At 32.8% G+C, this 71,604-nt stretch overlaps 6 protein-coding genes and 2 long non-coding RNA genes across 9 annotated transcripts; 6 read left to right on the top strand and 2 right to left on the bottom strand.

Annotated features, from left to right (window-relative positions):
• Positions 1–7,876: 7,876 nt before the first annotated feature.
• On the top strand, positions 7,877–9,906 carry LOC132741109 (uncharacterized). The gene is made up of 3 exons (XR_009627244.1): positions 7,877–8,202; positions 9,053–9,094; positions 9,802–9,906. It is a non-coding gene; the product is annotated as an uncharacterized LOC132741109 (long non-coding RNA).
• A 703-nt stretch (positions 9,907–10,609) lies between these two features.
• LOC132741135 (fibropellin-1-like) lies at positions 10,610–22,484 on the top strand. Its single transcript, XM_060729230.1, has 21 exons — positions 10,610–10,733; positions 11,184–11,300; positions 12,836–12,952; positions 13,446–13,562; positions 13,951–14,067; positions 14,596–14,712; positions 15,263–15,379; positions 15,499–15,615; positions 15,738–15,854; positions 16,427–16,543; positions 16,867–16,983; positions 17,131–17,247; positions 17,697–17,813; positions 18,188–18,304; positions 18,699–18,815; positions 19,018–19,134; positions 19,533–19,649; positions 19,836–19,952; positions 20,510–20,626; positions 20,959–21,537; positions 21,761–22,484. The coding sequence occupies exons 2-21, from the start codon at positions 11,231–11,233 to the stop codon at positions 22,348–22,350; spliced, it is 3,228 nt and encodes a 1,075-aa protein (XP_060585213.1). The 5' UTR covers positions 10,610–10,733; positions 11,184–11,230; the 3' UTR covers positions 22,351–22,484.
• A 1,540-nt stretch (positions 22,485–24,024) lies between these two features.
• LOC132741144 (uncharacterized) lies at positions 24,025–26,931 on the top strand. Its single transcript, XM_060729243.1, has 4 exons — positions 24,025–24,855; positions 25,408–25,569; positions 26,128–26,234; positions 26,776–26,931. The coding sequence occupies exons 1-4, from the start codon at positions 24,603–24,605 to the stop codon at positions 26,842–26,844; spliced, it is 591 nt and encodes a 196-aa protein (XP_060585226.1). The 5' UTR covers positions 24,025–24,602; the 3' UTR covers positions 26,845–26,931.
• Positions 26,932–29,877: 2,946 nt separating this feature from the next.
• LOC132741164 (uncharacterized) lies at positions 29,878–33,477 on the top strand. The gene is made up of 4 exons (XM_060729266.1): positions 29,878–30,229; positions 30,773–30,934; positions 31,144–31,253; positions 32,777–33,477. Exons 1-4 carry the CDS (start codon positions 30,007–30,009, stop codon positions 32,858–32,860), a joined length of 579 nt encoding a protein of 192 aa, XP_060585249.1. The 5' UTR covers positions 29,878–30,006; the 3' UTR covers positions 32,861–33,477.
• An 893-nt stretch (positions 33,478–34,370) lies between these two features.
• LOC132741165 (uncharacterized) lies at positions 34,371–37,919 on the top strand. Its single transcript, XM_060729281.1, has 4 exons — positions 34,371–34,720; positions 36,230–36,391; positions 36,705–36,811; positions 37,670–37,919. Exons 1-4 carry the CDS (start codon positions 34,480–34,482, stop codon positions 37,736–37,738), a joined length of 579 nt encoding a protein of 192 aa, XP_060585264.1. The 5' UTR covers positions 34,371–34,479; the 3' UTR covers positions 37,739–37,919.
• Positions 37,920–37,929: 10 nt separating this feature from the next.
• On the top strand, positions 37,930–40,821 carry LOC132741173 (uncharacterized). Its single transcript, XR_009627251.1, has 2 exons — positions 37,930–40,122; positions 40,227–40,821. It is a non-coding gene; the product is annotated as an uncharacterized LOC132741173 (long non-coding RNA).
• A 40-nt stretch (positions 40,822–40,861) lies between these two features.
• Positions 40,862–50,678, bottom strand: LOC132741154 (diphosphomevalonate decarboxylase-like). The gene is made up of 11 exons (XM_060729253.1): positions 50,464–50,678; positions 49,311–49,381; positions 48,890–48,957; positions 48,127–48,173; positions 47,026–47,154; positions 46,568–46,622; positions 45,817–45,961; positions 45,068–45,235; positions 44,200–44,322; positions 42,546–42,704; positions 40,862–41,580 (listed from the first exon to the last, which is right to left on the bottom strand). Exons 1-11 carry the CDS (start codon positions 50,513–50,515, stop codon positions 41,404–41,406), a joined length of 1,194 nt encoding a protein of 397 aa, XP_060585236.1. The 5' UTR covers positions 50,516–50,678; the 3' UTR covers positions 40,862–41,403.
• Positions 50,679–52,276: 1,598 nt separating this feature from the next.
• LOC132741117 (dentin sialophosphoprotein-like) lies at positions 52,277–68,665 on the bottom strand. 2 transcript variants are annotated; one of them, XM_060729220.1, is made up of 11 exons: positions 68,481–68,665; positions 64,423–64,649; positions 63,252–63,435; positions 62,475–62,605; positions 60,878–61,009; positions 56,807–56,932; positions 56,035–56,172; positions 55,404–55,521; positions 54,171–54,632; positions 53,203–53,433; positions 52,277–52,707 (listed from the first exon to the last, which is right to left on the bottom strand). In XM_060729220.1, the coding sequence occupies exons 3-11, from the start codon at positions 63,291–63,293 to the stop codon at positions 52,471–52,473; spliced, it is 1,617 nt and encodes a 538-aa protein (XP_060585203.1). In that variant the 5' UTR covers positions 63,294–63,435; positions 64,423–64,649; positions 68,481–68,665; the 3' UTR covers positions 52,277–52,470. The 2 variants fall into 2 exon arrangements, with proteins under 2 accessions (XP_060585203.1, XP_060585196.1); XM_060729213.1 differs by lacking the exons at positions 64,423–64,649; positions 68,481–68,665 and having other exon boundaries at positions 63,252–63,732.
• Positions 68,666–71,604: the final 2,939 nt, after the last annotated feature.

Consider the following 71,604-nt stretch of genomic DNA (forward strand, 5'->3'; position numbering starts at 1 on the left):
TCTTTTCCTCCATGGCTTGAGGCTTTCAACAGGGCCTCTCCGGTTTTTCACCGGGTTGCTGTTCTGCTGGGTTCTCCCCGGGGCCCTGCTGGCATTCCCCGGGCCTCTGCTGGCATTCCCCAGGGCCTCTGCTGGCATTCCCCGGGCCTCTGCTGGCATTCCCCCGGGCCTCTGCCTTGGCATTCACCGGGAAGCTCTGCTTGGCATTCACGGGGCTCTGCTGGCATTCCCGGGCCTCTGCTGGCATTCCCCGGGCCTCTGCTGGCATTCACCGGGGCTCTGCTGGCATTCCCGGGCCTCTGCTGGCATTCCCGGCCTCTGCTGGCATTCCCCGGGCCTCTGCTGGCATTTCACCGGGGCTCTGCCGCTTTCACAGGGGCCTGCTGGCATTCACCGGGGCTCTGCTTGGCATTCCCCGGGCCCTTGCTGCATTCCCCGGGCCTCTGCTGGCAATTCCCTGGGTCTTCTGCTGGCATTCACCGGGGCTCTGCCGCTTTCACAGGGGCTCTGCTGGCATTCCCCGGGCCTCTGCTGGCATTCCCCGGGCCTCTGCTGGGCATTTCACAGGGCTCTGCCGGCTTTTCACAGGGGGCTCTGCTGGCATTCCCCGGGCCTCTGCTGCATTCACAGGGCTCTACTGCCGGGCTTTCACAGGGGCTCTGCTTGCATTCCCCGGGCCCTTGCTGGCATTCCCCGGGCCTGGCTGGCATTCCCCGGGGCTCTTCTGTAGTCTTACCGGCTATATCTTACCCAAGATCATCCCTAGTTTGTATCAGCAGAGCTTACAGTGGCTTCCCTGGCGTAACCCGGTCGTTTTCCCGGCAGGGCTAAGGATTGGAAGCCGTAAAAGCTATACCTTCCCGGATCACCCCGGTGATATTATATATTTTATTCCATCCGGGGTCGAATGCCGAATGTTCCAGATCATCCCGGACGTTGCAGGCAGAGTTTGAATGTATCCCGGTTGTTTCTGGATCATCCCCGGACGTTCTACCAGGCTCTGCCAGGATGTGAGACCACAGCTTAAAGCTAAAATTTTTCTTCAATTATGTCCCTGGATTAATTACAACCAGCTAAAGCATCACTTTCAGTTAACATTATCAGATTTCTTACTGTCATCTATTGCCCTACCTTTAATATCATCACACAATTTCTCACAGGCAACTTAAAACCCTTTAAGATGGTGCATGATCATTACTGGCCATGTACACTTAGAACTGTTCCCTTTTAAAAAATCGATTAATTTCATGAGTGGAGTTAACTGCGAAACAGTTCTAAGTACTTGAGTTTTCTTCCCAAAATCAAGAACATCTACTCTGAAACTAATGAATTTCTTATGTGATATTATTTAATAATATACCAATGAAAGGTTTAGCTTTCAAACTTGCTTTGATTTCACTTATTTTAATGCAGTTTGAGTTGTTTTTATTTAATCTTGTACATTTTATACTCAATGAAAGCGAAAAGGTTCTAACTGCCATTTGCAGTTAGAACCCTTTCGCTTTTTTAAAAAAAAGTTAATTTCACTTAGAACCTTTGGACAATTTTTCATTTCACCCTTTTATAAGTTAACTAAATCTTATATATTTTGACATAAGATGTATATGGGTGTTTATGTTACAAATATGTAAAAAAGTGAATTTTGTAAAAAAAAGTGAGTTAGAACCTTTTCGCTTTCACCCCTCGAAATGTAGTTAAGAGAATTCATTCATTAATCGCGCATGTAAACTAATCAAACTTCGAGTTTTTTCCTATCTTTATATTGGTAGGAACTTTAACAAAATGTTTTCCTACGTGCGCACTCCAAAGCACTTATTTTTACATTTTAAATTCTATGATATTTTTTTTTACTTACATTGATATATTTAAAACATAATAATATTAAGGTAACAGGTACAGAGATAAACGCACCAATCTTAAACGTACACTAGTAAAATTAAAAAAAAAGCCTTATTTAATTTTTCTTAAAGTTGTGGCATCTTTAGAACTTGTCTTTTCTATAGTCTAAAATATCATGAAAAAGGATTAGAATTGTCCAGCAAAGGGAAGAACTTTATTCTATTATTGTCATTTTAAGAAAGACTTAAAAACGGATTGTTTTTTCTATTTAATAAAGATACCTACTGCAATATTATATACCAACTAGGATCGAATTCTTTGACGTCATATTGCCGTAAAATGTTTCTATCTATATTATAAAGAGCTACCAAAGGGAATTAATTAAGACAAAGAAAAATGAGATTCCAGCAGCAATTATTAACTACCTTTGCATTGATCTTTTATCGGTACATTTAAGATGTAGTTTTTGAAGTGGTGTTCTTTAATAATTCTAATGACAGCGGTGTAAGGCCACATGTGTCACAAATCACATTCGTCACAATTGTGAAGAATGAGATCACATTCGTCACAAATTTTGTGATGCATGTGATCCAATGTTTTAGACAATCACATTCGTCACGAGTTTAAAATCACAAATGTCACAAATTTGAGATAAATATTGTTTTCTTCAATGCTTTTCACTGAGTCACAAACGTCACAAATTTTTAGGACTGAAATCAATTATTGGAACTAAAACTACAGACATTTTTATCCCCTCCCCCGCTGATGAAATCGGGAGTGATGGGACTGTTTTAGCGTGTTCGTCCGCCTGTCAGTCCAGATTTAGTTTCCGCACTATCCGGCCATTGATTAGTTATTATACACTGTATATGGAATCATTTCGTTTCCACGCTATTTTTCAGCAACTTCTGGATGGATATCCGATGCTGCAACTTTGTAGGAACCTTCATTCACAAACCAGTTGCACATATAACCAGCATATCTCCATTTCTTTTTAAAAACAGACTTATTGCCCCTTGTTGTTGTTGTTTATTTATAAAACACTGTATATAGAACTATTGCTTTTCTGCGCTCTAGGAATTTCAACGAAATTTAGTTTAATATAAAGAGGAGATGCGCATCTCGAAAAATCTCGACGGGACACTAAAGGATTTGGTCCGACTTGAGGTACGGTCGCTTATATGGGCTTTCCGGCGGCGACTTTAGATAAACAAAAACAAACAAACAAGATGTGCATATCATCATCATCATCATCATCATCATCATCAGTATTTCCCGTTTGGCCGTTTAATTACAGAGTTATGATCCATAATTTATTATCATTTATTGTTCATAGAAAAGCATTAATTCAACCCTATTCTTCAACAAATCTGCTGAATAATTTAAACAAAACTATGTGGGTACATCTAATACCAAGCGGAGATGTGTATATTGACGGCACTAACCCGAAGTTAAGACCCCTGGTTGCTTAATATTCAGTTTCAGATAAACTTAAGTATTTCATGTCTTCAAATGTTAAATATATCTAATTTTAATTGTGTGGGAACCTTCAATACAAAAAGGGCATGTGCATTATCGCCGTGACCTTGAGTGATATGGGCCCTGATAATTTATGCTTTAACCGACTATTTCCCCGGAGTCTTTATTCGAAATGTATCCTGCAATTGTTTAATTTTCAATCAGTATATGATGGCTGTCGCGGTAAACATTAATTCAGCGAATTTGCTTGCAAGATATTTGAATGACCTCCGTGTAATTATAGCTTCGCAAGACCAATCATATTCTACAAGAAATGTTAAGTTTTCTTTAAGTTTATTTATTCAACTTCCTTCATGATTCTCATTTAACCCTTTCCTTTATAGATATTACTGGTAAAATAACTATATGAACCGCGCCATATTGAACCCTAGATGAGCCGTCAGTACTAAAGAACTCTGATATAATATAGGAATAACGCATGTTTCTTTTTTCGTGTTAAAATATCTGTAGAAACCCAAGGGATTAGTTGGTACCCGACCCAACGTATCCCGAGGGTTTCAGCAGTTGTTATGACACGGAACAATCATTCGTTAACGCTATTCTAGCATAAAGCATGCATAAATCTAACACAATCCATACACAATCAAGCAACATCACTGATTTTCCTCGGATTGCACGGGAACGTCAGCGTCAGAAATATAAATAAATAAGGATTATTTTGCTTGCAGCGTTAACGTTTGCCGTCATATTGTTTACGCGCGCGTAGTCTCCGCGCTTCAGTAGTAAACGGTCTAAAAGCACTTTTCAAAAGGCACATAAAATAAAAAGAAAATGTGTTTGCTTTTCGTGAATATGAACTATATCTCACATCGAAGTGAGAAAATGTTCATATTTTCACTCGCGCTACGCGCTCGTGATACATATTTCATTTTTTTTTTTCTCACTTCTCAGTGAAATATTATTTCATATTCACTCAAAACAAACAAATATCCTCTATTAAAATTCACTAAACCACCGTCGTTTGAAAACTATCTAATCATAAAAGGCGAAAAAAGCTAAGACGCGTCGAAACGATAAAGCGGCCCCGCCACAAAGACACGATCTGTTTAAACGAATTAACTATATTATTATTACTAGTGGAATAGATATGGAAAGTTCCATAGAGCGTCTGCAAGCAATTGGCACAGACTTGCAAAATCGTCTCAGGAAAGAAGGTTCCTAGATGTCAAAATGTCATTACTCTTTAATTGAACCAAGATTCCTGAAAGTCTGCGGAAGTCAAAAGTCTGTCAGACCAAAAAAGGTTCATTGATGTCAAAAGTCCTAATCTCTAATTAGATATCCTGAAAGTCAACGGGGGTCTCAGCTACTTCCCAAACAATCATATATGGTCTCATTGGTGTAAATATGGTCATAATTTGTACTGAAACTAAGATTAAAGTCTGTGAGATTCCTTTAGACCTGTCGCTGTATGGTGGAAGAAATTTGAGGGTTCACAGAGGTAAAAGATCACTTCCAGTTGAAGTCTGATACTATGCCGTGCATTGTCACCAAAATTTTTTGAAGGTTTCGAGAACGTAAGACGACTTGATAGCAATACCATTACGACAATGCGACAGTTCTATGAAGGACAATACAATGCCGACGATACGATATTGCAACAAGTTAGTACGATGGCGATAATGCAATGGTGGTGAAAAGATATTGGTATCGTGATGTCGACATCAACAATATCGATTTATTGCATTGTCGCCCTTGTACTATCGCACTGATATAACCACGATTGTCCTTATGATATTCCGTGTATCACATATTGAAAAATAAACTTGTGACATTTGTGATTCGCCTGTTTAAAAAATTCTCAATTTTGCTTGTGACGTTTTGTGATTGGCATTTTTACCCCGATTTTTGGTCAATCACATTCGTCAACAAAAGTCATTTGTGACGAATGTGATCACATTCGTCACAAATTCATAAAAACTTGTGACGAATGTGATTTGTGACACATGTGGCCTAACACAGCGGAATGTCACAATTACAGTGTTTTTGTGAGGATTATGCTGTTACTCACGAGCTTATGTAATATTTATTTCATTACCCCGAACAAAAACTTCATTGGGACACTGTTTCTATAGGTTATTATTTTTCATTTTTTTGCGAAAGGTTACCCCATTGGCCTTTTGGAAATTAACATTTCAAAAATATTGAGGGGAAATAAGATCAAATGCCATCTAATATGCACAGAAACGAATTAGTTTAAATATATGCTAACAGTGTATATTTGAAAGGATATGAAACAAATATTCACGGCATCTTCGCATTATATAAGACAACATAATATATGACTAGAAACTGAAGCTAAAATGCGCAAAGATATCTGTTAATTATATAATTATAAATAATAAAGTGTCTGGTATTCCTTTTTCATTAATGCCTACAATCACGACATGGAGAGATTCTTTGCTTATTTCAGCTCAAATGTTTAAACAGAACGTGTTTGAGATTAAACTGTTTTGTGAAATATATGGAAACAGCAGATCACTATTTTCGCAATAAAACATTTCTTAAGAATAAATGAACGAGCGATGATAACCAAATAATGTAAACATTATTATTGAAATAATTTTACTGAAGTTATATACTATGAAAACTTTGTCTTAATTTGCCAAAATATAGTTTAATAGAATGCATTCATTCTTTCTCATGTCGTCCGATATATAAAATTTTAAAATAGAGATTTATTTTTAAAAAAGGAATAAATATAGCCTGCTGTAAAACACGCTGTGGTTCTACTCGTGTTCCAACAGAATCTTTGTTCTAATCAGGTTCCAACTCGAATCTGCTGTAAGAAATGCAGTTGTTCTACTCAGGTTCCAACTCGAATCTGCTGTAAAAAATGAAATTCAGTGGTTCTACTCAGGTTCCAACTCGAATCTGCTGTAAGACACGCTGTGTGACTACTAAGGTTTCAACATAACCTGCTGTAAGAAAGACAGTGATTCTATTTAGGTTTCAACTCGAACCTGCTGTAAGAAATCCAGTGGTTTTACTCAGGTTTCAACTGAACCTGCTGTAAGAAAGTCAGCGGTTCAATTCAGGTTCCAACTCGAACCTGGTGTAAGAAATTCAATGAATTTACTCATGCTCCAACTCGAACCTGTTGTAAGAATGGCACTAGCTCTACTCATGTTCCAACTCGAACCTGCTATAAGAAAGTCACCTCGATAGAAACATGGGTATTAGCATACACTCAAAGAAAGCTAGCCTGCTTAGTAGTAAGTGTATGTTTCGATCCGTCTTCAAGCTAGTATATATGTATTTCTTCAAAATTTAAAAACTGAAAAAGTCGCCCTATGAAATAAATACCGTTGGTAGGATATTAAACGAAGAATATCAACGCATTAACATATATACATATATAAAAACAACACAGATATGCCAAAGAACATGTCAGAGACGTGTCAGAGAAGGGAAATCCCACAATTCTCACGGAAGTATAATGAGTCATCGGTAAATCAATGGTGATTGGACCATTCTAAATTTGATAACGTGTAAATAAAATAAGATGACAGTGATAAGATTCAAATTGTTATTTATTGATCTGTAAAGTCTGCATTTTTTTATTATTACAAAGTTGTTTGTCATGTCTTGATAACATTTCTTTATAAGTCATTTAAAGTGGTATATCATGACCTTTAGTTACGAAATTCATTATGCAGCATTTAACATAATCTTTATAAAATGGATCTGTCACGCTATGAATTTGGAACAGTAAGGTATTTTACAATGTAAACATCAAAACAAAAATGAAGCGACCTACAGTATCGAGCCTGGTCAGACTACACGGCTGTGCAGGCTAGTCTGGTTTTATACTGATGGTAAAGACTATAGTGACTATTGGGTCCAGTAGGGTAAAGTTTAAACACTAGAATAATGTATTCTTTAGTTTAGTGTAGTGAATTAATTATTTTCCTCAGTTTGTTCAATATTCTTGACCAGTACATTGTTTAGTTTGATGCAACGACTTTGTGGTTTAGCACCAGGCGGGTACGATCCTTCACTGTATTATGGCACGTGGGCCATTTATTAATGCCGTTGTTTCGTATTTTTGTTGTTGATTTATTTCACTATTTTTGGAAAAGTCGGAATTTATTTCACTCCATGTTATTAAGAATTTTTTTTATACTGAAGTTGGATATATCGCAAAGCCTCTTAAAATAAAAAGAAGAAATTTTCTTTCGCTTCCTTCGAATTGGTAAAAAAAGAAAAGTTTTACTATCCGACATGCCCAATTAGTCACCATAAATTAAGAAAATAAAAAAGGCGGTTTTTATAGAAAAGTAGTCTCTTATGATAGTAAATGTTTGCGCTATTATGTGAAAATTGAAAAATGCAATGATACCTTATATTGACCAAATGTTTTCATTTTTCTGGTCTTTAAATTGTCGTCTAAATCGCTTGTTTTTATAGAAAATCATATATTGTTAACGATGGCCCATTGACTGAAAAATTCTCAAAATTGTCAACAAATATGCAAAGTTTTTTTCTTGTTATCTGTGTTTAAGGTGATGTTTGCAAACAAATATAAGTCAATAAAACTGACCTACTGAAAGATAAATATACAAGCGAGGTTTAGAGCTACTGTATTTTGAAATAGTTTAAAGGGCTTAAACAAATATACCAAAATGTTAGGGAGATTCCCTCTAGCGGCACACTATCTATAATCTAATATCAAGTGATTGATTTATGAAAGCTTATCAGTAAGGGTATTTCCAAATTTTGTTGAAACTTAAACAACCTTAGTTATAACTTATAAACAGTTTGAAGAAAATTTTCTTTATGCAAACAATATGTGGCGAATATTTCTGTACTTCGCTTTTTTTGGTGAGTAAATTTTATATATTGTTTGATTATATTAACCTGTCAATGAACACAAAATATTTAATCTCCGATAGATTTTGGGTAAGTTCCATGAGATATACACAGTGAGATGTAATTAATTGAATGTAATTTGTATCTGTGAAGTAATCATACTAAGCGTTATATAGCGCAATAGGGTAATCTGCTATACGGGTTTATAGCTTTTAGTGCCCTACGTGTTGTAAGATCGAGAACGCGTAGACCCATGTTTTTTTTCTTATTGATATGATCAACATTATTGAAGCTATGATTTTTTTGATTTTTGTTTCATTTATTTTTTATGTTTTGCACTTATTTTGGATGTCTATACTCTCTTTAAATAACATGGTTTAAGAATGAATATTTTGAATTCATTCGGATTAAAATCAATGTTTTAAGGTCTTGCTTCATATCCGTGTTGACAATTATGCAAGCATTTGCCCATTTATATTAAAATAATTATAGTGCAAAAAGAAAGTAGTAGGTCTAAAACAATGGCAACAGTAGAGATCGAACCACAGACCTTAACTGATTGTGCTGTTTCGGATATAACAACCACCTTAACAATAAGCTTAGGTGTCTTTTCAAAACATTACTATATACTCCATTTTAATTCTAGTAAACTACACGGACAAAACTGAAATGGGATCGAATATTTAATTGAGTGCTATAATGCATTCATAATTAACAAGTCAATCAATAAATTCAGACTATACTTATCAACGATTTACATTTTCATTAACAATTTAACTGTACATATTCTGATTTTATTTCATTACTAAAAGCCTACACACATTTTAAATCTGAATGCTTACAATTGTTTTATTTTTTCCAGGATACTTGAACATTTTGATTGTGAATGGGGATAAAACACAAAGTAAGACTTTTTTCCTCTCTCTAACTGTCTCATTTTTACAAAATATTTTGTTTGTTTATGTATGTAATACAGTAAAGAAAATTTTAAAACATTAAACCCGATATTAGAACTTAAAAAATGGATGAATTAAATGCTTAGTAAAGGAATCCTGCATTGTTATCAGTTTGCCTTTTACTCGTATTTTTTAATAAACCGGATTATGGTTTAATTTAATTATAACAGGGTGTCAATTTTGCAAAATGACACGTTTTTTAAAAAAATAAATAAAAACATAATGAAAATAGATAAATGCAAGTATTTTTTAAAGAGGTAATAATGATAGCTATTAAATAAATAAATAAGTAAATAAATAAATAAATAAATACAACAAAACCAAATAATAATAATAATAATAATAATAATAATAATAAAAAAAAAATAATATATATATATATATACATTGGAGATAGAATATTATGACGTTTAACATTTATTCTTTTAAAGGAAATATTTTGATAAACTTGGTTATATGGAATCAAACTCGTGATAAGATTAATATTTCAATCAAATCAAGAGAAACACGTACCACAGTTCATTCCGTGCTTGAGCACGTGTTTGTTATATCATATGTATTATACACAATCATTTGAGAGATAGTGGAAGCCGCTTTGTGCCGAGTTTAAGATTTGAGACCGCTAATCCAAGGTACGATTGTTCTCTATTCGCAGCTCACGATCTCGAGGAACCGGATAATGATGATCCTGGTCTTGATGTCGGCGTTGGTGTCGGTATTGATCAAGCTGTGAGAAGAGTAAAACGTGGTGGTTATTTTTGTAAGTATGAACTATATACAAACAACAATATATAATATATTATTAGTACTTACATTATACATTAAAAGAATATTTTTTCTCCGAGCCTATATCAACTTAATGCCGAATGTATTAGTTAACAGTTGACATACCATATCATAATAGTCATGTATCATTATCTGGTCTTCCAATCCAAGCTTAGGTATCATACTGTGTTAAATTATTTTTTTTAATAAAATTTAATAGATAAACATGTACTTGTCACAGGCAGGGTGAGGAAAATGTGCAGCCTGACTCGAACCCGGGCCACGGAATATTTTACTGCGGCTCCACGAACTATGCAACTATGCTATCCGGCAGTTTAAACACCTCTCTCCTAAATAGTGAATAGTTCTGTACCATGACATAAAACGTCTTCTTTTAGTAAATTGATTTCATAGTTGTTGAAACTTTTATGAATACAATTTCATTGTTTCTTTTTTTTCATACCTGCAGACTGTAAGCGGGTAAGTCTTCATAATTTAATTGTTTCAAAAGTTAAAGAAGTATTATTATGAAATATTTTCTTTTTCGCTGAATTTAACACATGTTTATCTCGAGTTAAGTCTGTGATGATTATAACAGTCTACTAGCTACATGATATTTCCTAGTGAATATTGTATTTCTTCCATATTTCATCTCAACAGTGATACCATTATAGCATCGACTCTTCAAATCATTTGTATTTGCATTTCAGACAGATACTAATCCGTGTGTACACGGAACTTGCAGCTCAGATGACGGTGGTCATGCTCACTATCAATGTACCTGTTATACAGGATGGACAGGAAGAAATTGTCACATTATTGGTAAGCACGTTTTAGTTATAAAATAAGCTGACCTATACTTGTTTGGCACATTGTCATTGTCTCATTAGTTCTAATAATTTCTAAGGCTTTCATTGCTTTGGAGGTACTTTCCTTTTCTGGTATTTTTATATTTGAAACAGCAGTTGCAAAGTGGTATGCGGCAGCTGTAAATGGTCTCTGTTTCTTTTATTTGTTGTTAAAGTTTTCTTGTTCTTCAGGGTCATTGGTCAAATAATGACATGTATATAATTTTGTATAAGTTTTTAATACTACTTAAGCCGATTCTATGGAAGACTATTTATGCAAATATACTTTTTATTTGAGATTTTGCCTTAGAGATCTCCTTTTCCAAAAATGTCTCAGATAGTGTGCAAAATTGAATAAACTTAGTACGTCGTGACCCTAAATTACAGGTAATCATAGTTAACCGCCTCAGCCTGTACATTACAGACTGTTCCAGCCCAATATACTGTTATAACGGAGGGACATGTGTGGCAATGCATTCTTACACCGATTATCGCTGTACTTGTTCAGAGGGTTGGGAAGGTCGAAACTGTGAACGCAGAGGTACCTTCTTATAATATTATTAGCCATTTCTATAAACATGTTTTCAGGGATACTGTTATACATGCCATGCATTAAAATATTTTTTTTCTGCAATTAAATCTGTTGCTTAACGTTCAACAAACATGTTACATAGAATATGATAAACAAGATCAACAAGGAAAGGCGGCGTTCAATGAACGCAACCCCCATATGACCCAGCAACAAGAACCAATGGCAAGGAGCCCAGGCGGACCCCAAACAAAAACAGGACAGGGCAAAGACAGAGCACGTACAGGTTAATCATTAAATGATAAATAATTTGTAACTGATTAGGAACTCAAAGAAAAGAATAAAAGATCCACAAAGGGGAAAGGGACAGGAGACCGGGGGAAGGGGGGGGGGGCAATCAAAGAAACAAAAACTAGAGGCAATGGGGAAGATACTTACCGTAGACGAGAAAACAACAAAGGACACAAGCAAAAGTGTCACCAAAACAGTATGAAACAATATAGACATACATCTGAGGAACACAGTGGGGCGCCGCCTGGGAACGGTCAGCAGCATAATAATGACTGCTGAGGAGTTTAAACCGGTTAATGGTGCACCAAACCTCGCTCTTAGCCCCACCATGTTCCTATAAACGAGACAGTGTAAATAAAATGAATCCCCGCCAAGTGAAATTCTAACAGTTGTCATGGTTACAAAAGGTTAAATAAGTAAAACACTAAAATGATCATGTAGAAACATATAAAAGTAGACCCAATGACCATAATAAAAGTACTCAATGTCCTAAAGGAAGACATAGCAACAAGAAAATCACCTACAAGGGTCCGACGAAGCAAGGCAGAAGACGAACATTAAGACAATTCAGTCCCAAAAGGCTTTACGAACTATCCATCATAGAGTCTCCCACTTGGTCCGTCAGATGCAATCAAAAGAGGAAAGCGTAGTGTCCAACTGTAAAAGGGTTGAACACTAAACATGCAGTATGTCTTAAAATAGTAGGGTTATAACCTCTTTTAATAAAACGTTTAATGATTTTAGTAAAAACAGCAGAAAAATTACCATGACCCAAAATCTTACAAAGTTTGTAAATCACATCGCCGGCTAATCCCTTGTCGCAGAAGAGTTTTTAAATCACTATTGAATTTAGAAATTAAATCAAAGTTACGATTGTAAAATTTAGAAAAATATTTCCGTAATTTATGATAGCGGTAGCCATGTTTTAGAAGCTTGCTGGTAATAAAAATATTCCGCTCGTTGAAATCCTTTACGTTGCTACAAGCTCTAGCGAATCTAATTAACTAGTCTAGAATCTAAGAAGTCTATATATTCATTATTGTTTGGCTTTTAACAGGTACACATGCGAGATAACACAATCTTCGTTTAGCATTATCTCCTGTAAATGATATTTTCTAATAATTATAAAGTTCTCTATAGTATGCAAAATACTTAAGTTAAATACAGGCATTATATAAGAAAAACATATTTTTAGCTTCCACGATCATTAGTATAAATATATTGTCATTTAGTCTTTGGTACGTTTTGGATTTTAGACTGTTCCAGTAACATGTATTGTAAAAATGGGGGGACATGTTCTGTCACAAATGGAGGGTCAAGCTACGCTTGTAAATGTGCTGCCGGCTGGACAGGTGTCAATTGTGAACACGTTGGTAAGTCAATAAAATCATCGGTTGTTTTGGGTCTATATTAAGCTTATAATACCTCAGTGTGAAGGGAATTTTATTTAATGCCTTTTTGATACCATGAAGTCACGAATATTTTGTAGCTTGAAATGAAATAACTTTAAAACTGCCCCACTCTTTATATAAATTGAAAACCACCCGTACATTCAGAAAGATATTTGTGAGTCACACGGGTTATTGATTAAACATTTGAAGTAAAATATAAAATTGAAAACAACCATTGCAAAAAGCGAAGTTTTGGACCTTAATTACCTGTATACTCACCATATACATTTGGATGGACATAATGTCACTTTAATCGAATTCTCTCTCACGAATAAGTATCTTCAGTTTTTATTTTAAATTTCGCCTTAGAGATCTCCTTTTTCTAATATAGCTCAGATATTGTACAACGTTGGATAAACTGTGTACGTCGTGACTCTCTAAATCATAGTTAACCACCTCAGCTTGTATATTACAGACTGTTCCAGTCCAATATATTGTTATAACGGAGGGACATGTGTGCCAATCTATTCTGACACCGATTATCGATGTATTTGTTCAGAGGGTTTGGAAGGTCGAAACTGTAAACTCAGAGGTACATTCTTATAATATTATTAGCCATTTCTATAAACATGTTTTCAGGGATACTGTTATACATGCCATGCATTAAAATATTCTTTTTCTGCAATTAAATCTGTTGCTTAACACTCAACAAAAATGTCACATAGAAGTCTATATATTCATTATTGTTTGGCTTTTAACAAGTAAACAAGCGAGACAACACAATCTTCGTTTAGAATGAAAGTGTTAAACTGCATTATCACTTGTAAATTATATTTTCTAATAATTATAAAGTTCTCTATAGTATGCAAAATACTTAAGTTAGATACAGGCATTATATAAGAAAAAAATATTTTTAGCTTCCACGATCATAAGCATAAATATATTGTCATTTTAGTCTTTGGTACTTTTTTGGATTTTAGATTGTTCCAGTCACTTGTATTGTAAGAATGGGGGGACATGTTCTGTCACAAATGGAGGGTTAAGCTACACTTGTAAATGTGCTCCCGGCTGGACAGGCGTCAACTGTGAATACGTTGGTAAGTCAATACAATCATCGGTTGTTTTGGTCTATATTAAGCTTATAATACCTCAGTGAGAAGGGAATTTTATTTAATGCCTTTTTGATACCATGAAGTTGTAGCTTGAAATGAAATAACTTTTAAACGGCATGTGACATGTAGAGCAATTATCAAAGCATGACAGATAAAAGAAACCAACCATATCTAAGTAGTTCATCCTTACTTCAATGGTAAGACATATAGTGTATGGCATTTATGATAATGAGCAAGATTGTTCAAGTATGTAGATTAGACTGCTGATGCAAGAACTATCAAGTGCCAACAATTGAAACAGATGTTATATAATATTGTAGGGTTTTGGACGAGATGCATTTTATTTTTTATTTAAAGATTTATTATGTCAATTTACTGTTACAACTGAGGAATTTTGGTATACACATAAAAACAGAAAATCAAAACAACAAAATTGTAACGGGAAAAATATGTTTGCAATGTAGCAACATAGGGCTTTGAATTTCATTGACATATTTATATCAATATTATTAGATTGTTCAAGTCCAGTTTATTGTCATAATGGAGGAACATGTAATTTGATCCACGGTGGACGAGGGCATACATGTAGTTGTGCTGGTGGCTGGACAGGTACAAACTGTGAATTAGCAGGTAAGGCTTGATGATATAAAATATTAAATGAATAAATCTTTAAAACATGTTGGAAATATACCAGTGTGTGGCCTTGTTTGACGTAGACGTGTATATCTTTATTTTTACCTTAAGATTGTTCTAGTCCATTATACTGTCACAACGGAGGGACGTGTTCTTTGATCAACGGCGGAAGAGGGCACACATGTACGTGTGCTGATGGTTGGAAAGGACAAGACTGTGATTTAGTGGATTAGATCTTTTGGTTTGTAATCGATATAAAAGAAGAAAAAATACTATTTAGTTACAGTTTACTTCAGATGAAATTAATATTTTATTGATTCATTAGTATATTTTAAATCTAGTTTTGAGATATCTCAAGTAACTTAACTGATGCTTTGAGAGAGAGAGAGAGAGCATAAATGCAGTTGTGCTCATCGCTGGAAAGGACTTTCTTTGGAATTTGTTGGTATGATTATATACAAGAAATCAAATGGATACAAAAAAATGATTGTAAGATATCATTATGAAATTTTGAATAACGCTTAATTATCAATTGTTTTATTTTCAGATTGTTCAAGCCCACTTTACTGTCATAACGGAGGGACGTGCAATTTGATCAATGGCGGGAAAGGGCACACATGTACTTGTGCTGATGGCTGGAAAGGACAAAACTGTGATTTAGTTGGTAAGATTTGTTACTTTATAAATGATATAAAAGCGTTAAAGGAAAGTTATTGTTGGTTTTTACTTTAAACGATAAGTATGTGCATTAACTATTGAATATGTTTTATTTTCTTTTTCCAGACTGCAAAAGTCCACTTTATTGTCACAACGGAGGGACATGTAATTTGTTCAACGGCGGAAGAGGGCACACATGCAGTTGTGCTGGTGGTTGGGAAGGTCCAAACTGTGATTTAGTTGGTAAGATTAAATTTTGTATTATTAATATAACAGAGTAAAAACTAGATTTATATAATTGATGTCTACTTTAAACGTTTTGTATGTTTCATTAACTATTAGATATGTTTATTTTCTTTTTCCAGACTGCAGTAGTCCACTTTATTGTCACAATGGAGGGACATGTACTTTAATCAACGGCGGAAGAGGGCATACATGTAGTTGTGCTGGTGGCTGGAAAGGGCCAAACTGTGATTTAGTAGGTAAGAGTTTCTGACGTGTAGTCGATATATGAGACATAAACCAATAATGATTAATTACAATTCACTTAAGAAGGATTTCATGTTTCATTAACTCATGAATATGTTTTAAATCTATTTTTATATTCTTGACCGATGTAAGTTCAGATCCCGACAGGGACTTGGATTCCTTCATGTGAAGAAGCTATCTAGCTAGCTTACGGAACATCGGTTGTCCTACTCTGGTGTCCGTTATGCATAAAAGTGTACCCGAGTTCATCCTCTACTAGTCAAGCTGGAAAATCGCCATATTATCTATTTTATGCTGGTGCGAGGTAAATCTCAACCATTTTTTGACATTGTTTAAGTCCACTTTGTTGTCATCACGGAGGGACATGTAGTTTAATAAGCAGCGGAAGAGAGCATATATATAGTCGTGCTGGAGGCTTGGAAGGTCCCAACTTTGATTAAGTTGGTAAGATTAAATACGTATTAATGATATAACAGTGTGAAACAAAAATTTATATAGTTTATATTTACTTCAAAGTTTTGTATGCTTCATTAACTATTGGATATCTTTTTTTTTCTTTTTCCAGACTGCAGTAGTCCACTTTATTGCCACAACGGAGGGACATGCAATTTGATCAACGGTGGAAAAGGGCACACATGTAGTTGTGCTGGTGGCTGGGAAGGGCCAAATTGTGATTTAGTAGGTAAGATTATCTGACGTGTAGTCTATATATGAGACAAAAACCATTTCTGTTTTATTACAATTTACTATGTGTCATTAATTCATTTATATATTTTAAATATATTTTTAACATTGTTCAGGACAATTTTACTGTCAAAACGGATGGACAAGTACTAAAATTAAAGGCGGAAGATGTCATACATGAAGTTGTGCTGCTGGCTGGAAACATTGGAAATGGCAAAACTGAGTGAGATTAATTAGTATGTATATGATAAGCAGTGTAAGACAATATTAATAAAGTTGCTAATTACCTCAAATGATATGTTTTCCTTTTCTTTTTTCCAGACTGCACTAGTCCACTTTATTGTCATAACGGAGGGACGTGTAATTTGATCAATGGCGGAAAAGGGCACACATGTAGTTGTGCTGATGGCTGGACAGGGCAAAACTGTGATTTTACAGGTAAGGTAAATAACTGCGTAAATTTATAATTCACTATAAAAAGTTTAATCTTAAATAGTGTTTTTTTAACAAGCAACACTATTGTGTTTCATAATTAATTGATATATATTTCATAATTAATTGATTTATTTCTTTTCTTTTCTTCAGACTGCAGTAGTCCAATTTATTGTCACAACGGAGGGACATGTACTTTAATCAACGGTGGAAGAGGGCATACATGTAGTTGTGTTGGTGGCTGGAAAGGGCCAAATTGTGATTTAGTAGGTAAGGTTTTAACTCTGATCCCCGTTCAAAATTCTGTTTTATTAAGTGCCACCCATTCTTTTGTCGTTTAGGGAACACCCTTTCTTTTACGTGTGGACCATACGCCGCCTTAAATGGAATGGCACTAACGTGTCACATTGAAGGCTCTATTATATCTGTCAAATGAATACATCTGCGGATGTTTCAAAATTCAAAATTTTACCATTTCATGTTAAATGTTTAGTATTACTTAAGACGGTACTAAGAAGCGTGGACGGTAGATTGCACTTTCCAGTACCGTCAAAGAATAGGCTCAATCAAACAGATCCTGCAACATTTTCAATTTTTCCGGTTTTGAACTTTGTTTAGGGAATATATTTCTCTTAATTTTGAAAAAACAAGATTTGTATAGTCGCTTCAAAAGATGTGTTTGTTTCAATAAAAAATAATGTTTCCTGTCCTTTTTCCAGACTGCAGTAGTCCACTTTATTGTCATAACGGAGGGACATGTAATTTGATCAATGGTGGAAAAGGGCACACATGTAGTTGTGCTGATGGCTGGAAAGGGTCTAATTGTGATTTAGTAGGTAAGGCAGACATATACAAGATCCAATATACCTAAGAAAGAATTGTAACCTATTTAAGTTTATGTTATCTATTTAAGAAATTAGTATTGCAGTCTGTCTGTGCAGACTATTTAATATCATTGATTTTTTTTCTTTGTTTTTGTCGAAACCCACTTTAATGCAATTTAGGAAGAACATAAGTTTGAACATCAATAGAAAATGTATAAATGCAGGTTTGCTGGAGGTCGGAAATAATGGAATTGTGAATAAATTTGGAGGATATGTTTAATCATAAACTTTTCAATGGATAATAGAGTACGACTTTGATAATGTTCAATCCATGGCAACAAGATAAAGATTGTATTTAGTTTACAGTTTTTTGTGCTTCTTCGCAGATTGTTCAAGTCCGATTTATTGTCACAATGGAGGAACGTGTAACTTGATCAACGGCGGAAAAGGACATAACTGCAATTGTGCAGATGGCTGGAAAGGAGCTAACTGTGATTTAATAGGTACATTGATTTAAACATAGAAGAAGCTTAATGATATGAACAAACAATATTGTAGTCTGCAATTCATCTCGAGAATCGAGAATAAGGCGTAATATTATCCAAATTATTCACTGCATTGTAAAAGTAAAAAGCTTGGTGATGTCAAAAAAGAAAAATGGATAAAAAGGGGAATTGGAAAGCAACAAAAGTATATGCAAATTGCAGACTCGGATAAATTGTATATGACAAGTTTATTTACTGTTTACACTGTCCAGAGCATTGTTTGATTGACATGTAAGAGATGCTACTTTGCCTGAACCCTAGATATTGTAAAATATTTCGTATACATCGCGTATGCCCTTTAAAATTAAATGATTAAAATGATGATGATCTACGTTTTAAATCCACATTTCAGATTGTTCAAGTCCACTTTACTGTCTTAATGGAGGGACATGTAATTTGATAAATGCTGGAAGAGGGCATACATGTAGTTGTGTTGGTGGCTGGAAAGGAACAAATTGTGATTTAGTAGGTAAGTTTCGTAACAGAGAAGAAGGAAAACTTGAAATGTAAAAATCCGATTTGATGTAAAAGCATTAAACGATAGGGTGTATTAACCGTTAAATTTATCAATATTTTTATTTAAAAAATCTTTTTTCTCTTTTCACACTTAAAGCATTTGTTATTTAAATTTTGGAATTGTATGATAACGAACCTTTTAAAAATATATCCAGATTGCTTGAGTCCACTTTACTGTCTCAATGGAGGCACTTGTCATTTGATCAACGGTGGAAGAAGCCATATGTGCAGATGTTCAGATGGTTGGAAAGGCACAAATTGTGACTTTGTAGGTAAGGCTAATTTTCATGTGAATGAAATACTTGTGACTTTGAAAGGTTAGTTTAATTTTATATGAAAGAACAATTCAGATAATGATCACTTAAACAGGTCATAATAAGAATAAAACTATGTTTATAAGATTACTAGTACATGTATATAATACGGAGGCTTACGCGCTGTTGTCAGTTAGATTGAAATTAGATTAAGTCAAGTTCGCTGAAGTGACATATCTAAGGGACATGTAATTTATTCAATGTATAAATGAGTTGTAAGAGACAAAGTGTAATTTCGCTTTTATGATTGAATTGAACGATATTATGATATAATAATGGTGAATTTTATCATTCTTATCTATTGCAGAGTTTTGAGTATTTTGATTTTTTTAATTTTTTTTTCTTTTGTCTTTAAGATTGCACTAGTCCGCAATATTGTCACAATGGGGGAACATGTAATCTGATAAACGGCGGAAGAAGCCATTCTTGTAGTTGTGCTGAGGGTTGGAAAGGAACTAATTGTGATTTTACAGGTATATTAAATGTTAATAATGGTATTTTCATTTTATGCTTTTGACTTTTTAATTACTTTTGAGTACTATTAAGTTAAGATTTATTAGATAGGTTCGTTGACCGGAAATTGTTCAAAATCTAAAAAATCATTATTTTCGTTCCGAATGACTTTGAATTGTCATTTCTCAGATTAAATTCATTTTTAGATTGTTCTAGTCCACTTTATTGCCACAACGGAGGGACATGCAATTTGATCAACGGCGGAAGAGGGCACACATGCAGTTGTGCTGATGGCTGGAAAGGACCCAATTGTGACTTAGTAGGTAAGGGAAATTAGTTGCTGTTTGTTTAAAGTTTCATATGATATATGCTCCTTTATAAATCAACAATTGACCAAATTTGTATAATTTGTATAAATAGTTCCTATAGGAACGTTTTCATTCAATTCAAGACATATCTTTAGGTTTGGGTGTGTGAAAACAAAGTGAGTATCGGATTTGTTAGTAAGTAAAAAAATTACTTCCATTGCTATATCCATCTCTCTGACAACTATATATTTATGGTGGCTGATTTGGCCAATTATTGTGTTTTTGACTTTCGGGGAGAAGACACGTCGCCACAAAGACACGATTATCGAAGACACAAAAATGGCAGAAATCAGACGCCAAATATAAAAGGGATTTCGAGCATTTCTAATATATTATACAATATATTATGTTCTATGTATTTTACTAAATATCTAAATAGTAAGACCTCTAAATGTATTAATATACACTTTGTATTTTACTAAATATCTAAATAGTAAGACCTCTAAATGTATTAATATACACTTTACTAGTTAAATACTTGTATAACGCAGCAAAATATGATATATATGCAGATTGCACAAGTCCGATACATTGTGGAAAATATGGTGACTGCCAGCTGACAAATGGGGGTCGTGACAAAACTTGTATTTGTTTTTATGGGTGGAAAGGTCCGAAATGTGAAAATATTGGTATATATATTACTTATCTTTAATTTGTCGTGTTTCGATTTACTATCATGATCAATAATTTATACTTACATGATCAATAATTTATACTTAAAATAACATTGTTTTGCTGGTTTGTAAGTTACAATAAATTCGTGCATAATTATTTGCTTAATTACAGGCTAACCTTTATTAGAATAGTGGCAATAACCGCCACCTCTTAGTTAACTGATGTACATGTAACCTTTTTCTTATTTTTAAAATCAAATGGGACTGCGAAATATTTTCTTCTAGACAAGAATATGGTACATCATGTTGTTATCTAATATTTTATACACAGTAAAATTGATTTTCAGACGTTTGCACGCCATATAAAAAGGCCGACTTTGTATTTGTTATCGACACTTCGATGAGTGAATATAATATTACATTTGATAGGCATAAACAATACGTTCAGAACTTCATATCCAAATATCAAGTAGGGCCACCAAACTATCGATACCAGTTTAGTCTTGTGACATTTTCTCGACAAGCGACCGTTCATTTTTACTTAAATACTTTTAACAACAATAGCGAGATACAGAACGCAATAGATCACCTAACAGTAGATTGTGGTGGCCCGAGTTTGACTGGAACTGCTTTGAAGAAAGTACGCGAAGACGTTTTACAGACGTCAAATGGTGTGAGAGATCCGGTTGATGTCGAACGCTATATAATATTATTATCGGATGGACTGTCGTCGGACCCGAATATTGTGATATCAGAGGCAAATGCTTTGAAAGTCAGCGGTGTGAAGATTTACTCTGTTGGTAGTGGATTGTCCATACGTCATGAGGAATTGTTAGAAATATCATCATTTAATCATTTTGTGTTTCCAATGGCAACAGAGGATTGTTTACAGACACTCCTTAAATACACCATGTTTGGTTGTGACAGTATGTTTACTCATTTTTATTTTAATTTTACTTTACTTTGCGTGTATTTATTTTATTGTGATATTATATCATGGTTTAATTATTTTGTTATAAACATGTCATTCCATAAAATTTTGTAAAAGAATACATAATACGTATACATTATTCTTAAGATAGCGTTCATATTCTTTAAATTTATTGATTTGATTACTCTGTTATGGAATTGGTTCAATATTTCTTTCAGAATGTTCAACATATGTGTCAGATGTTGCTGTTGTTATGGATGTCTCAGCTAATAAAAACCATAGAAACTTTGATATGCAAGTCAAAGCTGTATCTTATCTTTTATCACTTACTGACATTGGCCCAAATGCAACCCAGTTCAGTTACTCTACGTTCACGAACGACACAGTGAGTGTATATAATTTTACGACCCATCACGATCGAGTCAGTCTAATAGCTGATGTTAATAAGAAAACAAGACAGGAATACAATACAAATGTTAACATAACCCGTGCTCTGAATGATGTGAATAAAAATGGATTTTCAAATTTGAGAGGACCGAGGCCATATGCAAGAAAGATCCTAGTTTTGGTGACTTCAGGAAGCATGAATGATACTCAAGAAATAAAAACGGCGGCAAAACAGCTCAAAGACTCTGGAATAATAATTGTTACCATAGGTACTGGTAGAAATGCTCACTGGATCAACTTGCGTAATATATCGTCGGACCCAACGCTAACGTTTGTACTAGGGGATGACAACCATATCGGCGTTAATGTGCTAGACTCTCTTAGAACAACTTTATCATATGATTATTGTTCAAATGTATAACATTGTAAAATACATGCTTTAATTATATAATTTTCAATATTGCCATGACTTTAGTTACACTGTGTTTATCTATTGTTTTATCATATATTGTGCAGACATCTGTCACTGCATTATAATAAAGACATTGAAGAATACGTTTAATGAAAATTTCATGAGTTTAGTGATCGGACTTTCGTTAGTAAATTGTTAAAAACTAATTATAGAAACTAAGTGTTTGAAATTATATGTTGTCAATGAGATCGTTCTATTCCTTGATGTTTTTGGTATATTTAATTCCTTTTGTCGGCTCTAATTAGTGTATCACATTCGCCCTATGTAAAGATTCACAACATAATTTCAACAACTAAGTAGATAAGTGTCTGTTAAGTCTGCGTTAATTTGAGCGGCCCTATACTAAAGATAATAATCTTTTTTACTTTGATGATGACCTTGCTTTGTACCAGAAAGTATTGTCACTATATCTGTTTTGATTACTTTCGCCTATGAAAGAAATGATGAATATATGTTTCAACCCTTTACCGCATGACCATATTATGAAAAATGGCTGTTTTCATTAAAAAGCCTCCTGTTATAAGTTCAAACTGCAACGAAACTATGAAAAATGCTTCAGTACTGATGAAACTTGGCACAAAAGTTGACTGGACCATAGCCTTTGTAACAGCATGCTCAATCTTTAATTTCCTGTTACCATGGCAACGGGGGACGTCTCAAAATTGCCAAAATTCACTATTGAAAGGCTTCAAACCCCCGAAACAGAAAGGTGATGTGCCTGATGTACCTTTTTGATTGTGCGGCGCCGAAAAAGTGATCACTTTTTTATCAACATTTTTTTATCGACATTTTTTTTCACTATTTGAGGCCTTAAAAGGGGAAGGGGTTGAAAGTGCGTTGTTTTGCGTATAAACGAGGCAAAGGGTTAAATGTATGTACTATGTATGATCTGCTCTTTCGGATTTAACACATATTGTGTAAATATCTTTGATCCGTCGAGATTGCAGGCTATATTTTGTGTAATGAATTGTCGTTCTTACTTTTCTCGCGTATTTTGCTTGTATACAATTGGTTGTATCATATTTCAGCTTAAAGAGACTTGATTTATTTAAGACAATAAACGGGCTTTTAACAATTTTAAGAAATCATTTGGCATGGGAAGGGAAACTGTAAAAAAGTAAAATCACGGCATTATTTGATGTAACATAATTCAATACCATACAGAATTTATGTAAATAGTTGTACACGTTTAAATTTACATTATTATTTCTTAATAACATTCGAATAATAATAATAATAATAATAATAATAATAATAATAATAATAATGATAATAGATATTATATAAAGATTTTAAACAGTAAACATAAATTGCTGATGTGGTTGATATATCAAAGCTACCACAATAATACAATGATAAAAAACAAAAACAACAACAACAACAAAAGCAACAACACCAACAAAAAATGATATAAGTCTGAAGTTGTTTGTCTGACCCTTTTAAATTAAATAAAGCGTGATCAAATGCAATGTACCGGTATACAGGTTACATTCAATAAAACAGATAAAGTGATAAAAGGGAGACAAAAAATGAATAAAAAATTAAATAGATAGATAGATTAGTAAATAAATAAATAAGCTATTTTAATAAATAAATAAATAAATAAATAGTAGATAAATGAAAAACTGTTCTTTACCTATAAATATGCGTGTATAGATTATCAAGACAACATCCTCAACAGTCCTAGAATCAGAATTATTGAAGTTAACAACACAAGTGCCCAGTAGGACACCGCACAGGAAATGGTAGCGGCAGAGGTAAAATACGTAGGGTACAGTCAGCATATACGAACTCAAATACCAACCACAAACGTTATATACAAGATTTAAATGCCTCTCAATATAATTGTTGTATCATCTTACGACCTATATCTGTATTACTTCATAAAAATGTTTAAATTACCTTTAATTATCACGCAATTTTAAACCTTTAGTTTTGTGCTGACTTAACATATACATGAATCTTGCACCGTATTATAAGAGGTACCTATGAATAGCCCATAACGAAACAAAAAAATACAATAACTTTTGAAAAAGAGCATGATCGGGTTTCTTTGTTATCCAAAAGATATAAACGATGAATAGTAAACAAAATCAGTTCTTGCATTACCTCCGTCTGATAAACTTAAAAGGGAATAGTGCCCTCAACGATTTTAAATTGATGACTTTTATAAGAGTTTCAGCGATAAATACACTGGAAAAATGTTGGAATACAAGGATATCAAACAAATGAAAAAAGTTTATGCTATAATTTTGATCTGTTTATATGTTATAAGTTTTATTCTGGTAAATATAGGATTTTACTCGCCTGAATGGTACAAGTTATATGAACAGTGGCCAGATGTTCCTTGGTGGTGGTGGCCTTCAAGAAACAGGGTTTGTAATGAGGTTGGTCTAGTAAGCGGTGACTGTAGGTATCCATACACCGGTATAGACAAAGGACAAGGGGAAAAAGGTAATTTTAGATGAAATAAATTAAATAAATAAAAACATGTTTTATTGTTTAAGTCAAGTCAAATCAAATAATCTATTGGCAAAAACATATGCATGTTAATCGCCAAGAAGCATTTTGGCGGCAAAATACAAAGTACTGAAAAGTAAGATACATTGTAAATTATACATATGTTTCAGTTAACAATATATTAAAAGATTCAATTCTTAATTGCATCGCTGAATAAACAAATTTTGTGAAGTTAACAATTAAATTTTTGTTTGTACATTTTATTATCGATATGAATTTACTTAAGCCATGAAAAATAATATCTAGGTGAACATGCTTTCCTTAAGTCATTATAATATGGACATACTAATAAAAATCACCGGCACAGAGCCAGGCCAGTCTGCACATCGGTGCTATATACTTTTTGTATTTTGTAATTAAGATTCTTTCATTTTTCCATCTGACTGTTTCAAATTTTAAGTAGTGAAATCAATTATACACCCCAGCAAGTTAGAGGTTAATAGCAAGTACGTGCTTTATATTATATATGTCACATTTTAATTTCAGGCTTTGTTCTCCGGACAACTTTCTATATGATGATGACGTCAATTTGTGTATTATACATGTCTTTCCTCTTCTTGGTTACCGGTATAATATTCAATATGCTTGAAAGTCCAATATTCATGGGTTTCGGGTCAATTATTGCCGGGGTTCTGTACCCAGCAGCTGGCAAGTATAATTATATTAACATTCTAAAATAGTTTTAAACATATATGCAGATGTAATGCTATGTGATAGTTATGGCTAGATACAATTTACGAATATTATTATACTATGATTGATGAATTCTGTTTTGCCGTGTTAACGTTTTGATGCCGCGCAAAAGTCATAAGGTAGCTTTGATCTACAAAAACAATGTATCTTTATTAATGTTTCGTTTCTCTTCTTTGTTGAAATGTTAATGAGGGGGATAAAGTCAATATTAAGTCGTGATAAACGTGAGAATGGGGAAGAAAAACATCCGTGGGTTAAAAGGTCAAAGTCGCCGATGTAAAATCACTTGCCCCTCACCGGTTTGAACTGAAATTCCGCAGGATGCTATCCATCAAGGTAATGGATGATCGATGCTTCTATTCAAGTAAGCTGATAACCTTTACAGTGTCGGTTTGACATATTCCAACATAGAAATAAAACATTATAGTTCGTTGTTTGTTAAGTTCCAAGACACATATTACTTACTATTCAAGGTATTATAAACTTTATGTGCTCATTTACTTTATATTCTAGCTGTTTTGACGATAGTTGCAAGCGTCTATGCGGAGCTAAATAACAGGAGTAAGATTGGCTACGCTGCCATCATCACTAATATTGGCGGAGGCCTCATGCTGATTTGCGTAAGTAACAAAGTTTCATCTTTACATTTGTAAGACTACCTGCGCGTTTGATAAAGTAGACAGACGACTAAATGTTTAAATGGCATTATACATGTGTGGCTTCACGTACTAAACACCGCAAATAATTGAAATATGCCCAGTTGAACAGAAAATAATGCCATTATCAATATTAAATTATGTTACTCAATCTCTTTTAATTTAAATTAGTTAAATTTAACATAGGATACTTTCTTTTTTAAAGTAATAGAAATACGATTTGTCATAGTTTAGAACGGTTCACTATAAAGGGAAGATGTGTAAGCGACCGGATATCTTAGTCGGTAGAGCCGCGGAACGGTCAGGCTGCACCCTGAACGGGACCCTCGGTATACCGTACCATGTATCCGGCAGCTTTCCCATCTCCCCTAAAAAGTGAACAGTTCTGAACCGTGAGAGGCAAAATGTGTAAACTTTAAAAAGTAACGTAATAAGTAAGCAATACATTTAGTTTTCAAAATAATTTCTTTTTTTTATCTTGTTGTCCATTTCTTTCCCTTTTCAGTATGTCATGCTGAGAATGTACAAGAAAGTATTCAGGAGAATGAAAAAGTATCTAGAAGTCAATGACTAAAAGAGAACTGTTTAACTTTCTACCGGTGACGGACTAGTGTGAGAATGAGCTATTTTGGAAAAAATATCTTAATATAGTTTATGTTAATTATGTGCGTAAAGTTTGAGTTTTAAATATTAAATACAAACAGAGCATTAAAATGTATCAAATTATTATTTTTACCTAATTAAAAAAAGAAAGGAATTAAACCGAAGCCTTCATGCGACTACTAAATTTTCCCGTAGACCAAGATCCACATTTGTGCCGCATGATCATGATCTGCACTGGTCGCTATTCGACTAGTATATTTCTAATTTTTCCCTAATTAACTAATGGTCTGATTCAGATAAAATAATGGACAAGTCTATTTTAAATATTTAGCGTGGTGGGGGTTTATTTACTATTAGAAAGCGTCATTTTAAGTAATAAAACAAAGACAAACATTTCTGTTGTCTTCGCAACTTTCTTCAATAGATGAAAGTCTCTGAAATCTAAATATTGTTGACCCATTTCAAATATATGAACAATTTAAGTTTTAATTTTCTCTCTCATCTGTGTTGATTTTTTCCATCCGCTATATTTTTGTTTACTTGGTCAAAAGCGATAGTTCAGATCACAGTGTAAAGTCACTAAACTGTAATGATCCTGAATTTTCTATCCTCCCTGTTTCATGTGTCTTAATTGTTTGTCAATACTCTGAAATCCAACACAGCCAGTAACTTTAATTTTGGACAAATGTTTCATATGTAAACCAAAGTTATATAACTAAGGCGTATTAGACGTAAGTGAAGTGAATTCTAAGCATCGATAATCAACAGGCCCGACATATTTAATATGTTGATCGTAGCTAAGGAATACTTTTATTACTTGACTTTCTGAGTTTGATAGACTTAACAGTATAGTTAATTTGTATTGTTTCATTTTTCAACCCAAAACATTTGCATTTTGGATAATAGACTATAAAAAATTACCTTACACCAAGAATAGAGAATTTCGGTTATAATATTAGTGTCAGTATTATACAAGTTTTATTTATTTACACAGCTACTGTGTAATTAACATTACAAATTATATAAAATGCACGTCGCTTGTAAAATTGATATACCATGACACTGTATTGTCAAATTATTATAATGGATCTTATATCAGACAGCATCCAATAGACGAATTATTGCGTTGTTCTCTTTGTGTTCTCAAAAATGAATGTCTGCCCCGATCCAATATTTGCTAAGCTCTGATGATGTTGCTGTGTACCCGTATTTCTATAATAGTCATTACCTGAAATAAAATGAACATAATTTTTTTTTCTTGTACATTGAACATCACACAGCGCGATGCCAGAAACAAACATCATAAATCGGGTATATGTACATTAAGTGTATTCGAGTAATTATTTAAAATAAACATAGGATATTACTTTATGTTTGGTGTGAAAAAATAATAATATTTCCTATAAATTTCAGCTATTGGCAGTTCTATAAGAATTTCACCACAACCTATATGTTAACAACAGAGCACATGTCAATGTCTGTTGTTAAATGTATTGTTATTCAAATGAAAGATCAGAATAGGGATCGATCAATCGATATAATGATATAAATTGTAATTGACGAGAGAAGTAAAGCGGAATAATAGTGTGTCATCCAATCTTTTTTGTTTCCCTTTGGTCAGATGGTTTTCAGTATGACCTCGAACAAATACAGAGACAGACTGAAAGACAGATAGATAGACAGGCGGACGAACAGAGAAACTAACGGTGAACAGGCGGGCGGAGATACAGACAAACTGACACAGATCGACAATCATTTGGTGCAAGATGAACAGGACATCTTATTATTGTTTTGAAATAGTATATCTTTTCTTCATGCGCTTGTTTTATTATAATTCTACTATCGTCATCAAAACATGTACTTTATCTTTAGAATAGTTCTTTAAAGATATCAAGTTTTACAAAACGACTATAGAGAGACTCAAAAGTATCTTATTTAAAATGATCATCTACAATAAGCATAGTTTAAGCAGAATTTATTTTAGTTCTATGATATGATATATATACAACTCAGATTCACAATAATCGGATGATTTAACATTTATGTGGAAATACGCAATATTTATCAAACCACTCACTAGCTGTGTGTTATGTATTTTTCTGTATCATAATAATGAACATTATATGGTTGTGCAAAACACATCTGATTTATATATACAATGTATGACTATGTAAACCTAAACAGTAGCATCCTTTCGTACGAACAACGATAGATCAAATATGACAGTATTAAGTCACAAATTCATTAAGATATAATTTATAAACTATTAAGAATGCATTTTTCTGATTTTAACAAAATGTGAAAACACTATTCTTTTAAGTGTAAATGATAAAACATGTCATTTATCTATGTAGAAACAAAATTGATTGGTAATATATAATATTTCACCCTATATCACCCTCTCTGTCTTTGATGGTAGCGAGAAGCCGTTTCATTTCTCCATTCACAAAAAGAGAAAGATTTGTGATTAAAACTTAAAAGCTTATACACATCCTCAGTTGTTGAAGATTCATTCTTTTAGGGCTAGTAGCCCTCACTGGAAATCTAGAGACTTCTAAAAATGTAAATGGTTACCAAGTAAATTGTTGCATTTGCTCATATTTAACATATAAGATCGTAAACCATAAATGAGAGGTGTTAAAAATAGTGAAAATACTATCGGGTCATGTGACACGCGACTGGGCTGAAATTGTGGTGACAATGTCACACCATCAACATATCATTTACTAATGATTTGATCAAATCAATATGGGAACAATGACTATATAATAACCAGTCATTTCAGCATGACATAACAAACTATACAAGTCTGAAAACTCCTTCAAGTTTACAATCTTACATTGTTTTTGTATGAATGCTAGCAATCTTAACGCGTCGTCTGACTGAAGATTTACAATAGCTGAGTGTTCAACACTTTCAATGTCTATATATAATTGTTCAATTGAAACAATGTCTTTGGTTTTTTTTTATAAAAGAAAGGTTTAGCTATGTAATATATGTTTAAAGTTTAAACAGTCAAATTCATTCTCTTAACTTCCGTGTCCATGGAACACCTAATGTACATTTCGTTATTTCTTTTAAACAAATCTTAATTAAAATGTAATAAAACAAGACATTTTTGTATACGATAAAAATGGAGGAATACAAGGCAAGGAAAAGAGTGAATCTAATTTACGCTATAATTCTTTTGTTTATTTATTTGATAAGTTTTATTCTGCTTAATGTGGGATTTTACGCGCCAAAATGGTACAAGCATTTTGTACAGGTTGGTGACAGAGATTGCTCGGAGGTTGGATTGGTCAGTGGCAAGTGTAGATATCCTTACACTGAGATGGACAAAACAGTGGGTGAAGCAGGTAATATTTCTGCTACATAAATGGAAATATATGAAAATACAAATAACTACGCCATAATATTTTTATTAAAACATGACAACCACACTCTTCCCTATACACCTTTCTCCCACCCCTACCTCTCCCCCTTCCCATAAAAAAAGAAAGAAATATTTTCACAAGCTGAATTGTATTGAAAAATGGCTTCAAAAAGATTTATTGTTTTACTTAGTGCTTCCACATTATTATACATTATATCTTAATACAACCCTTTTGTTGTCTGCAAATAGAATATAACGTTAGTCTTTCGTATTTATTTTAGATGATTTTTTTCATGTTTTTTTTTGTTATCGTAATTTTTTATTTGTAAATAAATAATTTCAATAACGGATCCGGATTTAAGTTCTTAATAAGCATCGGTTTAGTTATAAGCCCAAAACGCATCTGGACTATTCAATCTTCTTGTAAGTATACTTTCTGTATACTTTCAGTAATTTATCTGACCAATGCAAATAAATAATGCAATATCCCTAGCAACAAAAGTTTTAATTGAAACTTTCTTTACAGGTTTTGTTATGCGTGCAATATTCTACATGGTATTGACAGCGATGTGTTTTCTATACATGTCGTTCCTCACACTGGGTTTTGGTATCGCATTCAGTTTGCTTGAAAACCCAGTATACATGTCTTTCAGCTCTATTATTATGGGAATTCTTTATCCTGTGGCCGGTGAGTATTTTTATGATATGATTCTCTTAAGTGTGAAAGATTAATGCGATTTTCAATAAGTCGTTGACCATGCTTTAAATGCATGTTCGCGATTATTTTTAAGGCTAATAAAATTTAAAATTTTATTTGTCACCTCTATTGTTTTGTTTACTCAGTTACCCAAATTACTTTAATCATTGGAAAGATTAGTCATTTGTTTATGTTTCTAGGTATTCTGACTGTCACGACAAGTATCTATTTGCGTATTAACGGAAATGTTAGCGATCCCGGTTATGCCCCCTTTCTCACAACAACAGGTGGAATTCTCATTCTGATAAGTGTAAGTTGTTTACCTTCAATTTCGTCTTGTCGCTAAGTCATTTTAGCTTTCTTGAACACAATGCACAAAAGTTGGTGAACTGTCATTATCACGCCCAATCAGTCCAGGGCACACTTCATTTATGTATTCCTTTTCAAATACCTGACTAAAATAACATGTTCTTTAAAACCGGAGTAAATCTTGGCTAGGTGTTACGAGGGATGTTAAAATATGAATGCAGCTAGGCCAATGTCTCGCTTTTAACCACGTTTGAACGAATTATGTACATTTATCGCATAGACTCAATTGATATAATACATGTATTTAAAATCAGTTCTGTCTAGATTTTACAAAAGCCCGATTAACGCTATATACTTGTGTATACTAAAGCTAAAATGGTTGGGAAAAGGTCTTTCACTGACCAAATATGATCCCATATATTAGGTACTAAACCGCTGTACTTTTGGTATACAGGCGAAAGACATATTTAATTTAATATTTTTATTTGTATTTAATTAAATATGTCGTGTTTATGGGAACATTGAACTTTCTTTTTCATCTGTCACACGGTGGTGTAAGAAATTTAAAAGTGGTGTGGATTTAGTAAAAGATGTACCTCATGCACGCCGTCCGAAAACTGCAACTTCGCCAAAAATGGTTGAAAAAGTATAGGATTTGATTGCTACTGTTGCAAGATTTACAACACTAGGTATATAGCTAAATGCGTTGGTATCTCATTAGCAGCCGCTCATACTTGCTCTGGTAAGAATCTCCAAACAATTGTTGAAACAGTTCATTAAATACAACAATCTTTCGCAAATATCATTACTGGCGATGAGACGTGGGTTCACTTTATGAACACATAACAAAATATGGCAACAACAGGAAGTCAAAGACAACGCACCATGATCGCCAAAAAGGTCATGTATGTAATTTTCTTTACCAATCAAGGTCCTGCTATTCAAATTGCCGCGATTTAAAACGCGAAAAAATCTCGGTTCGTCTATTTTCCAGTGTCTGAACAGTTTACCTCGAAAAAAATATGAAAACACATTTAGAAATTGGATTAATAGACTAAAACTTTGTATATCACATGGGGTGAGTACATGTATTTTGAAGGATTGAGATAATTATGTTGGCACCGTTTGTTAAGCACTTCTGAAAATTGACCCAGTTGCATTCATATTTGAACTCCACTCGTAGTTTTATTAATTTGCAAAAAGAGATATTCTTTTAATTTATTCTCCACTGAAGGTAAAAACATCACAGGCAACATTGTGTAGTTTACTCCTGTAGATAAACTTACCTTAAGTCATGTCGTTAAAGACAAACTAGAACCATGACTGAATGTTAAAATAGCATGATGGATATATTTATATTGCTAAAGAACAATTGAGTCCCAGTATTAGTGAATATGTTGTCAAAGAATCCTTAGTTTTCAAGAAACATGCACATTTTTTTTTCAAATGCATAAAAATGTGACATCCTTCAATTCTATCATTCTTTCGGCTATACATTTTACATTTTCTATTTATTGTTTGCAGTATTACATGTTACGTGTACACGAGATGGTAATGGACATAGCTCTAAAGTTTTTAGACATCGGAAATGGCGACGAAGAATTTTAGACTGGCAAGGCAGCATGTGACAAAGTGTCTGTAGGACTTTACAGTTGAAGCTACTATGTTATCTCTTTTCTTGAGAAGGCTGCCAGTTTTTTTTTAAATGACGCTATATATTCATATTGTGACCACCTATAATGTGTAGCATTTAAAACATATAATTAAGTAACTTAACATGTTTATTTTAGATTTAGAAAAAAATACTTTGTGGATTTCTATATTTTCTAATATCAAATTTGAGCATAGTATATCTTTATATGTCGTTCAGGTAAGGTTTGTGTTTTATTTGCAGTTATCAAATAATGGTCCATTCTTTTCTATGTTTTTGATATCCTCAGCCTCCCTCGTTTTATTTATTTTTTATTGCTGCTTGTCTTGCAATAATGTATCGCTGGATGTTGACGGAGACCCTGTTCATTGCACTCCTTGTTCAATATTGATCACGTATAATATTTTTTTCATGTAACAATTTATGAAACGATACAGAAAAAAATTCAAGTCAAGTAAATAAAATCAAAATCTGGTCATTTTTATTCCATGATAGATATTTTGAAAATTGTATTTAATGCTTTCTGCTCGAAAAATGTTCTTCAATAAAAGAAAAATATATTTAATGAAACGACTTGTCTTCTTTGTTGTATATTTACCACACTGTCACTGTACACTTATTAATAAACCTATTTTTTCTAGATCGCATTCAAGCTTGACTTTCAATTTAAAGTGTCTGTCGAGTCAGGCCAACATAAAGTTTAAGTGAATGTCATGTAGAACAGTGCTCAATGCCATATGCTGCTTGCTGTGGTAGCATAACCTTTTACATCACCAGGTATATTTAGAGTAATTATTTTTGTATATGAAATAGGTGGGCTTTTTGTAGAATTTATTAACAGTTTTGCTTTCATTTTGGAGCTATAAAAGTCACAGACTGACTAATTAACAAATATTTATTGCTTTAAAAATCATCTCAAATAGATGCACACACATTAGTTAAGATAAAGAAACAAAAGAGAAAATGTTTAAAGAAAGAAACTAATTTTTTTCCGTTAACTTGGACCAGAATTCGTACTTCAGACCTAGGCCTGTCACCTTACCCCCGGACTTCTGATGTAGCTTTCTTGAAAAAATCCGAAGCAAACCACTCGATTCTAAATATAGAACTTTCTTAAGTGTTTACTACAAATGTCTGAAAGATATTGATTAAACTAAGCTACAAATGTAAAGCAACGATCAAAATTTTTGTCATTAAATTTAATCAATGGTTAAAAACAGTCAAGACATGTTTTACTATTCATAAATACATTTGTATTTGTCATAAATAATTATCATGATCGTACAACTTTTAACCTATTGCTATTCTATACAGTCAAACAAGTATAACATTGTGCGTATATCATCTTTACAGATTTATATCAATAGTTCTTTTCAAAACATGCAATAGCTTCTTCAAAGAATTTGATCGAATGTCTTTGTAATATTAATTGTATACAGTGTAAATTGCAAACAATATAATTTCATAGTCTACTTCCTTGTAAATTAAACGTCTTATTTTTAACACATAAACGATTTGTATTTTGAATTTGAAAAGAATCTCATTTTACTAGTATTTGGTAAAATTAAGTGGAAATATGTCGGAAGAAAAGAAAAAGAATAAGAAGAAAATTAGCTACGCTGTGTTTTTGATATTTCTATATTTTGCGAGTTTTATACTGGTAAATGTAGGATTTTATTTACCATATTGGTTCACATCTTATGAACAAGGTACATATGTTTGGGAAGAAGATTATAGGAAGTGCAACGAGGTTGGGCTTATAACCGGTGATTGTAGGTACCCATACACCGGTATTAATCAAAAACAGGGGAGCAAAGGTAATTTTTTTTGTCTTTACAACGAAATAATTCATTAGAGATTATATATTGCCGTAAAGTACACTAATTGCAGCATTTGCTAATAACAGCTCGGCTAAAGGAGGGCAATTTACGCCGGATGAAAAAATTACAAGAAGCTATTGAAATGGACAAAAATGTGTCCTAAAATAGACAGCAAATTCCTTCTGTAAATGGCAAACATGATATTTTTTTCCATATAATGTAAAAGAAATATTTACAATCTAATTTCTTTAGATTACATGTTTTTGATTTTACATTGACTTTAAAAAATCAATTATAGTAGTTGATTTGAAGGGAAAATCAGACTTGTCCTTTGCTTAGATATTACATACTTGTATGCAATAAAATAAAAAAAACATTCAGTGAAATCATTTGCAATTTATTCTGCGGAAATCAATAATGGCTTGATAGGAATTAAAATCGAAGATTAATTGTGCTTTGGTATAACATGTTTGCATGAAATATGTACAGAATCACTGATATACTTAAAAAAATTATCAAGCCAAAAACCATCAATTTCACATATAAATGCGCGTAAAAGGGCAGGACTCTATTTATAATGAGTTGATCGCAGCGAGAGTCAATCGTACGTAACCTTTATTTTGATATACAGTATAACATACGTAAATGTCAAATACAAACAAAATCATTGATACCCTTCAAATACAAAATTTATCATGCGGATATCAATTGTCTACGGACAGACGGACGGACAACACCTATCATAGAACGTCCCGAAGGTCTTCGGGAATATAAAATGACAAAAAAACCCAATAAAATGGTTTCATTTTCCAGCAGATTAAATATTCTTTAAAAATGTTCAGAACCTTTTCCTTATTGACTTATTCCAAGGGTAAATATATTACTAGTATTTCAACAAGTTGAAAAGTTACTTTGTAAGGCTTCTATATATCAACGGTGACAAATCTAAAAGTGTATGAATGTCGGAATCGGTGCTTTATTTAACATTTACTGTCGTGTACTTCACCTCAAAACGTATGTAGCTTCGACATCCTGGTTTTCTTTGATAATATTGGCACTAAATTAGAACCGAGTGGCGTCCATGACCGAGTGGTTAAGGTTGTTGACTTCAACTCTGTGGGTTTGAATCCCGGCAGGGACTGTGAATTATTTCATGCGAGGAAGCTTTCTATCTAGCTATTTTGGCATTCTTTTTTTTGCAAGTTAAAGTTAAATTTTACTGACATAAATTAACGAACATTGAAATGCATTAGACATGTTGTCAAACGATCATTTCATGATAACTTCGACATTATCCAAAAATGACTTGTTCTTTAAATATTTTTATCAGTATAGAACTAAAGTAGCCTAATTTACGATGTGCAAAGTCTTAATATGAGGGAATACTTGAGAAAAGATCTACTTATTCATTTCGGTGATTGTAATTTTTGGTGAGAAAATAGAAGTTTTCAAATGTGTTTTCTTCTTTTAGTTATCCAGTGTTTTGACTGTTTGCATTCATTTCAGGCTTTGTAATTCGTACAACATTCTACATGATGTCTACGGCAATGATTTTTCTGTACATGTCTTTCTTCTTCCTGATGTTTGGTTTAATACTGAATAGTCTTGAGAACCCTATATTCATGGCTTTCGGTTCCATTATTGCTGGAGTTCTATATCCTGCAGCTGGTAAGTGTTTTATTGACGTCTGAAACAGTTATTAAACCCGATATTCTCCTTTACAGTTTTTTTTAAACAAATCAATAATTACCATACAGCGTAAAATAGCATTTTTTTATAAAGGAGATACTATTAGTACAATATTGATAATCCAGAGATTTAGTGTACTACAAAAGTATGCAATTCAATATAACCTTCATTCATTTTGTAATTTGTTTAAATACTTGATTAAAAAGCTGGTCATTTAAGGTTCCAATTTCAACTTTGTGTAGCACAATATAGGCAAAACTAAGTTATCTACATTGATAATATTTTCTTGTAGCTGTTTTAACAATCGCAGCAAGCGTGTACGCGGAGTTGAGTAACACATCAAAGATTGGCTATGCTGCAATCATCACAAATGTTGGAGGGGGACTCATGATGGTTTCTGTAAGTTTTTTTATTAATGATGTACCCCTAGCTATTGTATGAAAAGGCAAATTTTGTCAAGTGTATATCTTAAGATACTTGTAATTCCACAAACTATGCTATTTTTAAAACGTCTTTAAAGGAACAACACATTAAGACGTTAACAGTGTAATAATATTTCATTGCTGGTATATACATGTAAGTAAATACATGAATACACATGAAAACAGAAACAAGAGGTTTTAGAAAAAGAAAGTTGATTCAAGTTCTTTCAACATTAGCCACGAGCCTCCCACAAAAGCCCAAGTAAAACTTAGAGACTATATAAGTGATTACATTCAAGCACAAAATTAAAGCTACACGTACATGTATATCTTCTGAAAAGTATATTACGATAATGTGTTAGTAGTTTCAACACGTCTAACCGTAAACATTCAATAAAAGTATCTCAAATTTCCACAAAAAATACAGCGCATAACAACAAAACAATAAAGAGAAGAACTTTTAGATAGTGTGCCAACTATATTTGTATAAAAATCTATATTGCAAGTAAACATCAATTCAATACACGTAACGACCATGGAAAAAGGGATATAAAAGATTTGTCAAGTAAAACCAATCAAGTTAAATACACGTAAATACGTGGTATTTAATGACAGGAAGTCTCAAAAAGTTCAGAATTTTAATTAATAATTGATAAAAATGGTAAATTAAATCCTGGCATTTATTGTCAAATGCAGATGTCTTGAAAAGGTTGACATTTCAACAAATTTTGGGTTTTGTTATAATTTAAGCGAATAGGTATTTGAAACTTTTCAATATTTAATTTATATGTGTTTCACTAATAAAATAAAATATGTCTGTTTTTTTATTTTTAAGTATGTGATGCTGAGGATGTACGAGAAAGTATTCAAGAAAAAGGGAAGGTCCATTGAAAGTGATGACTGACAAAGTATTTCTTGACTTTGAACAGAGATGTTTTGTAATGATCAACCAGTGATGTTTTGTAATGAGCATGCGTGTTTTACAATTAGAGGACATGTTTTAGGTCCCAATACCTGGATATTAGGATCATACCGATTGATGATATGTTTTGTTGTGAACAAGTGTATTTTACAATTAGAGGACATACTTTCGTACCACATATCTGGATATTAAGGTCATTATTATTGATATCACTTCAACCAGAGATGTTTTGTAATGAACATGTGTGTGTTTTAAAATAAGAGGACATATTTTAGGTCCCCATACCTAGATATTAAGATCATTATTATTGATATCACTTAAACAATAGATGTTTTGTAATGAACATGCGTGTTTTTTTTTCAATTAGAGGACATATTTTAGGTCCCCATATCTGAATATTAATCATTATTATTGATATCACTATATCAAGATATGTTTCGTAATGAACATGCGTGTGTTTTACAATTAGAACACATGTTTTAGGTCCCAATACCTGGATATTTAGATCATTATTATAGATACTACTTAAACAAGAGATATTTTGTAATGAACATGCGTGTTTTTTACAATATGAGGACATGTTTTAGGTCCCAATACCTGGATATTTAGATCATTATTATAGATACTACTTAAACAATAGATGTTTTGTAATGAACATGCATGTTTTTTTTACAATTAGAGGACATATTTTAGGTCCCAATACCTGGATATTTAGATCATTATTATAGATACTACTTAAACAAGAGATATTTTGTAATGAACATGCGTGTGTTTTACAATTAGAACACATGTTTTAGGTCCCAATACCTGGATATTTAGATCATTATTATAGATACTACTTAAACAAGAGATGTTTTGTAATGAACATGCGTGTGTTTTACAATTAGAGGACATGTTTTAGGTCCCAATACCTGGATATTTAGATCATTATTATAGATACTACTTAAACAATAGATGTTTTGTAATGAACATGCGTGTTTTTTACAATTAGAGGACATATTTTAGGTCCCAATACCTGGATATTTAGATCATTATTATAGATACTACTTAAACAAGAGATATTTTGTAATGAACATGCGTGTATTTTACAATTAGAACACATGTTTTAGGTCCCAATACCTGGATATTTAGATCATTATTATAGATACTACTTAAACAATAGATGTTTTGTAATGAACATGCGTGTTTTTTACAATTAGAGGACATATTTTAGGTCCCAATACCTGGATATTTAGATCATTATTATAGATACTACTTAAACAATAGATGTTTTGTAATGAACATGCATGTTTTTTTTACAATTAGAGGACATATTTTAGGTCCCAATACCTGGATATTTAGATCATTATTATAGATACTACTTAAACAATAGATGTTTTGTAATGAACATGCGTGTGTTTTACAATTAGAGGACATTTTTTAGGTCCCAATACCTGGATATTTAGATCATTATTATAGATACTACTTAAACAATAGATGTTTTGTAATGAACATGCGTGTTTTTTACAATTAGAGGACATATTTTAGGTCCCAATACCTGGATATTTAGATCATTATTATAGATACTACTTAAACAATAGATGTTTTGTAATGAACATGCATGTTTTTTTTACAATTAGAGGACATATTTTAGGTCCCAATACCTGAATATTTAGATCATTATTATAGATACTACTTAAACAATAGATGTTTTGTAATGAACATGCGTGTTTTTTACAATTAGAGGACATATTTTAGGTCCCAATACCTGGATATTTAGATCATTATTATTGATACTACTTAAACAATAGATGTTTTGTAATGAACATGCGTGTTTTTTACAATTAGAGGACATTTTTTAGGTCCCAATACCTGGATATTTAGATCATTATTATTGATACTACTTAAACAATAGATGTTTTGTAATGAACATGCATGTTTTTTTACAATTAGAGGACATTTTTTAGGTCCCAATACCTGAATATTTAGATCATTATTATTTGTACTACTTAAACAATAGATGTTTTGTAATGAACATGCGTGTTTTTTACAATTAGAGGACATATTTTAGGTCCCAATACCTGGATATTTAGATCATTATTATAGATACTACTTAAACAATAGATGTTTTGTAATGAACATGCATGTTTTTTTTACAATTAGAGGACATATTTTAGGTCCCAATACCTGGATATTTAGATCATTATTATTGATACTACTTAAACAATAGATGTTTTGTAATGAACATGCATGTTTTTTTACAATTAGAGGACATTTTTTAGGTCCCAATACCTGAATATTTAGATCATTATTATTTGTACTACTTAAACAATAGATGTTTTGTAATGAACATGCATGTTTTTTTACAATTAGAGGACATATTTTAGGTCCCAATACCTGGATATTTAGATCATTATTATTGATACTACTTAAACAATAGATGTTTTGTAATGAACATGCATGTGTTTTACAATTAGAGGACATTTTTTAGGTCCCAATACCTGAATATTAAGATCATACCGACTGATATCACATCAACAAGAAATGTTCTCTAATGAATATGTGTGTGTTACAATTTGAGAACATGTTTTAGGACTCCATACCGGGATATCAAAATCATAATTATTGATATCATTTCAACCAGAGATGTTTTGTTGTTAATTAGAGGGTGTATACCTGGATATTTAGATAATAATTTATGTCACTTCAACCAGAGATATTTTGTTCTTAAGGTGTGAGCAGATAAATTATACTGAATGATTCAACTTTAAAGTAGTGATGTTTTGTTTATGTATACACAATATACATATATTATAGTTTCTAATCAGTTTCTAATCATAGTCTTATGAACAATGCTGAATGCCACATGTTTATTTTGTACATGATTGTCAAGTAAAACAAATATAGTCATAATTTTCAAAGAAAATATATTAGTAACAATTCAATCAACATTTAGGGAAGCCACTCATAAACATATGCATATCTTTCACAGATGCATTTCTATATTGAGCATTTTCTGTAAATATTCTATTATTGAAGTTTTATTAAAATATTACTTGATATAAATGTGTTTATCAACAAATTAATGTCAATCTTTTTTTGTTCTGCTTTCTTTACATAATGGACTTGCCCTGGTTTGAACTAGGGAGTTGTTCATTTCTTATTTGAATATCAGATTGTTAACCCTTAGTTGTGAAATGGATATGCTCCATTCAAAGTTTTAAAATACAAATATTGAGCTACAAACTCCTGGTCACACTGCAATACATGCTGGCCCTACAGTGGTACAAGTAAGATTTATGTACTCATATATAAAATAACTTGTTATTATAAGTTGAAGGTAATTATATAAATTAAGATATTATAATGTGGCAACAAAAATTCATATATGTATTTATGCTTGTAAAATAATGCATATGTAAAAACATGTTATAATAAAGTTAACAAAAATAACACTTTATAAAAATGTAAAGTAGCAAAATGTAACAAAATAGCCAGCTTAGTTGTTTATATGAACTTGGCAAGTACACATGTACATAGCATCCACTGTTGATATCGTCTACAAGTAGTAATTTATGACTCTCTGACAAAAGGTCTTATATAAACACATTACAACTTGAGACTGTGTTCCATTATCCTTAAAAAAGTAAGTTAAGAAAATAAACGTATCATGAGACACAGTCAATTTTTCGTTTTTCTGGCACCAAATAATTAGGGTCGCCATTTTCATTAAGCAAACACTCATCATTATCTGTCAACACTTGTGGGCCATCTCCTGGTACTGTATGAATCATATACTTTATTGCACCTTGTTGGATAGGCAGATTTAATGTAGATATAAAATCCTGAAATAAAATAGATGTTTTCTTCATACATGTATTTTTTTAAAAACCAATACCGACAGTTTATATTAAATGCTATATATACATGTTGATTTTGCCCATATTTTATTCTTACACTCCATAAAAGAAATTGGGACATCAGCATTGTTAGAACTGTTTTAATTTATAATTTTTCTAAGATAGTTCCATTATAACTAAAGATGGACATAGAATTTTATCTTGAAAATGCAATTCTATATTGTTTGAAGAATGTGGAATGTGCAACAATTCAAATATATATATTTGTATATTTACATGTACATATAAAACACAATTATACCATGCTGACATAGAGCAATAAATTTACCCTACATTGAATTTGGAACAGTCCATTCAAACATTTCAAGGTTAAAATTGTACTACGAACAGCATAGAGCTGAATGTTTAGGCAGGCTAGACTCTTACCCAGGCAGGCTCGACTCTTATCACTTTTGGTTCCACATGTTAAGGGTTAATGTAAAGCATAAGGTTTTCCATCTCCTGATTACACACATATTTATCATACTATTTTGTAATCATTCTTGATGTTTATTGTTACACTTTTTAAATTCTAATCCTCCTTTTGTAAGTCATAACCTAAGATAGTCAAATGGCTAACCTGCAACTATTCCCTTCCCTGTGATATATTTCATAGAGCAACTAAATAAACCTTATGAATAACTTCATCTTGATATTTGACATGTATATTTGCTGGGACATAATATACTGTACAAGCAACTACCAAATAGATAAGGTGTCTTATGTTGGTGTCCATGATCAATAAGACAAAATAGCACAGCGCTCGCTTAATAATGAAAAGATAACCCAGCACTTATCAACCGTTGCTAGTCCTGTTATATTATAACCCAGATACTCCAAAAACCACTGACATAGTCAGCATTATCCTTATCTTAAAATAGTCATTTTATGACAAGTATTACACAGTTTACCTCGGGAACTTTTGCTTCATCCACTGGTAATCCTGTTACAAAATGTTCGCTGACATCTTCTGGAGGAAATAAATACTTGATCAATGCTGTAACCATGGCAACATTTTCTTCTAATAAATAAAGACAAGCATTTGGACCAGCATCAAAAGTATAAGCAACCTGGAAAAAACACAAATAAACAAGATTGCATTTGTGAAAAATGCTATGCCACCGCATTAATACAACACTAAATAGTAGTGTAGGAACAGATTTTTTTATGTTTCTATACAATTGTAGATTGTTATTATGCATACATCCCTGACGTATCTAATCTTTATTATCAGATTAGTGGTTAAATCTATTGTTATTCAAATAAAAGATCAGAGTAGGAATATATCAATGCAGTTGAGTCTAGTTAATTTGGTGGTGAAGGTCATATTTCACACAGCCTAAATTTCATGACTGTACATCAAAGGACAACACAGTAAGACACTTTGTCAAAATCTAGGTCAGCTGATATCAAAGTTCACTTTACATCTTAATCTGTGCACACATGGTTCAAATTTCATAGCTGTACATCAAAAGACAAGATCAAAATCTAGGTCACCTGATATCAAGTTCAATTTTACTAAAACTAAACATAAAAAGATGCTCTTGAGAATCATAGTTAAAGAATAAATCATTTAGATATTAGTTGTTTTTAACCAGAAGAAATTCAGGCCCAGTTAACTCAGTTTGGACAGCAATATTTATATGGACATTGCAATTTTGAGTTTATGTCTTGGTGGCAGCTTTTTTTTCTGTGATAATTTGGATAAATCAAAATGCATAATTCCAACCATATTCTCCCTGTATTTCATCTGATACAAGAGGTTGATGGTTGATAGTTCGATGCAGAAAAATGGGAGAGTACTATAACAGAATCTAGGAACATATTATATATATTCTGGAATGATAAAAATCAATTGTCCATATTACCCAGGTTGTCCCAAAGCCTGTGTCGAGCATGTCAAAATCAGATTTAGCCGGCCCTGATATTACATATAATTTTTGTTTCATACATTTATTTGACTTTTTGTTCAGAAAGTATTTAGCAAATTTACATTTTTATGAGCTGATCAGTAATCAAATTCCAGACAATTACTTTACCAGCTTTGAGTCTTTACAGATACTGCAAGTAGCTGATACCTTCTATCAGGGAATCAATTTAGTTTAAACATATTTGTTTCAGCTAGATTATAATAAAAGTTTAAACAAATATTTGAACCACTCCTGAGTCAGTTTCCTGAAACTAATCAGTACTAGTGCCAAATGAGTAGTTATGGGACTGGAACATATACAGACAGCTTAATTTCAAGGCCACCTCTCTCAAGTATTATTTTAAATTTGCTGAAGAATAGGAAGAATAGCATAAAACAACAAAATATAACTTTGTCAACCAAATTGTTAAAATTAAATACCTGCACCTGGTGAATCAGAAGTCCGTTCATCTGGACTCGTTCAGATGTTTGTAATTACATAACGTATGGCCTTCTAGATTATATACCTGAGCATCTGAACTCCATGATAATTGCAATATTGTACAACAACAAACTCAAAAACAAGATCTGTTTCCTAAATATATTCACTTTATACATGTATGCTGTTAGCTGTAATGTATAAAATATTGTAATACCTTATTCTGGCCACAGTATTTGTTATAGGCATGTACTAGTGTGATGACCTGTCTGGAGACATCTGTCAGGTAGGAGATTGGAGGATATGTATCTAAACATACTGCATGAAGCTGATTGCTTTCCTAACATGAGAAAATACAATAATACCTGATTATAACATAGTCATCAAAAACAAAATTATCTTTAATACAAATATATAGATGATATTTGTTTAGTTCAGTGTAAGATTGGAATATATTTCACAGAGTGAGCACCAAAAGGTATATTTCACGAGTGGCCAAGCCAAGAGTGAAATATGAACTTCTGGTGTTCATGAGCTGAAATATATTTCGATCTTACACTAAACTAAACAAATTTTCTTTTTATTATATGCAAAGAAACGTTTAAAAAGACGTTTTAACCTAATGCTAAACGAAAAGCGCGCCAAATAATAGTACAACGTGACATCATTTAAGACGTCATTAAGCTGGTTTCCAGAACTGTGCACGCTGGTATTTCACTGAAATAACGTAACAGGCTTAAATTCAAAACAGTGAAATTATCAAACTGATAATTTCACTGTTTCAAACAATGAATTATCAGTTCTTTATTTCACTGATATATTTCTATAAACTATTGAAAAGCATGTAATAAATTGAATTCATCCCATTTATAGACTCCTGTTATGTTAAAAGTCAAGAAGGAATACAGAGATTCATATGAAATGGTCAAAATAAATTTCCTTACAGAATTTAATGTTTGAGGGCTGATGAATACCAAGATCAAGATCAATAACTCTTTAATAAGTTACAGTTAAACACAAAGCACTAGAAACACATCTTAGTATGGAATATAGGGAGCTCGAGAAAACTCCAAAACAGTACTCACCTTCATAGTATGTGTGGCAAATGAGTCAAAGTCTTTACTGAGTATAGCATTTGAGATGAGATCTACTCTTTTTGGCACCTGTCTAACTCTTTCTAACATAAGCTCACTGCTGCGAACTGTTGTCTGCATTCCTTCGGAACTTCCTATATGCTTCTTTTTGTCACTTACCTATACAGTGTAACCATTTTACATTTTTTTTTTTGTACTTTGTTAAGTATATAATATGACAACATTAGCTTACTGTTGTGTTAAAAATTGACTAAATTAATGAACCACAGAAATAAGATGCTTGTAGCTGTATTATGAACATTTCTACCATTATGATCACTATGATACAGGCATAATACACAAAGAAACAACAAGTGGTGGTGGTGGTGGTAGTTTTCACTCCAGATCATGGTAGTAAGCTACAATGAATTCATCAGAGCACAGTTCAACCAACACATCTTTCCTGGACAGGCTGTCAAGCAGTTTACCAGTACCAGTTGCCTTCACTTTCACAAGGAACTGATCACTTCTGTACATACCAGAGCAGAGGTACTTTTACAGTGGATTTCATGATCAATCACAATGAAAGTGACCTCCATCATCTGGGAATCGAATCCCAATCACCTAATCCACAGTCCAACGTTCTACCTATTGAGCTAATTAGATGCAACCAAAGAAAGGGCAAACTAAATTTTGCAATTTATAAATGTCTTAACTTTTATTTTTGCATTGATCAACATTTATATCAACAAATTACATACCACTAGAATAAGCACATGAAGATCTGGCCAGTGTGTGTGTGGAGCTATCTGTCTAGATATAGAATCTGTACCATCATCTTTGTCCCCTTTATCCCAGACAACAAAACCTCCATGTACACTACGACAAGCACTGCCTGAACCCCGTCTAAAAATTAATTGATACTACAAAATTGACACGTATTTCAATTGTCCAACTCAGTAATTTTTCCATTAAAAGCTTTGGTGGCCTTCCGTAACATGTTTTGTTTAATTTGCTGTTTTACACAAAATCAACCGTACATAGTCGAGCATAAAAATGTAGAGAAGAAAATCTGCCATATGACTACAGTCTACAATTAACATATGGTTGAGCTTATTGTAAGGTTGCTTATTCTTAATAAAACATAAAACAAAATTTTCAAGAAGAACACAACAAAATCATTTTCAAAATGCAATGAACAATCAAAAAATTGAAATAATTTGATGCGGTAACACCTGTTGGGAATTCTGTCATTTATGAATTGACAATGAAGGCCATATGTGCTAAACATAGTTGAGACAGAAGACTAATCAAAACAAATTTAAAAAGTCATTGGAGATATTGGGCTAGATTTGCATTATTTCATAGTCAATATGTGTTACTTCTTTAAATGTTGATGTCAGGAATGGTATATATCATTACAAGCATAAATGGTGATTGTTCTTTATGGCATTTTAACATGCTAACTTAACAAGGTTAAAACATATGTTCAGACAAATACCATAACCTTACCTTGCAATATCAGATATATCCCCTTCTAATCTGTACAATCTGGCTAATGTAAATGCTGAAAATATATCAGGAAATAATAATGAGCTAACATTAGACAGCGAGTTATACTGTTTTCAGTGTTTGAGATCCATGCTGTAATATTCACAAAGGGAAATATTTCTGTAAAATCCAATCCAGAGTTATTGGAAGTTTTTAAATCAACAAAGTATTTTAAATAAGTATATTTCCAGACTTAACTTCTTTTTCTTGGAGTCAGCTGCTGTGTGAAGTTTAAAATGAATATCTTCTGTTGTTGCACACAAAACTAAATATGAACTCAACTTATAATTGCTTTTGTAAATTTTCTCATAAAAAGTGTACATATAATGTCTGCACACTTTTTAGAATATTAAAGGATTTTTAAATTAATTTTTACTCTACTCCACATGTTAAACATAGACATGAACATATATAATTACCCAAGCAAGCATAACCAGCTGCTGACGAGGCCAGACCCGCTGCTGTGGGAAAATTATTCTCAGAACATATATGAATCTTCCAGTCTAGTATTTTTCCTCCATCTCCTTGTTGTTTTGCTCGATTTTTCACTGAAAATATTTACACTTAACTTATACTTGCTATTGTACATACTAGGATAGGTTGAGTGGTGGCATGGTGAAGTGGTTAACGCATCTGATTAGAAATCTAAGGATTGCTGTCTGCGTGGGTTCAATCCCTGTCAGGGGCAAGCTGTTGTTTCCTTGAGCAAGAAACTTAAAATTTATTGCCTAGTACTGGTTGAGAAACTTAAAATTTATTGCCTAGTACTGGTTGGTTCCAGGAACCGATTAGAGTGTTTCAATAAGCTTATAGCTTCCAACACAATCAAACTAAACAAAATTTGTACAAACTAAGATAAGTTAAGAGTTGTCAGAATGTTCTTTCACACCTACATCAAATTGTCTACAGGGACAAATGTTCAGAAAAAGGATGATATAAATAAATGAAATACATAATCTTTTATAAAGTAAGTGGTTATCTCTAAAACAGGAACATTTGTACAATTATTGCTTGTATGGAAACATTAAAGAGCTTGCAGTTAGTACCAATATATCAATATGTGGTTAATATTTGGAAAGAGACGTCAACGTAATTCTGAGTGGTCCTTTCAACAATCATACAATGACATAAGCAATACAATCAGAAAATTTACTAAACAATGTAATACAGTGAAATGACTAAAACAGTCAGCCAAAACATGTTTTATGCAGGTTATCCATAGAAATGATTATTTCTGAACCTTGTATGTGAAAAATAAAAATGTATTAACACTCCGTACTTTAGCCATATTTTAGTAAAATGTAAGACATACATGCATAATGAAAACAAATATGTAAAACTTAGCATTGTTCTTTAACATTCTTGAAAAATTCCATTTTATTTCTGAAATGGCTATATACTAGATGTTTTTAAGATTTGAACTTTGATTACAATATTTTAAATAAGTTCATTACTTCATGTATCACTTTTCTGTTTACTTATAAATCTAAAATTATGGATAATACAACATATAGAATTACCTTCCTTTAGCAAGTTCTGTATTCTTGGTGACTCAAATGTGTCCTCCCTTAAAGTACATAATTATAATATAGAAAGCAATAGTTTATTTCGACGACTGCTAAGTACGTAGAGCATTGGACAGTGAATCAGGTGACCCTGGTTGAATTCTCTGATTGTGCAGGCAACTTTTGTTGTGATTGATCATGAAAATCTTTCAACTGTCATTTAACTGTACCTCTGCTATTGACAGCCTTGCTCAGGAACAATACAGTAGCTGAACTTTGCTCTGGTGAATTCAAATTTGCTTTCTGCTTTCATCTGGAGGGTAAACTACCAACACGTACATGTACACCACAGTTTTTTTGTCATATTGTCACAAAAGACGCATAATAGCCTTCTTTGACAGAAACAGACAGACAGCAGACAGTCAACTTCTACATGCTAATCAAGGGCATCATGTGCTCATGTAAGCTAGAAATAAATGCTAAATAAAATTACCTTACAAATTCTTTTAAATAATATTTTGTTTAAGTCTTTTAGAAATGTATACATTGATTTTTATGTTTTCACTAGCCACACATCAGAAAATCCATTACATTGCTAACCATTATTGAAGTAAAAGCACATTGGAAATGACATCACACTTTACATGACATTTCAAAATTACTTATTATTTAAGAAATAATAATAAGCAAACACAAACATGAATCATAGCCTAGTACATGACAGAAGATAATTGGATGCTTTGGGTGCTTGACAAGCGAATGAGTGTAGAAAATATACCTTCCATTCAACCATATTTTATTCTCTGTAAAATGTTCACAGGCACAAATTGTCGTCTTTGCTCGAAGCTGAAATCATTAAGCAAATTTTCAGCATCAAAGTTGAAAGTATTAAGGATAAAAGAATCTTTAAAGTAATTAGTTGTTTTGAAGTAATTAGTTGCTGTCAGTGAAAATTTTCTTTATCAAAACTGATACTTCCTTCCAACTTCATCTATCATTTATTGATCCATATAATAAATATTTTAGGTCAGTTTTATTCAAGGTCATGCTTAGTAATCTGTATCTGCAAATTAAATTAAGAAAAAAGCCATGATTTGCTATAAAAATCTATTCAACAAGATTCCTGGAATGTCGCCATATGACCTATACTGTGTTGGTGTGACTTAAAACCCTATCAAACAAACAAACAAGATTCCTACCTGATCTTGTGAAAGAGTAACGCTTACACTTGAATTCAATGGCAGGACGAGATTTTCATCTCTCTTACCCCCTGAAAGAGAATGAAATTTACTTATATAAACCAGAAGTTTTGTTTAATATTTGGACTCAGCATGACATTTTGAATTTTTGTTGATTATTTTACCCTTTTACCCTGTGATAACTGATAAATAATTTTAGTAGAACACAATGTATGTACATAAGCAGTAATGGACCATTTAAATTAAAAGTTAAAAAGCATTTGTGTGAATAGGATTATTAAAACTTTCTTCAAAATATGACATATGCTGCAATAAAATTTATCGAATTGACATTTGCATACAACAGAAACTACCCATGTAAGCATTAACAAAGCCTGGATTTCCTTCAAGGACGAACTTAACCACCTTTGTTCTATTCACATACCAACTAAAGTCACTAAAACACGTTGAGATCTACCATGGTTAAACAAGTCCATTATTCGCAAAATTAGGAAACGTGATACAACTTATTCAAACATTAAAAGGTCAAAGTCCCAATCAAATGATTTGGTCAAAAAGCTCAAAATACTTAAAAGTGAAATCCAAAGAGAAACTAGGAAAGTAATACTGGCAATAATGGACTTGTTTAACCATTTAAATCGCAACTTTTCGGCATACAAGATAACGATAAAAGCCGAGGAATTATTGGCAGCCATCTTGGATGGGAACCATAATAAAGGAAACAAGAACTAACGAAAGCAGTGTATAAAATACCGAGTGGCACTTTTAAAACAGAAAATGTAAAATAAAAATACCGACTTCCCCTTTCATAGGCTTTGTCTAATTTCCTTTTATAGGGAAGTAAAAGACTGGAACCATGAAGCCTACATGTAATTTCATCAGCTTTATATTATTTTCATTTCAAAAGAAAACATAAATTAAAATTTAGGTATTCGTAAAACAGGTTTAAGATTTTACATGTCCAACCGGAAAACACTCTTTTTTACGGTAATTCTCAACATGACAGCAGTAAAATATTCCAATCAGCCAATGTCAAATGTATTTGCTGACAATTTGGTCTCGCGAAAATAAGTGACATTAGCACTTGGAATATTTTGAAGCAATAATGAGGCAGAAAATCTATTTGCACAATATAAATAATAAAATGACTTACAATATTTAACAACAGCAATGTTAACAGGAGCGGTACACGTTACTGATTTCATTATGGGATTGGAAATCGTCTGCACACACGTGTTTTGAATGAAATTTGACAGTTTATCAACATCCGGTTTGCTGCTGATTTTATGAGAACTTTATTTGATATGATAAGGTAAACATTACATGACATGATATAGCTACTTAAACACATTAAGATTTAGATTTTATTTCTTAAAGTATATTTCAATTTTTTCAAAGTAATATTTTTCTCACAATAATTCACCTCGGATTCCAAGATGTCAGCCTCCATATTAAGCATGAAATGCCTTCGACGTTTTTGTGGTTTGTGGTCCTATTGCAGGATAACATGCTTGCGTTACCAACAAAAAAGAGTAAAATCAAATGCTTTATTTTGTTAAACCAGTTGATAATAGGTCACGTCTTTCTTTTGTTGTAGAATAGGATGATTGTAAACTGCAGTATTAATCGGATAGTTTCAAGTTTGTATATTCAAAACAAGATTTAAATACATAAATACATACAATTCCAGTTAAGAATAAACGGGAAAAAAAGAAAGATCTATAAGCTGTGCTATATGAAAGTAAGCGAAGCTGATCCAGGAAGTCAGATATTTTACATATTTTGTTTCTAAGGTGTCATTTGGTATTTCATACCACTTCTGGTTTCAATTAGAACACCTCAACGATAAATAAATTTATTCTGTAGCCAAAAAGTTGTGATTATTGTGTTATTGGAATCCCCAACCAATTGTTATTGAGTTACATTTAAAATGATGGTGCACAGGTGCTCAACTAGACAACACATTAAAATTTTACTGATAGGTATAGCTACTAAGCTAGACATCTTTTTTTTTAATTGTTTATAATTTGATTTCCTTTTGAATATACACATATAGTCTATAGCCGGGCAAGCTTAAGCCATTGACTTCTCTGTACATGTAGGATAGAAAGTAACAGGGAAGTCCAGCATACAAATTCAAGGGAAATAGTGTCCTGCACATTCAGACAGTTTAAAGTTAGTATTTTCTGTAAGTTGCAAGTTGAACAACCACACTTTCCAACACTGTTCTCCAGCTGACATTTTGTTTGAATATGCACTGACATTTAAAGGCCTGGGCTTTGGCTTGCTTGGATATATATTTTACATATAAAAGGAATTCAATAGAACAAAATTTAAAGGAATATATAGATTAAATTTCTATACAGGTCTATCAGTAAAATTATCTTGTCATTTATGGTGGCTGCCTTTTTAATGTATTTTAAGGGTATCTTGCTGTACTGGGGACTGACTTTCCATAATTTGTACAAAGTTAAAAGACTTGCTACTGGATGTTATAATGGCTAACTGCAAACTTACTCGTATTTCATTTTTTATCTTAGTGTTGAGCCATTTGTTTGAAAGAAAAAACACTTCTTGAAAAAATGAAGAGCTAATAATGTTATAACTTTTTATTCAGAAAATGAAAGGTTTTCACATGAATGAATCAGATATTTTATCAAAGTTTGCATAAATTTATTATCCAGGCATATTAGAATGAAAATAATATATACATGTATCATGTTTAAAGATTGAATTGTTTCTAATTAATGTCTGATTAATGTCTCCTTATTAATTAGTGCTTCCTTTTGAAGATTTCTAAATTTTCCCATAGTAAATTTGATCCATTCCAAAAAAGAAATCAATCTATGAAAATATATGAAAAGACCAGAATTATACATTTCTTGAACCCATAGCAAAGCCTCACTTTTTTTAATTTATGTAATGTGTTTTTAGCACTTTTACATAGTATTTTACAAGTACAACAACAAAAAAAAGATCAAATAGTCATAGTACATGTTCATATTTAACCTGCATAATGTCAGTTAATATTTTCATAATTACTCTGTCATTAGAATTGCACTGTTTGTCTCAGTCTAACAGCACAGTGTTTGATTGGTTTAAAATGCACACATCTTGTTGCTGAGCCTCACAACCCTTGCAGAGATCTATTGATTATCATTCAGTTTTTCTTGTTCTCTCGTTTGTATTGTGCTTTCTGGTTATAAATGAAAGTTTTCAATGTCTTTATATCTAATGGGCTGTAAGGGAGGTAATCCTTGTCTGTAGTTGTCAGGAATGGGTTGCCAGTGCTGTCAAGAAAGATATGTCCCCTGTAGTCCAGACCTTGGAAGACTGACTGGAGAACAGTGTTCGGAGCTTCGTTGATCATTCCATGAAGAAAAATTCTTCTTTGTATCTGAGAAGGAAAAAAACCCCATTCAGTTTGTATTTATATTAAATGATCCACATTTTATACGTCAAAATATCCCAGATGTAAGAGACAAGAATTTAATTTTGATGAACGAAAAATTAAATACAAAAACATTGGCATTTATTTTACTGTAATGTAACAAGTCATCCATTGTTCAAATTCTGTCAACTTTCGGGACATATAATATTTTATATTGAATTGGAAAGGAACAAGTTCAGTATTTGTTAATTTTGGACAATTTGATAAAAGATCAATTGAAGAAATTTAAACAAAATGAGATTCACAGATTATTTTAATGAGGTATATCAAGTAGAACCACCCTTTTAAATGATATGATGCGGACAATGGTGAAATATGCCCTGTTTTCACAATCTCAGGATTCATACATCTATATTAAAATGAGGTAATGGTATGTCAACCTTTTTTGTTGATTTGTTTCAATACACTGAAATAAAGAAACAATTGAAAATACCAACTTACCATCATTCTAACTTTAGCCAATGACACAACACTGTAGTCAGCCGTGTGATTATGATGTTCTGTATATGTTCCGCCCTCACGATTTACTAGCCAGGTATGACAGTCACCATCGTTAGAGCTGACACAGAATGGTTGTTTGGAATTGAACACTAAACTTGCCCTACATGTTGTACCATCTGATGCTGATGCAGAGCAGTACCAGCGTGTAATGTTGTTATGTGAATCTTCCACCTGTATTGAATTAAACGTTCAAATTAAGTGGTATTAGATACCGTATTTACCACAGATATTTATATAAAAACTTAATCCTTAATAGAACTGTCTAATCTTTCGTTTTGATGTAAATGATATTATACTTGTCAATTATATAAATGTGTCTCACTTATTTTTACACGAATGAAGCTTGTTTAATGATAATGACTAGATAAAAAGTTTTGAAGAAAATAAAGATGAACCTACTATAAGAGTGACATGAATTTTGAAAAAATGAATGAAAATGAAAAATTGTTAATAAGTTAATTTATGGGTAAAAAATCAATTTATAGTTGTAAGAAATAATTATTGGTCTCTTGACTAAGTGAAATAAATCCACTTTTCTTTCCATGGTGGTCATATCCATATTCTAACCATTACACTGCCAAATGTGTAATATAGTCATGCTTTCAATAGTCAACGGTCAACTTTTATTTGAAGAGGTTTCAATATCAAATAGTGCAGACAGCAGTATATACCATAGTTTGGTTAATTTAATTTCATATGACATAATTGCAGGCTGACCAGACTCTATGTTTGTTGCATAGGATTGTCATTATTCTTGTCAATATTCACAGCCTAGCACACAAATATTCAAATTGATCTGCTCTAATTAGATTGTGTAGAAAAAGAGCCATTTAAAATAGTCAGTGCGACAAAAAGCTTAATTGAAAAAAACTTTCCTTTTGTAACAATTATGAGTAGCTGATTTGTACCTTCTTTTTGAAGATGAATCCATCAGATGATAAGAGGACCGATCCTACACGTTGTTTCTTCAACCTGGGAAGACAAGCTTCTATTTCATAGTAGACCTTATTCTCTGAGATATCTGTAACATCAACAATGGTTTCTGGCTCAGTCTCAATGGTTCCAGTGATGTCTGGCTCCCTGTTTGAAGTGTTGGTAGGGTGTGGAGACTGGTCGGTTCCTGGCATCTGGGCTATTGTGTCTGAATTAATGGTGGGTAGGTTCCTGGTACTTGTTTCTGGCATTTTTGATTGGTCTAGATTTGGAGAAGATGGGGATGAGGATGGGATGGTGTCCTCTGACTGGGTAGAAGAATGGTTATGGCTGGCTACACCTGTTGTGAAATTACCTCTCTTACTTTGGATGACAGAAGCTGGACATTGTTTGGACACTTCTGTACAACACCAAAATGTTCTTGCCTCTAGTTTAAACTGGAAAGAAAATTTAGACTAGAATTGAAGCATAGCCTAGCCTTATTTTAAAGATGCATGCCTACAGATGAGCCAAAACAAATCAAGAAAATCATCTTCGTGAAAAATGAACTAAGAATTTAAGAAATGTAAAAATATTCTTAATTAGTAATGATTTGCACATTATAGATATGCCATGATTGGATTGACTGATATTGCAGTATTTATCATCATATTTCTACTGTGCAGTAAGGGCAATTTCCTTTTATTTGGTGATTTACTTGGATTAAATGGTCCAATTTTTTGCAATGCATATATGACTTGTTCACTCGACAATATTTTTTTTTTTTATATATTCAAAATTTTGTATAAAAATTAGCATGGATCTGGCATGCAATTGTAACATTAAACACAAGTTTTATTGTACGTTCATTTCATAATTATCTCATAAAAGTCCAGCGTCTTTTGCTAATTTTGGATTCTTTGTCACACAAGCACTGCAAATATCATTCAAGTTGTGGGGTATATGTAGGTACCTGAACTGAGTCACTGACCACCTTTAGACAGCAGCTTTTTGTCATGCATGTTTCTTTTATTGTCAGAATAATCTATTCAATACTGTACATATAACATATGAAGTTATAAAAAACTTATAAATTTGAAATTGATGGTTTCTGTTAACATTAGTTTTTGACGTCTTAAAATGTCCTTCAATTTACCTTCAAAAGTTTTTGTCTTGGATTATTTTTTCTGATGAAGTCAGTTTTCCCATAATTTGTATTAAATATTTACCTTAATGTTGTAAGTGTAACCAAGACTGTCAGTGAGTAGATCTCTCTCCCCAGTTCTGGTTGCTATGGTAACTTGGTATGTTGTTGCTATGGTAACACTTTCTTCCTCACTGTCAGAGCTAAAATAAAAATACATTTTAATGTTAATGTTTCTGTTAAATAATTTAGTTAAATTCTTGACATACCTTATGCATTATTTTCCTTAAAATTTACTGTATACTTGATTAAATACTGTTATAGCATATATTTTGCCAAAGTTGAGCTATTATCTAGGATTGTTATAAGTGACTTTTTAACTGGTGTAAAGAGCCAAATTTATCTTGTTATTTTGTCCCAATAAAGTTATATTCCAGGGGATGGACTGAGTCAGTTCTCTTTGTAAGCAGTCATCATAATGATAGTCATCATAATGATATCATAACCAAGAAATGTTCGTAGCTACTGTAAATGCTGATAAATGATATTGATATAAGATTTTGTCGAATGATGACAATTATTTGTTCCATTTAGAAGAGTCATTAAAAAGGATTGAAAAACCAGCAATTAATTTAATCATGTCAATTAATATGTATAATATGTTGTAATTATGATATTACTGATTAATACGATTGATTTTCTAACAAATAACTCACCTGTCTAAAGCAGGGATAGTGGAAGCAGGAGATGCTGGCATGGATTCAATATCATCATCTAGAAGTTCAACCAGTGCACTAAGTCCACTTTGGTCGCTGGAATCACTAACGCTGTAGGAACTGTCATACCAGACACATCTGAAGAATAGAATATATCATAAGTTAAAGTCAGTAATACCTTTTACCACACTGTTTACTTCGGAAGTTACAGAAACACCAGTAAATGCTTTTTATGACTTCAAGACTAGTACTCTCCTGCACATCAGTTGAATGTTTCACTATTGCTCACTTGTCTGAACTAGCATGAGTGTATTCAGTGAGCTGCGAAGCCAGCATAGACTTGAAGTTATTTTGAAATTGTTTCTTTACTGTACTAAAACTTAAGAGAGACATTTGAAAAAGAAAAATGGTTTTAACGAACAGGAACAAATGGGCCCTTGCAATTTTATGATTTTTAGCTCTACTTTTCAGCAGAGTTATGCCCCTTTTTCTATGTTTGCTTTTATTTTACTATCCAGCACTGAGAAAAGTGGAGGGCATTGTGCCTGCTGAGTGAGTGGAGGCAGGTCTTTTATTCTTCCCAGTAATGCAAAGAAAAATTAGGAGATACCTCTCTCTCAGAAATTTGTGGAAAAATATTAAATTAAAATAGTCCTTTAAATTCAAGCATTTTAAAATTTCCCATTTAGTCAACTTGGGACACATATTCAATATTTCCATAAGAGCATAAGAGGTAATGATGGCAAAAAGCCTGATGTATGAAACAACTTACGGATTTGTCCTTGGAATTTCATCTTCAGAACTGCTGCTGCTGCTGGTATCTGAAGCACTGTCACTGTAGTTGGTTGCTATGTAACTAGTGGTTGCTATGTTACTGGTGGTGGCTATGTTACTGCTTCTGTTTTGTAAAAAACATTGTTCTAAAATGTACATTGTCTTGCTCACTTGCCATTCTTCTTTATTCCATTTTAGCACATCTGTTTTAAAGATATTTTGTCCATTCTTGGCATACTTGTACTCAAAGCACATTTGTATAACAAGAGACCTGATTAAGTGACCAATCAGTATTAAGTTATTTCCCATTTTCATATTAAAAGATTTTATCTTGAACATAAGTGTAATACACAACAGTCATAATATCATAATTTTTTAGAACAATTTTCAAAGAAAAAAAATGAAGTTATTATCATGACCTTTGTGTTAGTGTTGTTTAACCTTTTCCACTTTCACAGAAACTATAAAAGCTTTGTGACACTTAATTTTTGTATACATTGCTTGCAATGTATACAGAGTTATAAGCTATATCTCAGAAAAGATACAGGTTTAATGCATTACCGAACAACATCCACTCCCGGATAAAAACCGCTATAGAAACTAGTTCTTCATTATGCAGTAGCGTTACATTCCGACTACACATCAATTTAATAGTGTTTTGCAAAGTTGTTTAAATGCTTTGAAATTTCCAAATCGTTCATTTTCATGAAATAATAGACTCTACATTCCTTTAAAGAAAACAAAAAATAACAGTTCATTAATAAAATCGTAGTTTATACCTACGCGTTAAACTTCGCATATACGCATGCGCTTGCTAGCTTGAATGAATACAACGTAAATATAGTAAAGTCGTCAGCGCTTATGCTAAAACAATACAAAATAAGCTTTTTTTAAACCGCTAGTGTGTTGTGATTAAATGTCCGATTTTAAAATGTATTACACCAATAGAAAGCTTTGGATCTTAGCTTCATCACAATGTAAACTTCAATACATCTTTTGACTCCAAAGTATTTAAACTGTTAAACCTACCATATGTCAGACCATTTTACATGCGATTTATACAGTGAGATACGCAATGATAAGAATAGCCTGTCGTCTGCTAGTTCTAAAAGTGTATATCGGTGTATTATATAAATGGGACGAAACATCTCAGATAGATATTAAATCAAATAAAATTCCCGATTTACATTTATGCAATAAAATTGACCTAAAATGTTTTACAAAATAAGTATGGAGCACCGTCACAAAATTTACCAGCGTATACCGGAAAATGTTTTTTTAAAAAAAACAAAAAAACTGGCAATTATCGTGACTTCGAAAAATAAAAATTACGTAGGCTATTCTTTTGAATACCTTTTTTACACATGATTTTCCTTTCACTTTTGTATGCCTTAGATTTTTGAATAGAAATATGTTTCGAAATTCAGCGAAGATTGCCTGATTCAGTACGGGTAAAAATAAAGATTCGACCGTTCGACCCATTACAATTCGTCGAACTTTGGATATTGACGTATGGAGCTAAATATAGGCATATGTGGCAAGATTCGACGAGAAGAAATAATCATTTGAAACTGTAAATCAGTGTAAGCATTAAGAAATAAATACATTATGTTATTTTTATCTGCTTATATTAATTGCCGAAAAACACCAAAAAAATACCGAAAAACACTTAAAATACAAAGAAATATTAATTCAGCAATATAAACCATTTTTGATGGTTTATATTTGATGAAATTGGTTTTTGTCGGTTATTTGATGAAATGGGTTCAATAATATCAGTTTTAAATCGATGATATATACAATTGGTATAATTCCAACAAAATAAGTTTTATCTACTTTTTTCTACCCTTTAAATGATTAAAATTTACTTTCTTTTGCAACCAGTATAAATTAGAGAATGATTCTATTCTGTATTCTATGCGATATGAAAGTGTTTTTCGGCAAAGTTACAGTCTAGCGTCAAAAAAACATGGAAAAGCCGGAAAACACATTTTTACGGGCATTAAAATAGTCGTAGTTAAAACAAGAGCCGCTATTTTTTCCAACCTTTTAAATGAATAACTATTACTTTCTTTTGTTACCAATGTAAAATGTCAGTGATGTTTATATTTTTATAAATACAGCATGAAAGTGTTTTTCGGCTACGTATCGGTCTAGCGTAAAAAAAAATGGAAAAGCCCAAAATAAAAAAAAACAACACATTTTACTTGCGATGAAATGGGCATTTCAAAAATAGAACTATTAAATAAAATTTTAACCGTCTAAATGAATGATTATAACATTATAATTTATGTGTAAGAAATGTAAAATATCAGTAATATTTTTGTAATAAACATTGTATGAAATTGTTTATCGGCTATGATACTGCCTAGCGTCAAAAACATAGAAAAAATAAATAAACAAACAACACATTTTACTTGCAATAAAATACTAGATATATTTTTAAAAAAATGCTGCTAAATATATTTTCAATCGTTTAAATGAATAACTATGACATAGAATTTATTACCTTTGTAAAATGTCAATTATTTTTTGTAATAAGTACAGTATGAAAAAGTCAGTGGTGAAACTTATAGGTTGGCTAGCTCAGGGTGAGGTTAGCCTGGTTTCCAGTCTGTCGATGTTTTGTTATGTTTCTGTTTGGCAAAATCGACACTATCAAAACGACGAACGAATACGGAATATTAAGCGCAAATGTTATGAACAAAAAAATGTTATGAATAAGCAAAAGCTATCAATGCCTGAATCCCAGGCTAGGTGAGGTTTTAGATTGTTGAATGTCGGCCATCCATCTTATGTCAACTCTGGTCTGTCCACATTTAGCATCGTCGGATACCCACGGCCGAACCATTTACATTTATCAGTTAGGTATCAACCACGTGTATCCGATGCTGACATTACAGTTGTTAACAATCTGCTGGTCATTTAGTTTGTTAACACTCTACTGGTCACCCTTTGTCCCAAATGTCAAACAACATCGTAAGAATGTGTGTGACAGGTGTTGCTCGAGTTTGAACATGGATCACCTTGGTTGAAAATCAGTTCTAAAAAGAATGTCACAGTAGTCAAAAAATAGAAAAAAAATGTTTTAGCTCAATGGTTCATCTAAAGTTAAGTTGGTAACACAACCTGATTATGGAAAAACCCTTGTTAACTTGCTGTCCAATATAAATGGATTTCTTGGAAAGGTTGTTCATGAAGACTATATGTAACAATTATTGAATAATGAAAATATTACTGTACATTTCAATTGTTGTGATTATAGATTTCATTTTTATTAATTAACGATAAAGTAATGCATTTGAAAATTAATGTGTAGAGATTAATACAACACACCAGAATATATTTATTAATGCATCAAAGTACAGTACATAGATGTACTGTAATTTGGTAATTAAGTCTTGTAGGATGATTCAATTAATTGACTTTGTATAGAGTTCAAACCAGATCATGTATTTTATCAGATAGCATCACTGGAAACTCAATATGACTGTTTCAATATTCTATACTGCAGTCCATTTAACGGGTGTTTCAAAAAATGATTTCTTTATTGCTCATCTATCAGCTTGTCCTAGCAATACACAGATGGAACATTACATCTTCCTTGACTCATAAATAACTTTTGAAGAAAAAAGCCTTGGTGCATGTGAATCACTTGTTAGGGACATTGATCTTGGTCAGAAGATGATCCCTATTATTTTCTAGGTCAGTAGGTTAAAATCAACATGGCTTTGATGTCAAAAATGGATTATATTATCAAGCAATGTATACTTCAGTACTTTCAGTGCTTTGATTATTCATGTGCATTGTTGTAAAGTGATGCCATTTCAGAGGGGCAGATTGACATAAATCATTTTAAGCAAAGTTATGCCACTTTTTCAACCTAAAATGTGTTTGCCCTGGTTAACTTTGTTGTCAAGGTCCATTTTCATAGAAGCTAGATAAAATTATTTAAATGAAAAAAAAATTGCTCCAATTCACATTCCATTTAGACAATTAGGGACACATATTCATAATTTTCATTAGTGCTTTAGGTTATGATGAAAAAAATGGCTGTTGGCCAACTTACTGATTTGTCCTTGGAATTTCATCTTCAGAACTGCCGCTACTGCTGCTGGTATCTGAAACACTGTCACTGTAGTTGGTTGCTATGTAACTAGTGGTTGCTATGTCACTGTCGGTTGCTATGTTACTGCTACTGCTTTAAAAATAAAAAAGAAATTGTAAAAACATTGTTAAATGTACATCAAGGTTCATTTTCTCAGAAATTATAAAAACAATTTGTATTCATTTAAAATTAATATACATGTTCAATTGAAAATGAAAAAATGACTCCATTTCAGAAGGGCAAATAGTTCAATTTGCAAAGTTATTCCCGGCTTATTTTACTCAATTATTTTCTGCTCTGGTTAAATCTGTTAATGACTTCAGACTTACAATTTTAAAGTTGGAATGCATTTCTTAAAGGCAGGTTACCATTATGAACCCTATAATTTATTTTTTCTCCTTTATGCCTAATTTTTAGCTCGACTATTCGATAAGAATAAGTAGAGCTATTGTTGTCACCCGAGCGTCGGCGTCGGCGTTGGTGTCCGCGTCGGCGTAACCACTTATGTTAAAGTTTTTGTAATAGTTCAAATATTTTCAAAGTCCATTGACATATGGCTTTGAAACTTGGCACATTTGTTCACCATCATGATCCCTACCTGTAGACAGGAGGAGGTAACTGTATCAAGCATTTTGACAGAATTATGCCCCTTTTTCGACTTAGAATTTACGTTAAAGTTTTTGTAATAGTTCAAATATTTTCAAAGTCCATTGACATATGGCTTTGAAACTTGGCACACTTGTTCACCATCATGACCCCAACCTGTAGACAGGAGGAGGTAACTGTATCAAGCATTTTGACAGAATTATGCCCCTTTTTCGACTTAGAATTTACGTTAAAGTTTTTGTAATAGTTCAAATATTTTCAAAGTCCATTGACATATGGCTTTGAAACTTTGCACACTTGTTCACCATCATGACCCCAACCTGTAGACAGGAGGAGGTAACTGTATCAAACATTTTGACAGAATTATGCCCCTTTTTCAACTAAGAATTTACGTTAAAGTTTTTGTAATAGTTCAAATATTTTCAAAGTCCATTGACATATGGCTTTGAAACTTTGCACACTTGTTCACCATCATGACCCCAACCTGTAGACAGGAGGAGGTAACTGTATAAAGAATTTTGACAGAATTATGCCCCTTTTTCGACTTAGAATTTACGTTAAAGTTTTTGTAATAGTTCAAATATTTTCAAAGTCCATTGACATATGGCTTTGAAACTTTGCACACTTGTTCACCATCATGACCCCGACCTGTAAACAGGAGGAGGTATCTGTATCAAGCATTTTGACAGAATTATGCCCCTTTTTCGACTTAGAATTTACGTTAAAGTTTTTGTAATAGTTCAAATATTTTCAAAGTCCATTGACATATGGCTTTGAAACTTTGCACACTTGTTCACCATCATTACCCCAACCTGTAAACAGGAGGAGGTAATTGTATCAAGCATTTTTTTTACTATCAAGCACTAAGAATAGTCGAGCGTTGCTGTCCTACCGACAGCTCTTGTTTTAAGGTTCTACTTACAAAGAAATTTGATTTATTCAGAATGCTAACCTGTTGTGGATATGATCAGCAGTACTTTGACTTCCAGCACTAAGGAACTCTTTGATGGTTTCACAGACTCGAACTTTGAACCCACATCCTGCTCTAGCACACTTGTATAAGGCTACTGCATCACACAATTTCTGAAAAGACAATAATTATGCAAATAATACAGTAAAATGTTAATAAGTTCAATTTTGTGCGCTTGTTGAATTGCATTTTTTTTCTTACAAGTTGTATAGGTAAAATTAATACAATTCCAGGAAACAGTTTACAGTTGATTGTTATAATTGGTATGGTCAGCATTTTACTTCATAATAGTTTATATTGGTTGAATGGCTCTGATTTGGAACTAGTTTGCGAAGATGTCAAATAATATTCTTTTCATTACATTGTTTATATACATTGACATATTTTAGATATTTGGTGTTGAAAAATTTAACAGGCTTATAGCATTGGATGGCATTTTAGGTCAATTTGGTCAAGGTCGCTCAGATTTTCCTACATTTTCGTCAGGGTCATTGACATTTCTTCTTTGTAAGGCTGAATTTATTCTTAGCTTTGTAAAAGCAAATTACAGAAGCATTTGTCCTTGTTAATATTCTTGTTTGACAAAAGTCATATTATAACAGATCACTTGAATTATCTTTAAAGACTGAGTGTTGTGTATGAAATCCATTCAGGTTTTTCACTTAGGACAGCAGTTGACCTACTCATAACACTTACCAGTACTTATGTAAGTCTCTGACATATTTAGAAGATTATAGAAAACAAAGACCAAATGTTTACCTCAATCATAGTAAACTCATTCCCAAGGTTGTCTTCCACCATTTTGTCACCAGTTGTTGTATTGTATAATGTGTATAGGGTAGGTTGTCTGGATGTATCAGAGAATATTGGCTGTGCCTTGATGATAGTGGTACTAGTTATACTGTCTGGGATGGAGTGGAGTACAGCACTGGTCTGGGTCCTACTGTAGAGAAACATAAATTACACTTTCGGTTTCCATGTAATATGCATAAAAAACATTAAAAAATACAGAGTTATTCCTATTAGAATAAAAAGAATGTAGTATAGCATAATTTTGATAAACCTCATATCTCTGTTTAGTTGTTAATTAATTCAGATGATCTATAATTATATACATGCATTGTTTTTATTCCTTGGAGTAGAAAATAATAACATAAGTAGCAGTGCAATTGAATGATGATTCTTGAAATTGAAATGATAAGTACTGTATAAGTGGATATTTTTGTGTGTGGAAAGTTATACTGAATTTGAATTTCCAGACATTTTGCGTGAGGAAATATTAGCCAATCATGAAAGTAGAGTAGAATTAAATGACGTATAGCTTGATATTTAAGCTAGAAGATTATTTTAGCGCCATCATTTTTGTCAGTTTGCAAAATTCGCCAATATTTCTTCATTGCTAACTTAAACACTTATACAGTAGTAACATTTAACATTAAGCTTTGATTATTATTGTCAAGTGTACATTTTCTGTGTGCTCTTCAGTAACTCTTCAGTAACTTCCTTTTAAAGATCTAAAAAATTTACTCTAAAATTTTTTTTCGTATAATGTTCATCATTCAGACCCAAATTTATTAACAGATTGGGTTCCTCTAAGACTTGCGAGATTCAGCAAAACCCATGAAGTGACATTAACCCATTTTTTAAATATTTAATTTCATTAACAACTTTGTCAATTAAGGAACTTATGTCTTTAGATTTTGATTTACTGATATTGTATTATTTATTTGTCCTGCTTTTAGTTTTAGGTAATCAGTGTTTGAGGACACAATACTTAAGTGGTAAATTGTAGAATATGTATGGTGAAATGTTGGCTGACCTGACTTATTAGAAATGTTAATGTTTAAATGCTCTTTGAATAGGAAACAGTTTAAAGTTAATCACTTGCTTATTCATGTAATTAGAAATGATGCCAAATGTTAAAACTTACTGTTGTGTTTCTGGTTGAGGTCCCTCCCTCTCATTTTGCTGAATCTCGCAAGTCCAACTGAACTCATCTAAACTACTGCTGTCAGAATCGTATCCACTGTTATCATTATTGATGTGTGATGATGGTTGATATGGAGGCAGCTTGAGGGAAGATGTGTGGTCGGTTTCCTTGGAGACGATAGATTTGTCTGAGGTTGTCTTTTCTGGTGATAGTGGTTCATCCTTTACCTGTGATTTATATGTACATTGTAATACATTATAATTATGCCCCCATTTCGTAGAAAAGGGGGTATATTGCTTTGCACTTGTCGGTCCGTCGGTCCGTAGACCAAATGGTTTCCGAGTGATAACTAGAAAACCCTTAGGCCTAGGAACTTCAAACTTGGTATGGTGATTGGTCATGACCAGTAGATGACCCCTATTGATTTTGGGGTCAAGGGGTCAAAGGTCAAGGTCACATTGACCTTGTAAGCAAAAACGGTTTCAGATCAATAACTAAAGAACCTTAAGGCCTAGGAACTTCAAACTTGGTATGGTGATTGGTCATGATCAGTAGATGACCCCTATTGATTTTGGGGTCAAGGGGTCAAAGGTCAAGGTTGCATTGACCTTGTAAGCAAAAACGGTTTCTGATCAATAACTAAAGAACCTTAAGGCCTAGGAACTTCAAACTTGGTATGGTGATTGGTCATGACCAGTAGATGATCCCTATTGATTTTGGGGTCAAGGGGTCAAAGGTCAAGGTCACATTGACCTTGTCAGCAATAACGGTTTCCAATCAATAACAAAAGAAGTTTAAGGCCTAGGAACTTCAAACTTGGTATGGTGATTGGTCATGATCAGTAGATGACCCCTATTGATTTTGGGGTCAAGGGGTCAAAGGTCAAGGTCACATTGACCTCTTGGGTAAAAACCGTTTCTGATCAATAACAAAAGAACCCTTAGGCCTAGGAACTTCAAACTTGGTATGGTGATTGGTCATGATCAGTAGATGATCCCTATTGATTTTGGGGTCAAGGGGTCAAAGGTCAAGGTCACATTGACCTTGTAAGCAATTACGGTTTCCGATCAATAACTAAAGAAGTTTAAGGCCTAGGAACTTCAAACTTGGTATGGTGATTGGTCATGATCAGTAGATGACCCCTATTGATTTTGGGGTCAAGGGGTCAAAGGTCAAGGTCACATTGACCTTGTAGGTAAAAACGGTTTCCGATCAATAACTAAAGAACCTTTAGGCCTAGGAACTTCAAACTTGGTATGGTGATTGGTCATGACCAGCAGATGACCCCTATTGATTTTGGGGTTAAGGGGTCAAAGGTCAAGGTCACATTGACCTTGTAGGTAAAAACGATTTCCGATCAATAACGAAAGAACCCTTAGGCCTAGGAACTTCAAACTTGGTATGGTGATTGGTCATGACCAGCAGATGACCCCTATTGATTTTGGGGTTAAGGGGTCAAAGGTCAAGGTCACATTGACTGTGTAGGTAAAAACGGTTTCCGATCAATAACGAAAGAACCCTTAGGCCTAAGGACTTCAAACTTTGTATGGTGATTGGTCATGATCAGTAGATGACCCCTATTGATTTTGGAGTCAAGGGGTTAAAGGTCAAGGTCACATTGACCTTGTAAGCAATAACGGTTTCCGATCAATAACTAAAGAACCCTTAGGCCTAAGGACTTCAAACTTTGTATGATGATTGGTCATGATCAGTAGATGACCCCTATTGATTTTGGGGTCAAGGGGTCAAAGGTCAAGGTCACATTGACCTCTTGGGTAAAAACCGTTTCTGATCAATAACAAAAGAACCCTTAGGCCTAGGAACTTCAAACTTGGTATGGTGATTGGTCATGATCAGTAGATGACCCCTAATGATTTTGGGGTCAAGGGGTCAAAGGTCAAGGTCAAATTGACCTTGTAAGCAATTACGGTTTCCGATCAATAACTAAAGAAGTTTAAGGCCTAGGAACTTCAAACTTGGTATGGTGATTGGTCATGATCAGTAGATGACCCCTATTGATTTTGGGGTCAAGGGGTCAAAGGTCAAGGTCACATTGACCTTGTAGGTAAAAACGGTTTCCGATCAATAACTAAAGAACCTTTAGGCCTAGGAACTTCAAACTTGGTATGGTGATTGGTCATGACCAGCAGATGACCCCTATTGATTTTGGGGTTAAGGGGTCAAAGGTCAAGGTCACATTGACCTTGTAGGTAAAAACGATTTCCGATCAATAACGAAAGAACCCTTAGGCCTAGGAACTTCAAACTTGGTATAATGATTGGTCATGACCAGTAGATGACCCCTATTGATATTGGGGTTAATGGGTCAAATGGCAAGGTCACATTAACCTTGTAGTTAAAATGCTTTCAAATCAATTACTTAAGAACCCTTTGGCCTAGGAACTTCAAACATGGTATGGTGATTGGTCATGACCAGCAGATGACCTATTGATTTTGGGGTCATGGGGTCAAAGGTCAAGGTCACATTGACCTTGTATGTTAAAACGGTTTCCGATCAATTAACTAAAAACACTTAGGCCTAGGAACTTCAAACTTTGTATGATGATTGGTCGTGACCAGCAGATGACCCCTATTGAGTTTTGGGTCAAGGAGTCAAAGGTTAAGGTCATGACCAGTAGATACTTGATAACCCTTATTTATTGTTTGATCACTGGGTCAGAAGTCATGCATAATAACCTTATCACATGACTAATTGGCTGCTGATAGGGGGCATACATGTTTTACAAACATATCTTGTTCTGAGTCAATTGGTAAGAATTATATGGCTTTCAGGAGCAGATAACTCAAAATCAAGCACAACAATATCTTATTTAAAGCAGCACGCCTCCAGATTTACGCTAATTTTCATGAAAATTTTGAAAATGTATTTCGAATGTATAATATTGTGAAATAACGAAAAGGAAGCAATTTGCTCATTATCAATGGCAATTATAGCCCACGTAAATTACCAAAAAGTTGTCAAAATAGCCCTTACTGCGTTTTTAACGCAGTAGAAATATAGTTGTAAATATTTAAAATCAGTCATTAACCCCACAGAACATGTAAAATATTACTTGAATCTTGAATCACTACTTTTCCTAAAATCGTAGTACATATTACTCAAGTTTGATTTTATTGAAACATTTTGCCTCATCTGGAGGCATGCAGCTTTAATTTCAAGTTGTTTTTGTTATTTCACTTTTAGCTATTATGCAAAGTTTCAAACAGTCTTTTTCTAAAGGATATTTTGCTAGTCTTCATTGTGTAGACCTGCTGAATTTTCTTCAAAAAAAGAAACATGACTTAATATAAATTTCTATCATTTTGCATTATGCAATCTACACGTAAATGAAAAAAAGTGACTTTCACTTTGAATTTCAGCAAATTTTGTACCATGAATAAGGGGAAGAAAATGTAACGCTTAAAAAATGTAGAAAATGTAAATAAATAAAAAACAGTAATGGTCTATGCAGTTTCAAGCTTACAACAAGTAGGACATGTATAAATTACAAAATCACATATTATCCTATTGCTTTAACGCTCAGTATAATTACTTTATAGACAAAATTAAATTTTAATCATGGGCACTAACTGTATACGAATAGACTTGCTCCAGAATTAAGAATATTTTGCGGTACAAGCAAACTTGTACAATTACAGACTTGAAAATAAGCGTAACAGACTGACTAATAAATTGTGACCGGTAGTGTACCATGAAAAATTTGTTTGTACCCTGGCATAATACCTTCGAGAAACCCACTTTTGCTGAGTTCCGGATAACATCTATTGACAGGTTATGTCTATAAATTAGATTGAAAAAAGAAATTACAAGATTTTGTAAATTGAATAATAAATGAGCCGCGTCACAACAAAACCAACATAATGGGTTTGCGACCAGCATGGATCCAGACCAGCCTGCCCATCCGCACAGTCTGATCAGGATCCATGCTGTTCGCTATCACTTTCTCTACTTGTTATAGGGTTTGTAACAGCATGTTGGTTTTGTCGTGACGTGGCTCAAATGGTGTTGACAATTTCTGTGAATATATTTAAACTTACTCGTTGTTGGTGTTGACTACAGTAGTGACAGGTCCAGGGAGTAGGTTTCAAACCAAGGACTGTAGCCAGGTAGAACTCTACATAGAAGTTCTCAGAAACACCTAAAAAATATATTTTATATTATCATCTAAATTAAAAGCTTTTCAAACAAACATTATGTTAAGTCATACAATGAAATAATGAGTGAGAAAAAATTTTATGCTAAAACCAAGTAATAAAATTTCTGTTTGTTCTGTTTAAAAACATTAAAATATGTAGTGTATAGTCCTTATACTTATGGTTTTATGGTTTTACTTATAGTTGATTCCCGAAAGAGTTGTAAGAATATTCCTGTTATTTATCAGACATGAAAAATATGCTTAAGATCCTTTATGTTCAGTTGTAATTGAGGTTGTATACCATACTTAAGTGAAATTATATATATGTATATAATTATGCTTATAAAACAATTTTCAGACATGAAAGAATATGTTAAATATCTATTGCAAATATTTGTACATATATGTAATCATTAGAATATATACATTCATTTTTTATTGAAAAAATTGAATTTATAGAAAATATTTTTTTTTATTACCTCCCTTTATTTATATAAACTGTTAAATTCGGTAATATCTTTATAATGCTTTTTGGACCTTACAAAATTGATAAATCTTAATTTGAGCATCATATTTATGATATAAAACCATAAAAAAATTTTGTGCTACAGGATCTTTGAATAGAAAATGTACAGGAACAAAATTTATATTGCAATTCTAAGAAGGGCTTTATAAATGTATATCAGAACTTAAGTAAATAGTTTCTGTCTGATTGTCAAAGCATAAGAAAACTTACACGAAAAATTTTCTTTTTCTTTGTGAATGTGTATATTAAATATTCAGACAGAAATTTTGTAAATGTGGGCAACAGAGATAAAGGTTTATACACTTAAAAACAAGTTAAGGATTTTAATATACATGTACTAATAAAAAATGCTTTATTAAGATAAAGCATTTAGTTTGTTGTTTTTCATCAACCAGGATTGAACTTTACTCAATAGTTTCTTTTTTATTGCTGTGTTCCTAACATTTATGAAAAATCATACTTTATGTTAAATGACCTTTTAATCAGTTTCATTCAAATACTGTTTCACTTTCATCTTGCATGAACAGCTGCCTTAAACCTTTTCTGTATTACAAGTCTTACATTAAATTGACAAGTGTTTTCACTTATACTGAATGTCATGTTTTACATATATATTTGTTTAGTTTCTTTTATGCTTGCTGCTAAAAAAAATCAAAATCCTTCATTGAAAGATTTTATTTGATCTTAATTATATGTGTTTATGTGTGTTCTCTAATTCTCATATTAATATTTGTAACATACATAAATATGGTAATAATTATGAGAATAAGGTGCCCCTCACTTAAACACTCTTTGTTTTAAAAATCAAGAATTTAAGAGTGCAAAGACTTATTAAAGGAAAATGACGAGCGAAACCCTGTAATTTTTGGGCAAAATATTTTAAGTGTAACTCTCTAGGTCATCTAAGTATTGCCACAGATTGCATTTTTGTAATATTTTATATCTCTGATTGGCAAATTTTATTGGCTAATTTCAAATTGCTTATTATTAGTTAATGTTTTGAAATGATAAAATATAAGATGACTAATGCTAAGGTTACATGTAACAGAATCAAAACTATTAAGTATTTAATAGATTTTATTTAAACATTGCAAGATCATAGATTATGATAACAGAAACAATTAAGCAAAGAAAAATGGGTTTCACTAATTTTATTATGCCCCCACAATGTGGGTGCATATAGCGTTGCACTTGTCCGTCAGTCCGTACGTCCCGAAATCTTGTGAACGCAACTCCTCTTAAACCGGATGGCAGATTTTGCTTAAACTTACAGGGATGAACAACCTTAATGTGTAGATGGTAGTAAAGGAAGGAATTTTCGCTGCGACTAAATTTTACAGAATTATGGCCCTTTGTTGATTTTTTTACTAGATACAATATAGAAATTTTGTGAACGCAACTCCTCTTAAACCGGATGGCAGATTTTGCTTAAACTTACAGGGATGAACAACCTTAATGTGTAGATGGTAGTAAAGGAAGGATTTTTTGCTGCGACCAAATTTAACAGAATTATGGCCCTTTGTTGATTTTTTCGCTATATACTATGTAGAAATTTTGTGAATGCAACTCCTCTTAAACCGGATGGCAGATTTTGCTTAAACTTCCAGGGATGAACAACCTTAAGGTGTAGATGGTAGTAAAGGAAGGAATTTTTGCTGCGACCAAATTTTACAGAATTATGGCCCTTTGTTGATTTTTAGCTCACCTGTCACAAAGTGACAAGATGAGCTTTTGTGATCGCTTTTCGTCCGGCGTCCGTCCGGCGTCCGTCCGTCGTCCGTCCGGCGTCCGTCCGTCCATCGTCCGTCCGTAAACTTTTGCTTTAAATGACATCTCCTCATAAACCACTGAGCCAATTTCATCCAAACTTCACAGGAATGTTCCTTTGGTGGTCACCTTTAAAAATTGTTCAAAGAATTTAATTCCATGCAGAACTCTGGTTGCCATGGCAACCGAAAGAAAAAACTTTAAATATCTTCTTTTAAAGAACCCTAAGAGCTAGAGCTTAGATATTTGGCATGAAACATCTTCTAGTGAGTGTCTACCAAGTTTGTTCAAATAAAAGCCCTGGGGTCAAAATTGGCCCTGCCCCAGGGGGTCATAGATTTTCCATTTATGCATATAGTAAAAACTTAAAAAATCTTCTTTTAAAGAACCCAAAGAGCTAGAGCTAAGATATTTGGCATGAAACATCTTCTAGTGAGTGTCTACCAAGTTTGTTCAAATAAAAGCCCTTGGGTCAAAATTGGCCCCGCCCCGGGGGGGTCATTGATTTTCCCTATATGCATAAAGTAAAAACTTAAAAAATCTTCTTTTAAAGAACCGTAAAGAGCTAGAGCTTAGATATTTGGCATGAAACATCTTCTAGTGAGTGTCTACAAAGTTTGTTCAAATAAAAGCCCTGGGGTCAAAATTGGCCCTGCCCAGGGGGTCATTGATTTTCCCTATATGCATATAGTAAAAGCTTAAAAATCTTCTTTTAAGGAACCCAAAGAGCTAG

Source organism: Ruditapes philippinarum, unplaced genomic scaffold, assembly GCF_026571515.1.
Source record: "Ruditapes philippinarum isolate M1 unplaced genomic scaffold, ASM2657151v2 ctg12028_1_1_1_1, whole genome shotgun sequence".
Classification (NCBI taxonomy): Eukaryota; Metazoa; Mollusca; class Bivalvia; order Venerida; family Veneridae; genus Ruditapes; species Ruditapes philippinarum.

Coding starts and splice junctions, on each gene's coding strand:
- LOC132741135 (XM_060729230.1), top strand. CDS start 11,231: ATGCATTCTTACACCGATTATCGCTGTACTTGTTCAGAGGGTTGGGAA. Junction 13,563..13,950: donor TCGAAACTGTAAACTCAGAG/GTACATTCTTAT, acceptor TTTGGATTTTAG/ATTGTTCCAGTCACTTGTAT. Junction 17,814..18,187: donor GTCTAATTGTGATTTAGTAG/GTAAGGCAGACA, acceptor GCTTCTTCGCAG/ATTGTTCAAGTCCGATTTAT.
- LOC132741144 (XM_060729243.1), top strand. CDS start 24,603: ATGTTGGAATACAAGGATATCAAACAAATGAAAAAAGTTTATGCTATA. Junction 25,570..26,127: donor GGTTCTGTACCCAGCAGCTG/GCAAGTATAATT, acceptor TTTATATTCTAG/CTGTTTTGACGATAGTTGCA. Junction 26,235..26,775: donor GAGGCCTCATGCTGATTTGC/GTAAGTAACAAA, acceptor TTCCCTTTTCAG/TATGTCATGCTGAGAATGTA.
- LOC132741117 (XM_060729213.1), bottom strand. CDS start 63,449: ATGTTTCTCTACAGTAGGACCCAGACCAGTGCTGTACTCCACTCCATC. Junction 55,522..56,034: donor ACTATCCCTGCTTTAGACAG/GTGAGTTATTTG, acceptor TTTTTATTTTAG/CTCTGACAGTGAGGAAGAAA. Junction 52,708..53,202: donor TGGCTAAAGTTAGAATGATG/GTAAGTTGGTAT, acceptor TTTCCTTCTCAG/ATACAAAGAAGAATTTTTCT.
- LOC132741164 (XM_060729266.1), top strand. CDS start 30,007: ATGGAGGAATACAAGGCAAGGAAAAGAGTGAATCTAATTTACGCTATA. Junction 30,230..30,772: donor CAAAACAGTGGGTGAAGCAG/GTAATATTTCTG, acceptor CTTTCTTTACAG/GTTTTGTTATGCGTGCAATA. Junction 30,935..31,143: donor AATTCTTTATCCTGTGGCCG/GTGAGTATTTTT, acceptor TTATGTTTCTAG/GTATTCTGACTGTCACGACA.
- LOC132741165 (XM_060729281.1), top strand. CDS start 34,480: ATGTCGGAAGAAAAGAAAAAGAATAAGAAGAAAATTAGCTACGCTGTG. Junction 34,721..36,229: donor TCAAAAACAGGGGAGCAAAG/GTAATTTTTTTT, acceptor CATTCATTTCAG/GCTTTGTAATTCGTACAACA. Junction 36,812..37,669: donor GGGGACTCATGATGGTTTCT/GTAAGTTTTTTT, acceptor TTTATTTTTAAG/TATGTGATGCTGAGGATGTA.
- LOC132741154 (XM_060729253.1), bottom strand. CDS start 50,515: ATGAAATCAGTAACGTGTACCGCTCCTGTTAACATTGCTGTTGTTAAA. Junction 46,623..47,025: donor AGCTGGTTATGCTTGCTTGG/GTAATTATATAT, acceptor ATATATTTTCAG/CATTTACATTAGCCAGATTG. Junction 44,323..45,067: donor TTGCCACACATACTATGAAG/GTGAGTACTGTT, acceptor TTCTCATGTTAG/GAAAGCAATCAGCTTCATGC.